The sequence below is a fragment of the Xiphophorus maculatus genome, chromosome 15 (assembly GCF_002775205.1).
Source record: "Xiphophorus maculatus strain JP 163 A chromosome 15, X_maculatus-5.0-male, whole genome shotgun sequence".
In the NCBI taxonomy this organism is placed as follows: Eukaryota; Metazoa; Chordata; class Actinopteri; order Cyprinodontiformes; family Poeciliidae; genus Xiphophorus; species Xiphophorus maculatus.
Genome location: NC_036457.1, coordinates 12483124 through 12555212, shown reverse-complemented (window position 1 = coordinate 12555212; position 72089 = coordinate 12483124). Strand labels below are relative to the sequence as shown.

Genomic DNA, 72089 nt, shown 5'->3' with positions numbered 1-72089 from the left:
CCTGATAATGCTTGAACATTATTCACTCAGAACAGTGCATGCACTGTATATACACCATTAATATGCAAACAAATGTATAGCAGTGTGCAACACGGATTTAAATATCATGGGTGTCCCATGATATTTCACAGAACAGTTCTACTTCTACAGGCCCATGTTATGTTATTCAATATAGTGGAAATTAACAATTTCACATGAATTGATTATTCTTTATTGAACTGCAAGAGATAGTCCCTTTTCCTCCGTAAACTAATATTATTTGCCAAAAAAGTAAAAAAGAATTCAGAAAAAATTTTAAATGAATAAAAAAATAAACAAAGAAAATAATGTTATGTATGTAGTTTTATTTTCATGTTGCTTTTTATTTTCAGTTTATATAGTCACAGTAGTACATAATTTAAAAGGTAAAAAAAAAATCTGATTTTTATGCACCCCCAGCAGCCTCCTTTTGAAGCGTCTCCATTTTGTATAGAGGACGATTTTCACACTCTCAGCTATGATTTACTCCAAAAAAGCTGGCTCATTTTCAACACTGAAGCAAATAAATTGCATTATATTTGTTTTTACAGCTCTGCTGGAGCTAATAAAAAAAACTCCCTCTCTCTTCCCCTGCAATTTAATTAAAGTATGTTCTGGACTTGTCAAGACTAATACTTCATGTCTCTCACGGTGGCCTTAGTAATATTTAATCATTGCTGTCTTTTCAAAACAAACACTTGAGACATGACAGCCAGAGGTTCAGTAGGTTAAATGCTAATCACTTTAGACTGCAACAGCCTATGAATGGAAGATATCTCACAAGAGATTCAGCTTCTGTCATCTAGTAAATGTTACCCGTTGGATTAAAGCAGTGTATTGTTTCATCAGATCCATTATTAGAAGCAACATCTTGCTCTGGCAGAAGTGGACGGCACTTTCAAACTGCGTAATAATCAGCAGTGGTGCGAGTGAGCTTCTGTTTCTGAAGCACCTTCCATAATCAGTCATCACCTCCTGAAAGGAGAAAGGTGTGACCTCTTGGTATCCTCAACTTCAAACTCTTTCTTTGTTTGATCACAAAAGGAGTGCGCTACAACAATCAGTGTCTGACATGCCCACCTATTCCGTCCTGGATTTATTTATATCCCCCCTCTTGACAATGATTATGCATGGCCTAAAGGTAGACACGCTCTTATGATGAAAGTTGATGAGGTTTGTTATTTTACTTTGTGATGTGAAGCTTCCTGCCTGCAGGACCCGATCAAAGCCGAGGCCTGTAAGACCAATTAGAGTATCTAGTAAAAACACTGAGTGGAGATCAAAGAGGGAGCTTCCTTACACGACAGCCAAAGGGATAAAAAAAATAAAATAAAATAACAGGATCCCATTAAGAGTATGCGCACATCCACTAAGAGATCCATTATTAGTATTGCTAGATGCTTCTGGTTAGGAGCAGGACTGCATTTTCTTTTTGTTTTTTTTTTCTACAAAAATGTAAAATGGCCTTTTACTGTTAATGTTTCTATACAATACATTGTTGCACAGGGATAGGAGCAACACATCCTTTGCTGACAGCACTCTCTTTAAAAGATCCAGCAGATCCAGCCAAACAACTGTGCTATTGTTATTACACCACATTTAGTCCAGGCACACATCAGTTGATGGATAGAAAAAGGTTGTTGTACTGTGGGAGAGCACAATGGCGGATGAGACCAAAACACACAAAAAAAGAGCAGAATGGATTAGGGAGAGATTTTCTGCCTTGAAGCAAACAAACACAGCAGTCAATTACATCAGGTGGGAACAAAAGAGAAATGGAAAAATGATCATATGGGACTCATTTTGTTCAGACCTCTTTGGCTTCTTTTTTCCCTATTTGTATGGAGTATAGAAGTGATGATACAGCGCAGCAATTCTAAATTTGGAAAGAATTATCTTTACTTTGACAGGTAAGACCCAAATTATTCAGATCTCTGGCAGAATTAGATCAACCAAGCTGTTTTCTGATTTTAAAATGGTACAAGTTTCTCCAAAAAAAACACAATGTTACGGCCCGGCTCGGATGGCTGCAACAAAAAATAGGGAGGACACGGCAACCAGAAACATTTTTAGCCCTTCAGAGGCATTTATTAAAAAAACGATTGTCTAGGGAAGCAATGGGCGGCAGCCCAAGACATGATAAACTAGCGCTCCCTCAGCCTGGTCCTTCCCCAGTCATGGATCTGGTTGGCCCCCCACAGTTCTCAGCTCCCAGCTCCCACAACGTGTCAAGCGATCTGCCGGCTCCGCCTCTGACTCGGGATCTCGGCTGGGCCTGGATCGCCGGGTCATCTGCGCCTGGTTCTTACGTCGGCCATCATCTCATGAGTGGAACGGTGCTCCTTATATACAATCCAGGTGGCCACGTAATCAGAAGCGCCTCCCACAATCGAGGACCTTAATTGGCAAATAATTTACCGGCCACATAGCACTCACAAGGACCGCACAGCAGGGGCCGTCACACACAAGATAATATGCAAGTGATAAATAAATAACTTGTCTAATGTTTTTGTACATTTTAATAAAAATTCAATGTCCAAAACTATTCATCCCTTCTCAACAACCAGTGGAAAAAGTTGTCATCGGTTATTACACTAACCAAATTGTTCTGAAAAATGTTGATAAGCTTTTCACAAGTCTTCACTGTTATCTTTGATCATCCTATTGAGGATGGTGCAAAATCTTGAATTTTCCCCCAATAAATTCTCTTCACATGAAATTTGTTTTTTCGACATACATCTGTATGTTTTCCAGGCAGAAGAAATGTTGGTCAAGTTAAGAATACTTTAATTCCAATTAAAACAATGGGATTATAAACGACCTGAGAAAAAAAAGTTTTTATTTTTCTCCACAAAAAAAAAAAAAAAAATGTTTGTTGACATGTATGGCGACTTCCAGATATTTCAGACCTGTTTGGTATGGCATGGTATGGAAAAAATAAAATAAACATGGCAGTTAGAAAATAAGCAAATAAACAGATGGTAATTACTATAATAGCTGTGTCTCTCTCTGATGCAGCTCAGTGATGCTTTAAAACTAACATCTGGCGCCATCATTAAGTTGTACACACTGGTGACAGAAAGAGAAAGTAAGACACCCAAGTCAGAGTATTTACAGAAATTGAGTATGGGTCAAAATCTACAATAAAAAAAGTCCAAATACAGAATTGACCAACATCAGCAGAAAGCATTTGTCATTTTTCAGGGGTTTCATTTATAAAACATTGTGTGCTAAAAAGAATTGACACAGCTAAAAGATTTTGCCTATGGGAGACTCAAGAAGGAAATTTTAATTTATCGGGCCTGACTTGATGTATTCTTTCACTATAAGATGTTGTTTTATAAATCTAGATTTTTTACTTTTGGGCATACGTACACTTTTAGTGTAGATCCAACACAATGTTTTCTAAATGAGATACCAGGTGTGTAATGTAGGATGACACAGGGACTGCTGCAGAAACATAAGCTTTGGATAAACAGATACATTTGTTGAAGTGAAAACGTTTTGTTGTTATGTAGCCAAAATTAAAATGCACATTGCAATTCAGGCTTCCCTGGTGCAGTTCTGTTTATTCTGAAAAAAAGTTATGAGTGAACTATTTTGTTATGTTGACATAACAATTGTATTTTTATAGTGATTTCTCTTTGAAGTCAAAAGTTAGATTCTCATGGCTCACAGACAAAATACAACAAGAATGCCTCTTGAGATCCAAACTCCTGCTGGCAAAGTTGAAACCACCCCGACCAAACTTTCCTTAACAGTAAGCAATTAAAAAAAGTTAAAGTGAAAAGACACCAATAGTGCCAGGAGATGCTACATCTGGCAGAAAGTCATATGCTAAACAATGTTACCACTGCATTTATTCTTTCAAAAGCCATGGTTTAAGTCTTGTAGGAAAACGTTGAGGTGCATTACAGAGTAAGAGTAAGACCAGTTTCTTGGCATCTTGTCTATTCTGCTATCCGCTCAATCACAAAGCCTGTGTGATGTCAGGTTTGTCATCTATACCCACCCGCTTCAGTCCTCTGAGAATATAAGGGGACGCTCGCTTTCAACCCAGATTGCAGCACATTATCGCCCCCTAAGTGGGTGTACTGAAATTGGTTAGTCTCTGAGTGTGATGGGGTTATCTGGCTGAGCCATAACGTAACAATAAGGGAACTTTTTGTCTGTGAGGTCTAATCTCTAACAATCACTGACACAAAGATTCATGTCAGACAATGTGCAGGCTTCATACCTTTCTTTCTTTGGAACAAAATGACATCATGAAGATTTTTTTTCTTTTTAGGAGGCTTTCTGTTCTAAAATTATGAATATTTAAATTGCTTATGCAGAGGATTGAAGGTTTGGTTGCTTAAGAAGGCTAAAATAATCATCTATGCTGTTTTATTGGGGAGTACTTAAGACATAAAACGGGAAACAATTTGACTAATCTTCAAATTGCAGCTACAAGTTTAAAGTAAACCCTTTATATATAATCTACGCTTGTGTAGATTAAATAGTCACAGTTCTGAGGCATAATCTATCATTTTTTGTGTACAGAGCGCAAACCAGATCCCTTTTTATTCAAACCCCTAATTAACTGAGCCGAATTACATAGAATCACATTTTTATTAATCTTTTTTGATGAGCGCTTTGGTACTGAGCAGATTAATTACTTCAGTGTCCTATATACATTCAGTCCTACATTTTTAGAGTATGTGCACTGTGACTCAACTTGTCTTCTATATAATGCCTTTATTACAGTGCTTCCTCATTCCATTGTTTCAAAATTAAACATAAGACAGAAATATTTAGCAGCTCCAATGAAACCAAAAATAGGCTCTGTGTATGTGAGATCAAACAGTGAATGAGAGTCTGCTTCAAATAATGGCCACTCAGTGTGAAGAGCACTGGCAGAGCCCTTGACACGTCCAGACTGCTAGCACATCAACTGGCATGAAACGCGTCCGCCACACTTAATGCACCGCAACCGCCACAGTCAGACCACTGCCAATCAGCCTGAGAGGTCAGAGAAGCCCATGAAATGTGAACCTGCTCAAGTTTCACCCATAGACAGCAATTAATAATGAGATCCCAAAGGAAAGGCATTCCTCGATCAGTTCATGACGGACTCGACGTCAAATGTCTGTGACCAATTATCCAAGAAGCATAATTACCATCGAGGGAAAACAACCACTTGTTTTGCTCTGAACAGCGCAGAAGCTCCTGAAATTCAAAAGAGAAGCCGTTGGATCTGAAGTTTACACATTATTCTGTGTCACATAATCTGAGAGGAGTCAGATTGTTTAAAGGTGGAGAGATTGCATTGAGATAGCATTGACAATAGTCTTTTATGTAGCTTTTGGAAGACAACAACCCTAACTTAATTTTTTGCATATATGCAGCTCTGGAAAGAATTAAGAGACCACTTCACTGAACCCCATTGAAAACCTCATGGATATTCTACTAAATTTTGATTTCTGAACTCTTCCTTTGTTAAAAAAAATGGTTTCTAAATGAATTTGAACTTGTTTTCTTTGCATTATTTGAGGTCTGAGAGCGTTTTTGTTATTTTGACCATTTCTCATTTTCTGCAGATAAATAATACATTTTTGCTTGTAATTTGGAGACATGTTGTCAGTGGTTCATAGAATAAAAGAACAATGTTAATTTTAAGCAACCATATACCTATAATGAGTAACATGAGAACTGATCATATTGCAGTGGTCTCTTAATTTTTTCCAGAGCTGTATACATTTTATTTTGAAAACAAATTTTAATGAATTATTTCAGTGGCATTTCTCTCTTTTTTCTACACACTGTCCATTTCTTGTTCGCTTTGGGTATCCCATCGTTTTTTGTTTTGTAGAACTGGGTCTTTAAGTATTTATGTCTTGTCATAATTTCAATAAAATAAAAATGGTTTTAATAATAAATCATTGCTTTTCATGGCTGTGTAAACTAAATGTAACAAATTATTCTGAATGAAAACGATCCACCCAAGAAAATGTTTATGCAGCACTGCACTCAGCAATATAATTTAACTTTATCCCCAGTAACCCTTGCTTTCAAAAACCAGGCAAATTCCAACACCTTTTCCACACTTTGATAATCTCAGAGGACAGGTGCCTCAGCTGTGCAATGGAAGTACTAAATTTAGGTAATCTATTCCTTATTCCACTTGTATCAAGGCATCCATAAAACAGTCACCTCCTATAAACACCCCATCTATCAAAGAGAGTGAGCAGAAGTCAGGTTTATCACTCTCTGTATATCACTTTTTTTTTTACAACAGTATCTTAAAACGTTAAATTAACAGTGAAAAAAGATCAGATGTATTGTTTGTTAAACATGCTGCCTTTCCTGCAACAAAACCTTGCGTTTGCTAGAATAATCTAAGATGATTAGGCTAAATTTGTGAGGATTTATCACCAAGAAAACAATGTCAAAGTGAACAAACTGGGAAGCAAATTATAACAAATGAGGAAGCAATATATCTGCAATTATCATAAGTAAAGAGATACAGAAGTAATATAAAATATATCTTCAAAGACAGAATATGGAAATGACATATTGCATAGGGCCTCATCAGTTCTCATAAATACAAATTTCAAAGAGTGTTGTGTTTTTTATGTTTGGTCTGAGTAAACTCTTGCTTAAATGCATATTGAGCAACCTGATCAGATTACTGTTGTTTTCTCCACCAGCAGGATGTTGTGCGCTGTCATTATTTATGGATTGGAGAAATTTGCTTTTGACTTCTAGTACCATTTCTATTCCCCACCAGTAACGACTTTCCTCTAGGTTGCAATATATTTCACTTTAGGGTAAATAGAGTTATTACCTACTTCAGGGTGTACTCAGGATCAAATTAGTTATTGGGGAGAATATTAACAAGTCCCAAGTGGCTTTGAGACATGAATAACTTCCTCCTTTGTCAACACACAATAAAGACAAACCTTGGAGCTAATAATGAGGGAAGTAGTACCTTTGTCCCAGTGGATCTATGTGGACTGAATTTTATTTTTATATGTAGGCATTTTGAAAAGAATATGTTTGTCAAATCTTTATTTGTCTTTGCAGAACACGGTCTCTTGTTTTCTACAACCTCATTGTAATTTAGATCAAAGACAAAAACGACAACAGACATTACAACAAGGGAATTTCACTTTGGGAATTTTTCTACTCTTTTTGTTTTGTTATACTCCAAGGCATCTTCTGTACTTGTTCAGTAAAGCTTCATTAAATCCTTATCTGAACCTTTTATCTTGCTATAGAAGATACAGTTCATAAAGCTGTGGTCCCAATTGTTTATTCATTGAGCAAAAATGGCAAATATTTGCTCCATTCATATTTTGCCATTAGAATCAGAAATCTTTTTATACAATTTGTGCGTTAAGGTGTCATTCAGTCATGTGTTAAAATGATTGTATTGATTTTCAGTACCCCTGATTAGGATTACAACATCCATCAATTAACAGATCAACAAATGAATGGACTCCATTAAGACATATTAAACATTAAAAGGTTCCAAAGTGATAATATTCATGCAAAAGCATTCATGTTTGCATTTGGTCACCTTACAACCATGAGCTATTTTATTAGGATTTTATATGATAGATAACTGAAAGGGTACATACATTTGAAATGCAGGAATAAATTGTTCTCCTTGTCTTTTCAAATAGTCTTAAGTCAGAAGTATTTTATCTGTATTTGTATTCAGTCATCCAGAATCAAAACTCACGATTGGCTAGAAAATGATTGGGCAATTTATATGAATATATGTTAATTTAAACCGTCCTATAGCTTTAGATATTTGTTGGAGTCACCCACAGCATTAAGACTTTTTGTCCTGTATTAAAGCCGGAGAATCAAACTCATCTTCATTTCAGGCCACATCAAGATCATGAATGTCTTCACAGAGCAGGCTGTGGAGCCAATAACACTGGATTTCATTAAGGATATCTGCAAAACTTCAAAAAGGTATAAATTCTTTTGCTAGTCATCATAACTTTTTTTTTTTTTTAACAACAAGCAATTTAAATCTCTGAATATGTGTGTGTTTGTTTAAATTATTCTGCCTGGGACTTGACTTCCCTCCACCCTTACAATAAGAGAAGAGCTGAACAGAAAAATAAAACAAGGACAAAGCAAGGAGAGAAGTGTACTTTCGGTTTGCCATTAAATTGGAATGTGAAGCAACGGTGTCAGAGCAAAAATGGGGAATTTAAACTATACGTTTCAGCTCTGCTTGTCATCCAATCAAGGACCTTGGTTGCTTGAGAGGCAGCCTCATTTGGCGATCCCCTTTTCAATTCAAGCACAGCCTATGCTTTCAGAAGCAGCCAACTGGGTTGTCACTTTGAATATGTTATTTATTGTCATCTCTAGAAGAGCGCAGGAACAGGAAGACAGCTGGTTTAAATTGATTGTGTGATACAAATACATTCAGAAACAGAGCAGGAACAAGGCATTGTTGAAGAGTAGCGACTGTATGTTCTGGTGCGTGTGTATATGATTTATGTTTTGATTAATTTTGATGCTTATATATTGCATTTTAAATTGCAGTCTCAACCCCAACAGTAGGAAACATAGCCTCTGTGTTCAAATAATATAATATCATTATTTCAGCGCTGAATTCAAGTATTTAGTATTTTGTATTTAATTCAAGATTCGCATGAATGAGTTCATTCTTGAACACACGTATGGTAAATCTAATAATCTGCACTGCAGTTGTCTTTGCATTCAATGAATGCTTTTTGAAATTAAATAATGTTGAACATCCTTTCACAATGAAGTAATTGGGCTGCATACAGATATAAACAGATCAGATTTGACTGATAAAATTACATTTAAGCACACAACACAAGTTCTATTTGTGTGACCTAGAGTCTAGAGCACCACATAAAACATCATGGTGGGCCGGTTTTGGTTCCAGAGTCTTGAGATTGACACATTTAGTTTAGGTGGACTAAATTTCATACAGTCACCTCTGTATGAAAATTACGAGATACGACAGTATCCATAATGAAAAATCTTGACTGTGTACAAACATAAAAAAAAAACATAACATAACCAAGTGTTATGTTATTTTTTTCACCAAAAAAATAACACGTGGGTACATCAAGTTATGATGTATCCACAGCTGGATACATCATAACTTGATATTGTCATGAATCCAGCTGTGTTCGTCCATTTGGAGAGTGGGGGTTAATCAAGGAATCTTTCAAGGATCACCAGACACAATTTGTCTAAAAAGCACAGAAGCAGAAACACACATGACAACCATCATATAAAAGATTTAAGGTTTAGAATAATAAAGGTTTAGTAAGAATGGGTCATGGTAGTGTAAGAGCACCTGCACTTTGTTGTGTTTGGTTTGGCTTGAGGTTAATTATTAATCAAGGTTAGATATACAGCCAACCTTTTGTATGTTATGATCCAATACAAAACCATTGAGATTACAATTCAGCCCAGAAGAATTTTTCCCTTTTGATTCAATTTGTCATATTTTATTGTTGCTACTTTAAATAGTAAAGCTTTGTTTCATCCTTACGATTGAAAACCCACCAGGTTCATATGACCTTGCTTTTAATGATATAGAAAGAAGACTGTGAAACTTGTACATAGTATGTTTAATGTAGCTGTTGTTTTAGTCCAGATAATAAGTCTTTTGTTAATCTGTAAAATGTGTCCATCTACAATGGGCCTGTGTCTATGTCCCTTTTTACAAGGGTTGGAAATAAGGCAGCAATTGTCACCTACTGTATCTTTCTGTTGTTGCTGCATCTTTTATTACAGAGCTGCTGTCAGAACTGCTGTGATTTAAAGTGCTGTTATGCATAAATCATGACTAGATAGCCATGTAAATAGATTAAATTGGGTATTATTATTATTGATAAATGATACAAATTTTTGCAAGTTCATGGACACATCACTCGCATTTATATTGATTATGATGAATTGAGTTTCTTTTGGTCAAGATGTTATTCAATGGAGCTTTAAAATAAATGACAATCATTTATTACAGGACATGCTCATGTATACGTGATTTATCCTTATGTTACCCCTGTTGCCATATTTTATCTGATTCATTACAACGCTCTATCATATTTAAGGGTAAAAAAGTTGGACAAATATTAAAACCACTGAGTTTTGTCATTTATAAGATTAAGTGGCAAACATGGGAAACATGTTATTAGAACTAATGTCAGAAACTATTTTTTGCCACTTGATGACTTGAAGTTAAAATTTACCTCAGAGATTTAGTATGACACTGAAGAATTTAATTATTTAACACTGTTAAGCCAGTTGTATCACAAAAGATTAATCTAAAACTTAACTTTTCTATATTTAAAAAGCTGTTGATCAAAATGTGAAACTGAACTGTGAAACTCATGATTGATTGTACACAGAAGACTTTGCTTATTTCACACTGTCAACTCAGCCCACTTAATAAACTTCAGGAAAGATTGCCATGTCAAATGACTCAGCATGGTGTCTCCCGCTTAAGTGTGTGTGCGTGTGTGTGTGCGTGTTTGTGTGTGTGTTTCTAGCGTAAGGAGAATGAAATGCATAAAGAAATAGGGACGAAGCAAGCACAAATTGATGACAAAGGCCTCTCATTTGCTCTAGTTGCACACAGCCTGCTAAGTTACCGTAGCTGGAGGCTGTTATTGATCACCTCCTGCAGTTACTGACTGGAAATGACAAGTCCAGAGCTGTCAGTGTGCTGAGACAAACTCAGAGAAACCACAGCAATGAATAACATGAGGTTCATTAAACATTTTTACACCCCTACTTCCTCCCAATAAAATGATAATACTCCCCCTATTTTCATTTTAACATTTTTGAACAAAAATCCCACAAGATGAACAAATGGATTAGCTAAATTCCTGACTACTCTTCAATTTCTGCTCTAAGCATTAACACTAAGTTTTAATGCTTAGTGTTAACTTTAACATTAAAACTTAAAGCATTAGGTTTTAATGCTTAGATTAGTAGTTTTCCCATTTTTAATACCAGTTTTGTTTGAACTGATTTAAATAAATAATATTAATAGCTTGGAAAGAGAATGGCGATTAGAAAGCAATTGTAATTGGTGATTTATTAGATAAACATATAAAATCCAAGTTCACCTTTAGTGTTTTATGACACTTAAGGGACTGAAAAGCATAAGAGAACCATAAATTGTAATGTTTTGATTCTGTTAATATGTGATCCAGAAACATTCTAAGGTGAAAATCTACTTTCTTCAACAAAATTCAAGCTGTGAGGTTGTCGTGGCCATTTATGTAAAAGTTTTGTAGTTTATAATTTCTACCAGTTTTGTTTTGTTCTTTGGGTAGTGGAAATATATTTAAGTTAATTTAGATTCAAAATTTGTAATTCATTTTTATATTTGGAATTATTTAGATTACATTGTTAATTGTTAGACCCGCCCACCAATTTGAGTGATTAAGAACACACCGGGTGCTGGGTGCGGGGTGGATTGTTTGGTGGATTGTTTGGTGAATGTCTGGTGTGGACGGGAGGTTTTTGTAGAATGATTTTTTTGAACACTTGAACACTGGAACACTTGAACACTTGAACATTAAATCGAGAGTATTTTTTATTTCAACTAAGTTACAAGACCTTTTATTTCAACTTTAACAATAAATGAATCAGTAAAAGTGCGTACAAATCCCAAACCACCCGTTACCACCCACAGCCTTTATTGGAGTTTTTTTTTGTTGCTTTTTTTGGAACCGAAGGCTGCGACAGAGGTAATAAAATGATCAGAAAATGTATTCTAGAAGGCATCATTTATTCTCATAATTATATTTTAATGCAATTTACAGAACACAGAGCTTTCATCCGACTATCTATCCATCATCAAAGCGTTTAAGGGAAAGAGTACAAAGACTGTGATTACTCAGCTGAAGACAGCCTGACTCTAAAGTTCCTTGTACGCCTGCTACAGTAGGTGGTTTCTGATATGGGTCACATGGGCAGTTGCCCAGGGTGGGATTAGAAGCAGGAAGTGGGATGGGATCACCACTATGAAGTGAATTTATGAGTTTCTTTTATGCTCAGACCAAAGTTTCCTTTGGTTTTATGTATGTACAAGCACCCAGCATGTTGAGTAGGTGTCCTCTGCTGGCTGTGAGGGATAAAAAGTCCAGGCTCCGTTTGCTGTTAATCTCACTTTGCTGACATCTGTCTGTCTGTTTACACTGCATATATCTCTAGTTTTTATTCAAGTAGCTACTGGCAGTATTTATCAGAACCACAGATTTTACGTTTTACTTACTGTTATTCATTTTTTTAAATGTTGCTGAAATGCTAATATCGGGGTAGGGTTAGGCAAAACCGTCAACATATTATACCTAAACTTCAAATATCTGTTTTTCCATCTTCATTGTACTTTTTTTTTTCAATTAAGTGTGATATGTTTTCAACAGACTTTTAGAGAAAGATTTTGTGATCCGTAGTGTTGAGGAGAAATAAGGTTTGCACCAACAGATGATGACTGGCTCATGTCAGGGTTACAAGGTTGTTCGTTTATCTTTGATGTGGCCACCCTTTCAGGTCAAAGGTCATCAACGTGTTAACTGTGATCTTTCAAATACCGGCACGTCTCTGCACAACATGTGTCTGCATTGTTTTCTCCACATTGTAGAGATGATCTCTATTGCTTCTACATGCCTACTAATTATTCCTGTTCCATAGAATTCGCAAAAAAGTAGGATTAGCAAAATATATCAATGATTATTATTCCAAATGCAACAAAGACGTGGTCGGCAGCACTGTAGTCTGGACTTTTTCCTGAGTTTTATAGTGAAATAAAATGCAATGACAGCCTGGTCTTAACTCACAGCCCTCGGCTGTAGAGTCGTAAGCAACACCTGGGTTGACTGCTGAAGAGACGAAAGGCTGAAGCCTGACCTTGGGGCTCCACAGACTCTTCGGTTCATGTGACCCTGGCTTTACTGATGTGACAGGTTATTTGTGTGCAGACTGCGATGTTCCCAGGACAACCCATGACACCCGTGATGGTTGATGTTGCAAAGCAATGACCTCTGCATCTCACAATGCTACTCCTGCGTAATAAAATATCGTCCTTAAAACATGAAACGATCACTTTAAAGTGTTCCAAAGGAAATGTTCACAGAGTTACAAATTGACCTCTGCCATTTTTTCTTCTTTTTGTGGCTGTATCACAGCACAGTCATTGATTGTCCTGTAATATACAACTCTTCTGGTTAAGCCATTGATTACTGTCTCAGCAGAAATGTGGGTGCAGGATAAAAAATGGTGTCATCAACATATTAATTACCTCATCCTAAATGACCCTTCTCCTGTTGGGAGCATTAAGTCACATTATAGTTACTCCTCACTCACACTGCTGACACTAACGGCAAACAGCAGCTGCTGTTGGATTAATTATTGTTTTGTCTTTTTTAAGTTTACACTAACAGGTTTGATGAAGATGGGGATTATACGTCGCATTCATTCTAGTTGAACATTTTTACATTTAGCCAGATTACAGCCAAAAACATCAATGTATTTTATAGTTTTATGTGAGAAATCAACAGCTTCAGTTCCCTTGACAGCATTACAAACAAAAAGACAGGAAAGCATCTCTCGCTTGTTAGAAATGCAAAGGGCTGCATCATTTTGCACATCTATTTAATCTGAGGCCTTTTTGATGTGTTGTAATTACTTCACAGTCTGACCATATGTGATGGAAAAAAACAGTTGACCAGCATAAAACCTGTCTGGCATCTGTGACGATTAAAAAGAACTGCAATTATTTTCTGGTCGACCTCCAATTGACCGAAGCTGTGTGCATGTCTGATAGAGGTTGTTTTGAAATATAACAGATTCCTCTAGTCTACATGACAGTAATAAACATAACAAGGAGGTTGGCTGAATAATTTAATAGTACTTCTGCGCAGACTGTACATCAGTCGTGTCTGTGCCTGAACCTGAAAATGTGTTTAGGTCCAACTTCAAGATGTCAGACAGATAAAAGTTGGGAGCATTCATATCAGGAATGGCCATGTATATAAATAATTTAGAGGTGTGAGAAATAATTGACATGTCAGTGATGAGCTAGTACCTCATCCTCATCCTTTTCCACTCCTCTAAAGTTAAGAGATTTATGATGCAGTGAGACGGACGTGTACAGATTTGCCATACTGCACATATTCTACAGGCAATGGCAGCTCTCTACATGCAAAAAAAATAATGAAATATCCACTACAATGACGAGGAAAATTAAAATATGCTTCAGACAAATATAATTTGAATTTATATCTGGTTTTCTGTTTTAAAAATTTTGCTGTTGCACACTTTGGATTTAAAATCTCACTTTGTTTTACAGGCTGTGTGGGATCAGTGGCCAGTATTTATTAGTTGCAGGACAGGGAAAGGGGTAGGGAGAGAAAAGGATGACAAACAGTCAATGGCCCTGGGCCAGGAATCAAACATGGGACGAGTGCATTGAGGAATATAGGTTATGCAAATAGTGCTCCTGTTTTACTAATAAGCCATGTGTACTCCCCCTCCCCCCAAAGCTCGATTCTTTGACCTCTTCACCAATAAAGCTAACAGATGTTTTAATTATATGAGCATAAAGTCTCCTTTTTACGTTTGAGTTGATGAGTACTTTTTGGCAGAGAAAAATGTGTTGACTCTCTGTCCTTGTTTAAAAGACAAAACAAATTAGCTGTAAACTAACAATGTCAGACAGACGGATTTTTCCTGCCAATTTGTCAAAAGTTTTTAACCTTGAAGTTCATCAAAACACAACAATACATAAACTAATGCTTTAACTCTTGACTATGTGGCACACACTGCTATGAGCTTAATTTTTTCATCTGTGTAACTTTCTGAGAACAGAGTTGTAAATGGGTATCTGTGACTATTGTATCAGTCTGTTGCATTTATGGAAGATAAATTAAAATATGAATATTTGAACATGGTGTGGTTTATGGAAGAAGGAGGAGAAATCAAAGGAGAAGACAAATGATAAAAAGGAAGGGGAAAAAGAAACACAACCAAGAAATACTTCTAAGAGTCAAGGTACAAAAGGACAGAGAGAAGGAAAAAGAACAAAAAGCAGGACAAGGAAGAAAAGGCAGCACAGTTTTTTTAACAAAAGCATTCAGCCCTCTACTTTTCCCTTTCCACTTCTGATTCATGTCGGTCAGACCCAATCAACTGAAAGTCACTGATGTGACCCGGTGAAATGTCACTCAGCCATATGTCTCATTGAGGAAAAGTCCCATCTATTCTTGACCAAAGCTGTTAGCTTGTCCCATTTATTGTTCAGCAGTCTAATGTTGTCAGAAAAATCAAGCTTTTATCTCCTCTTCCCTGTCACACTCTGTTGTGTGGACCAAGTTCTTCCTTTTCTGATTTCTTTGCTTCCCCTCAGCTGATTTCAGCTGTGATTTCGCTAAAGTGAGCATCCTCAGAATGCCGCCTTTATCAGCATGTCGACATGAGTCTGAAAACACTGCAGGGTTGTTAAAAAGGTAAAGAACTTTAAAAAGGACTCAAACTTGAATCTGTAATTAGCAAATGAAAATTCACTTTGAGTACAACGTTTTGTTTCTCTAATTTAAAAAATCATATTTTGAGAAACAGCAAGATTCTCCTTTTGGTGAACTGACAATATATTCACAAAGATATTTATTTTTCTTGCATTCCTTCAAAATTGTATGACTCTGAATTTACAAACTGTACTTGTAGATTATATCTTTTTTCCAGAGTTTTGTAATCTACATTAGAGACATAATGGACCCACATCATTTTCAGTCTGATGATCTATAGCAAAGACATCTGAAAATGTATTTCTTACCTCCCAATTAAACCCTATTTGCCTTGCAATTAAAGAAGTAATGAGATTCGATAGTAGTTTTTTTTTTTTCCCAGATTAGGATTTCTTAATTGATCAAGAAAAATTACATCTCGATGAAGGATGACAAGAAAACCCACCACTAACAACATAATTAGTTGATTAACATAACCAAAAATTAATTGTACTATTAATTTCACTAATGTCTAGTTTCTAATGATTTAATTAGGTAAAAATAAGCACACTAACAACATTCTGCTTTCTTAAACAGCTAACAGGAAAGTTTTTTGTTTTCTATAATCTAAACTGATTAATCTGTAAATTTTAATTCTTATAATTTGGAGTACCAACAACTAATGTTAAATTTAGAGAAATATGTTTTGAAGAGAAAGAAGGAAGTAAAACAAATTTTTATCACGTGACTTTATGCATCATTTTATTGCATCAGAACCATCAGTAGAGGAGAAAAAGATTAGAACTTGTGGATTTCCTTCCTTAGACTCACATTTGTCTTCGCTCCGGAGTTTGATCACCTAAAGCCCTCTCTCGTTTGGAGGGATAATCCACTTTTACTACAAGAGTGGTTTTGTCTGTCTGGAAGATTATTCCGAGCTCGGATGACTGTCGGTGCTGGTTCAGTTCTTTGGAAATTTCAAGTGCTTCCTTACATGGGGTTGAGAAAACTTGGGAGATAAGGAAGATGCCTGCAACTTTGGAGAGATGAAGTCAGTCATGTCAAACTGAACCACCTATGACAAAAATGGATTCTACTATTATTATGTCTGGATTTATGGCATGTTCTATAACAATCAGTCCTTGTATATAAACCATGTTATGCCTGAGGCTTCTTTCACATTAAAACTTTCCAACATGCAGTCATTGTATCGAATAAAGACACATTTCTACATTCACAATTTCCCACAATAACCCATATTTAAATTCATATTACATTCCATTTATAATCAATCTGGAAATTGTGATTAAATATCTGTAAAATTGTGTCACTTTCCATGGTGGCAGTCAGTGTTTTCAGCTGGATTTTGCTTACAATCAAAGATTAGAAAGATTAGAAAGGCTTAACCTCTTCAAAGCTCATTAAAATTTTAGATATAGATTTCACTCTTTGTGTCTGTCCCTTTTAATTTGTTTTCTGGTGGAAGAGTGAACATTATCTTTCAATAATATATAAAACTGCAGATACAAAGCATTTTAATATTTGCCTATCAACTGAAGTATCGTCATTGTCAGTCTGTTTCGGGGTTTTAGAATTTATTAAATATAAACCGGCAGTAGAAGAAGATTTCCTAAACATTTCCTAAATAGCAGAATTTCATACAATAAGTCACAAATGTTCTAAACTAATTGACTGAATTATAGATATCAAGAGCAGCCATGTGCACAGTGATGGGAAAACTCAAATTGTCAATCATGTCAGCTGAGAAAAATGTATTCACGTCAAACTTAAAGATGTTGGAGATAGCATTTTTTTTATTTTACTTTGCACTGTTTATGACTTAGCAGTAAATGAAATAGATGGTGGCTGGAGTAATTGACATGTCACATATGAGGTAGGACCTCATCCTATTTTTCTCTCTCTCCAAGCTAAGAAATTTATAGTGCAGTCATCCAGGAATATTTGAGAGGTCTGCTATTGCCTGCCATCCCGTATGTTTCTCTACTCTGACCAAAGATAATATGCTCCAAATAGAATGTCCCACAGAGAGAATGTAATGCAACCACAATGTTGTCAGTTTAATGTGAGCAAATTGTAATTTTATTTAAAAAGCTTCTCTGAAGATGTGGGTTTAAAAGCAACCAATCATGCCACCTTTGCAGTATCTTTAAGCCTTTCAGTTATTATAGGTTTCCAGTAATGTTTGTCCTCTTTAATTACAGTCGTTTTAATTAGATGGGCAATTTTTTTGGTGAGCAGGTATCTGCTGACATAATGACCTTGTTTGAAATGCAAAACAAATTCATTAACAGTATAGCATGATGCACGATTCTGCGCTCTAAGTAAAAAGTCAATGTGATGAAAGCTTTTTTAACCTTCAGATCTGACAAACATGGCATTAAGAATGATCAGGAAACTCCTCAGTCTCCACAGCAGCCATAAAGTCAAATGTGGTAATGTCATCTAGCCGTACGACTGGAAAATACGGCCCTTTTTTAACTATCCTGAACATTGTAAATTTATACTGTAATAAACGCATCCTAGTGATACATAAAAAAAGAAGACCGTCATGAGGAGTTAATGTCTAAGAAAACCAAATTACTTGAAAGTTTTTAATACTAGATGTGTCATTAACAGAATATAAATTATACACAACAGCCTTGATTTCAGCAACAGCAGCACAGCTTCTATGCAAAAAAATAATAATAACTTACTCTATAAGTCGTATGATGAACATAGGCAGGTGGGACCACCTTTTGGCAGCTTGGTGGGCTGAAAGTGAGTGTCAGGGTGGAAAGAGATAAGCAATGAACATAGAGAAATAACTGTTGCTGTTCAACTAACTGAAATGTCTTAGGCTATTTTCAAACTATTTAAAGTCCTTCACTGTGCCGTGAGAAATGTTAAGTGGAATTCATTTAAAACCATTCATAATAGAGTGAATTTTGTAGCAAATGTACCCCAAAGTCATACTGTGCTCTTCTCTTGGAACTAAACTAACCACAAGACCTCTGGAAAAATATGTTTGGCAAAGATGAGACTAACCTCTGTGTGCAACAAACAAACCACTATGTATATTCCAACTCTCTGATGAGCAATAATCATGTCCATAAGGCATTTTTATGTGAGTGTGCATGAATCATGTTTACATTGTTCAAACAGTGTTAAAACAACTATATCTTAGTGGGATAAATTGTAGTTGTCATTTAGGGTTAGCCATGAGTGTTACCATTTGATCAGCTAAGAACCACAGACTATGTAACATCAAAGAACAGCTACACACAAATGTGGCTCACTAACCAAAGCCAAACAAATATTCAGCTATTAAAAGTGCGATAGGTGGCTTTATTAAGATGTTATGAGAAAACTTTGATATACTGTATGTACTTTGGTATTAGTATGGAATGCAGGGATAAATACTGCATATTTGATGAAGTAATCAGTTAAAAATCTGAGTCATAAAACTAATTGAATTCAGATGAACTTGGCTAAAACTCTAATATAAGATAAAAAAAATATTAAATGTAAATATATGTCTTGTATTTGTCCTTTTTATTGTCCTTGACCTTACCAGGGATTTATTTCTACTTTTGTCTTAACATATTACATTTCTCCTCCTGGGGCCTAAATATGGGGATATGAACCTTTGGTCTCAAAACACAGTTTGCAATATGACAAAATGAGATACTGCTCTAAAATGGCACATTTTCATTTTGGCTCTGTATAATAAAATCGTTTAACTTCTTACTTTTCTCCTGAGTGGTCATTATTTACATGGAAACTGTGTTAATAATGGAAAAGACCCCCTGCTAATAGGAAACTGTTCTTGCCATTTTCTATCTCACTGCTCGAGGTCAGTTTAGATTGGCTAAGTTTATGACAATCATCAACTACATAATTTCTTGGGTATTTCTAATTTGCACTGACATTACTAAAAACGTATTGTTTTCACACTTCACATGACCTGACCAATAGTCTATAACTTATTTAAAGTTTTGTCCAACTTTTCTGCCTCAGGCATTTTGTTGATTGGTTATTTCACTGTTTTACAGCCACACAATTAACTTAGTAGTTTTACACCTATAAGACACAAAGTTACAGATGAATAAAAAGCTAGTCAATAGAATGTTTAATTTTATTGGAGCATCATTCATACTTTCTAAAAACTTGTGCTGACAAAGTAAAGCTTGTATTGATGTTTGAATTAAACAAGCTACATAAATAATACATATTCCAGAATTGAAATTGGATTCCTGTTCATGGTTAGATGATTAAGCTTCAGCTTCGTTTTGTATTTCACCTGATTGCAACAGTAACTTCTTTATGTACAAACAGAAAATACAAGTAGTCCGGATAATGGTGCCATATACGTTGGAGAAGGCATAGCTTTTTTGTGCTTGCATGTCTGCTATTGTGTGCTGTGTGTGAAGGCTCATTAATGGAGAAAGCTGGCAAACATATTTTTCTATAATGTGCCACTACTGCTGGTTTTCTGCTGTTAAGAGTGAGAACATGTAGACCCCTAGAGAGTGTAACATATGTAAAATTATAGCACATGCTCCTGAACAAAATTTTAAGACTTTTAGAAACATTTAGAAGCATTCATGTTTCTGGTGGCTCATCATCGTGTTTTAAAAAAAGCTTCAAACTGCAAAAATAATAATGAGAAGCTAGACAAAAAAGTTGGCAAATTATGTAAAAAAAACTGAGGCAAAGATAAAATGTGACAAATCAGTGCAGAGATTTACCTTTTGCAACATTTACTTAAATAGTGTGGCTAAAGATAGAGTAGGTTGGAGTATTTTCATAAACATTCAATCTGATTAACGCTTTATAGAAACTTTAATCCTAAATTTTCTGGCTGAAACTTTGTTATCCTCTGGTTTTGGATGCTGTGCAACTGAAATAAAATTGTTTTATCTTCTTTTACTTGCATCTAATTAACATCTCAAAAGTTGAAGCATTACCTCAAATACGTCTTTAAATCCAGGATGAATTGGGAAGGTGTTACAGATCCAGAGCAGAAACATTTTCAAACCATTTCCTCCACCATAATGGGAAATGTGAGATATTTGGAAAGAAATTGGATGAACTCCAAGCCCTAACAAGGACCTATCCAGGGTATCGAGAATGGAGCATTGTGTTTCACTGAGACGTGACAGCAGGATAATATTCTTGACTCGTATGTCTGTGAAAATGCTTTCAGATTTTTACTTACTGCTCTTTGAGTTTGGTGAGCTGCACCGCTTCGGTGCATGGAAAGTTGCAATGTAAGAATTGTGCTTGTACATCCAAAACGGAACAAAACATGTTTAAAACACAACAATTTCAGAGGACATTATAAAGTTGTGGATCTGATAGACACATAAATGCCCAAAAACAAGTATAGTTGTTTTCCAGTACAGCAAAGCTGGGGAGATATTTTTGATGATATACAAACCCTAAAAGATTATTAAAACTGAGTTTTTTTACACTTGAATGTTTAATTCAGTTTTTATAGCATGTTGAGACAGATGAAGAATTTCTTATTGTTTACGAGATCTGTAAAACATTTGTATTGGGACCTGTATCACAATGCCTGTAGTTCGCCTTCCCAAGCTCAGAGAATTGTGACAGTAGTGCCAAACACTAAAACGTTTCTGATAAAAAAGGAGTTTTATCTTTTGGGCTGTCACTTCAAACAATCGTGGCGTGCTGCAGCCGATGTTGTGACCTTGTGTTAAACTTTCCAACACTTCTGCTCCAGTGTACGCCTGCACTGCCCAGTGGTCTGAGTTTATCTCTCGTTTGCAGCAGTACACACACAAAGTAGCGGTGAAGCCTCCAGTCTGGCTATTGTGCAGTGACCCCAGTTAGACGGCCCTCAGTGCGCTAAGCAATCAAATCAATACGGCTTGCATCGCTTCACATTTTTCCAAATGCCCGTGTTCTTCCTGCTGGGATTCCCATGTGAGGGTACATGCAGGTGTGGTCACATTTGATGTGTTCATGTTCAGCAGAAGAAGTTCTGATAGTGTCAGTACCTTTCTTTTTTATTTTCAATCTTGGGAATGCTTTTGGTTGTAATTTTTTTTATGGAGTAGTCTGCAAAGTAAAGTATTTCCTGAAAGTTGCAGTCTGTCAGTCGCAAAAGTTAAAAAGTGAAAAGAGGTTTCTGTGGGGGATTTCAGCTCCTCGTCTAATCAACACCGGCTCATTTCAGCCAGACTGACAGCTGAACAGACCTTGCCAATGTGCTGTTTCACTACAGAAAGATAACGCAAAGTGGCATCCTCGGCTCACGGGGCACAGGAGAAATGTGAAATTACCCACACCACCTGCCCATGGTCTTTGCCACGCTTGCTTTCAAGATAATGAATTCCTGCAGGCGGACTGAAGGAAGCACCACTTCACTACGCCGCACAGCTGCAGCACTCTAGCAGCAGACGGGTTTCTGAACAGGCTCATTTGGCATTGGTAGAGGGGAAAAAGGGAATCGTTTTGCCACAGTTCTTAAAAGCAACCTTATCAAAAGAAATAAAAAATTAGAAGGAAAAACATTAAAGAAATTATTTGGGAAAATGCTGTGTGAAGGCACTGAATCTTCGTTTATTGTGACAATCCACACTAATCTTTCTTTGCCAGAGGAAACTAAGTGGCACACAGGTTTGTTTGTTTTTTTAAACAAATTTCATTAAGAATAAGCCACAAGAATCCCAAACACAGCTACCCAATGACTTTAAATTTAGCCACAAAATCAGGGAAAATATTGCAATAGTGTATTTCTTTGAATTGATTTAACCTTGAAAGCATAGTTTTGTCCTTCACATTGTATTGCTATAAAAGTAAACCTTCCTTTATCTGGGCAGGTATATTTCCAACTTATCTCAATTTATGTTTCTGTCTGCCCTTCAACAATGCACCATCTGGCGATCAGTAAACATCACCTAAATGTAAATAACCATCAAGTAACTAACACAATTAAACTTTTACCACACTCAGGCTCCCTTGGATCCATGCCTTCACAGATTTGTAACCATTCCTCCTGCAACAAACAATCTTTCTCTTTTCCCCTTCTTTTTATCTGAACACCTGCAATGTACCTCTTCTCTCCTTCAGACCAGGCCCCAAACAACAAACTGAGCATATGGTTCTGACAGCCGTATCTGTTTAATATTCAAACCTTTTCAATAAAATGTAGTTCGCTTCAACAGCCTGGTTCCTGTTTGGTTCACCCACCAGAGTCTATATTCAAACATCCAAACATGTTAGATTATATGACTTCCCTTTCCCATTGGTTTGGTGCAAGCAGCCCGCTGACATACCACTCAGTAGGAGTGTCTCAGCGTTTCTGGATTTCACTGCTTGTGCTCTGTTAAAATTGATTACATGCTGAGCCCAAAGAGAACCGCATTAAAATGTCCAGCAGTGCCTCGGTTTCTTACTCTGTGTTTTAAGCCCTTTAATGCATGTAAAACAAAGACTATGGAGCTTTTGAAACTTGTTTTTGTTGTCGAAAATGCCTGCATGTGTGTATTACCTTTAGGATTGTCAGGAATAATTTGTATTAATGACAAACAGCGAAGATATTAAAACCGTCAGTTACAAGCAAGAGTTCTGGGTTGCAGCCACTGTTATCTGAGTTCTGTGGTTCTAAACAAAAGAAAACATGTATCACTACTGCAATGTCTTTACCAGGTTAGTAGCTGGTTAAGAAATTTTTAATTACAGGCAGACTAACTAATCAGTTTCGATGCTACAAATTTGTTATAAATGTGTGTGAGCCAGCTCAGTTCTAACTTGGTAAATCTGTGACAATGAAGTATTTTACACATGATGCTGAAAACAGTCTTGCTAGTTTCTTTTTAAATGACTGTCACATCTGGCATAATATTACCAAAATATGCTACAATCTGATCAATGAGCCAGTTCTGATAATTAGCTTAATAACTAACTAACACAGAAAGAGGAGAACCCAGCGACTCTTACATTAATACTGGGGGCTAATTTCAAATCAACGGTTAGCCTATCTCTCCTTTGCACTGTAGTGTCACTCCGCTGAGTGGGACCTGCAGCACCCAGATAAAGCACACACAGAGAGAAACAGAGTCCAAACAGAAAAATCACAGTCAGTGGGAATCCAGGAGGCTTTGTTATTGAGTTTAAAAATTCTTGACATTTCTTTATCCTCAAAATATTTACCAAGCAGTTATTGAGCAGCAAGACTTCTGAATGTGTTGAATATTCAGAAAAATATTTGGTTTGTGCTGTTTGTCTAGTTCAGTGATTGTATTTCAACTTCTATAAAAATCATTACTAAATTCTAGAATAAGTGTATGGACAAAACTTAGCATGGAAACAGAGTAAAAAGTTACTCCATCTACTTACTTAAATTATATTTAAGATGAATTAATGTAGCAAATTACATTTCGTACGTCAAAGCCTTTTAGTACTCCTTGTTGCTGTAATTACATTGATAGCAAGGAGGGTCTCAGGCACTGAGTGTCCATCTGGAGCCATTAGTGGCTGTAATTTACCTCTGGGGGGAATATAAAGAGAAAGCTCTTAACAATTATCAAAACGTTACTTGTGAAGACCAATAAATACAACATAAGAGAGAACAGAGACTGAAAGATTGATTTCCTGTTTATTTTCAATTACATTTGAGATTTGAGTGATGTGGGCTTATTACATCATTCTGCTATTAAAACTGAGACAGGAAGCAGAAAGCATTGATCCATAACTAAAATCACAGCCAGCAAATGAGATGAAATTTTGGCAAAGGGATTCGTTCTGTCCACCAGCTGTCCACCAGCACTGACTCATTGTGGGAGCTAAATCATAGGTGCTTGCAGTCGACATGAAATTTGAGATGCAGAGACGGACAGCTGTGTTTGACCCTGACCAAAGCCGTGGCATCAGCTCGTTTTGTAACGAAGCACAGTAATGTGAGAGGAACAAGACAGCATTGTCCTAAGCATGGCCCTTTGGTCCATCACAAAACAGTAATGAATAAGAGCAAAGGGGGAAAAAGTGTTTTGGAACTATAAATATTATTTTATTTACTTCCTTTCACATAGTTTTTATTTTCTTTGCAACAAATTCACAAAGAAAAAATGTAAATAGAAACAGACAGATCAGATCAGAAAATTAGGCGCTATAACCAAAACTTTTTTCTCCACTTTTCATAGAAAAATGTAGAAAACGAAACTATCAATGAAAAGGGTGACCTGTAAAATCTGCACAGTTAAGTCAGTGACAAGGGTCTACTGAGATCTCATGTGATGATAGGTATTACAGTGTGTCACATGCTCTGATAAATATTAAAAATTAAATATACCATTAAACAAGTTAAGTCTTTAAAGTTGGTTTTGCATCTTAACGGAAGAACCGTTACCTTTGCAAAGAGTTATTTTCTGGCAAAGAAAGCTCAAATAGGAGAGTACAAATGATTATTTGTGATGGTAGATGATTAATGCTTAACCTCTGGTTATTCATGTTTTGTTAATGACATTTTGCTGTTGGTCCTCAGAAATTATCACAGCCTCCAGTGGCTAGTGTAGCTACATCAAGTCACGACACTGTAATTAGATTAAATATCTCTGCTTGAGGCACAACTGGAATGCAATTTTCACAAAGCCAAACACAAAGGTTTCGGTTCCAACTTTTAAATCTTCACATTGAAACAAAAAGAATTACATTTATAATCTTTACGGTGGTAGTTTTAAGATTTTTTTGTTTGTTTGTTTTAATGTTTGAGAGAATATCAAGATGGATATGCCTGTGTGCAACAACGCAATGGCTAAAGGCTTATACTGTATTCACTGCTGTCAGGGGGCCAGTTGAGTGCTACACCAGTGCTGGAACCAGTTGTTCATATAAAATCGGTTTACAGGCAGAGGAAGTCAAAGTGTAGCAGAAACAGTGGAGGAATCTGTGGGAAGAGGGGAAAATGAATGCGTCACCTTATGTTAAGTAACTCCCCAATTTATATAACTTTTCACAAACACACAAAGCTAATTTGACTTTTCAGTTGAATAAAAGTAAGATTGCTCCATGCTAAATGAGACTGTTAAGCTTTAATATTGGGGCTGCTGTTCTGCGCACCAGCCTCATGAAGAGATTTCATAGTTGGAATCAATTTGACTGAATCAAATCGATACAAAATGCAGCCACTGCAAAATTTGCACACTTGTTTTTCTTTGCATTATTGGCTTGATGGAAAAAATAATCTTCTGGTGTTTTTGTATTGAATTGTCTTTTGCAGAAGAAAAAAAATAATAAAATAAATAAATCAAATCTTTGCAATAACATTTGCACCTCTTGAACTTATTCAAATTCACATTGGTTGGTTTTGACAGAATGGAGATGATTTACACTTTGAAATAAGAATCATCTTTTCTTTTTTAATTCAGATTAAAGAAACAAACAGAGCTAAACACCTATAGAGATTGGGCGTCTCAATAAAATGCATCGCATAAATTTTATGCAGTGCTGCAGAACATAGCCAGGGTCCATGTGCTAATCCAGCCACAGTGCAAATCCAACTGACTGGTTTTATAAAATCTGTGTCAGTAATGATTGCGAGGTTGTCAGTGTGCACATGGATAAAGGTAAAAGAACAGGGCAGCCAAAGGAAATAAGGAGAAGGAACCCAAAACATAGGAAATTCCAGACCCAGCATGCAGTTGCATATTAGCACTATAAGAGTTCAACAGCAGGCCATTTACAGCAAGCAGTTTACAGTTCTAGTGAGACCGCGCATCACGTCTTAGCTGGACTCAGATGGTGCACGAGTGTGTGGGAAATCCAGCTCACTGTGAGCAACATGATTTCCTGACCACTACAAACAGCAAAGCCAGCTTTTCGTCAGCCAATTCTAACATTTTAAATTCAATTTTGTACCTGCTTGCACCTTATACCGGAAATATTATTCTTCCACATTAGTCCCCTGCGAGTTTGAATGCGATGGGTGAAAATCCCATTATTAAGGTAGATTTGACGAGAGCCTGAAAGACAGCCTGATTTCTTTAGAGGGCTGTCTTGAATGCGTTTAGTTGGTGTGATCCGAATGCCAATGGCACATGCAGTTGAACAGGGCCCCTGTTTGAAAATACATGAAAAAAAGAAACAGATGACAGAAGACTTGAATTTTGAGTGATTTTCTTTTCTTCTTTTCTCATTTTTATCTGCCAGTCTGTAATTTGAATGTTACTTTTGAAGTTTAAAGGAAAGAAATGTGCTTTTTTTTCTTGCAAACATCGAGTCAAAATATACTAAACTAGAAGAGCAAAAGAAATACCTTTTTTTTTTTTGGCAGAATCCATAGCAGCCCCCCGACACACCTGGAGTCTCGGTGTTCAATTTCACATCTCGGACCGACTGGATGTAAGTGACCCCGGCCATCGCCATTTTCAACAAGACTTTTTTGGGGCTGTTTGGTATTGATTAAGAGTTTCTACAAGAATGAGGGCACAGCTGGTGTCTTGATTCTCACCCTCTCCTTCCCTATTACATATGATGGTATAGAGACACATTTAAGATTACTTCTCACAGTGGTTTCTAAAACACTTGCTTCTAAAGAAGAAGCATATAGTATGAATTCTCCCTGCAGGCTTTCTATCTTTTATAAGTCATCTGCTTTTTAAAGTGACTCCAAATCAAGAAATCATATGGCAAATATTATGCTTGTATTGACTAATTGCAAAAGAAAAATGTTTAGCGAAAACAAGACCTGGCAGTCTTCTTAAACAAACCACTTTGACCAAAAGGGTATCACGAAATGCTATAAAATATTGTCTTTGATCCTTACATTTTCTGTCAGCATCATCATCATGAACAACTTCACATACAAAGTGCAAACATCATGCCTAATCTTGGAATCCTTGTTTGAATTAAATGTGATGTCAAGTCAAGTCAAGTCAAAGTTTATTTATAAAGCACATTTAAAACAACCTCAGCTGGCCAAAGTGATTCACAGCAATCACGACATTCCAGGTAAATACGTGATAAAACAGAAAATAAAATTAAGTTTGGCAAGAACAATAAGACAATTATAAAATTGGCAGAAAGTACCAAAAACTAATAAAAAGGTGGCATAATATAGTAAGTAATAACTGATAAGTTGTGATGACAACAACAAAATTGTTCTGACTTTAAAAAGAGAAAGTGCTTGCAAGACTTCTTTCAGTACAACCATAAAATACTTTTTATATGTGTCATTAAATTCTGGGGTCACTTTATTTTACCGTCTTTCTGATGGGTGACAACATAGCGTTAAGAGGATGGCGTAGAGCAGTGGCTTCCATTATGTAGTCATCTCCTCTGTCCTCATCGTCTCCAGGAAGCATACAAACTGACTAATTATGTTTGACTGATTAAATTTTGGCCCGCCTTCTTGCCACTTATCTTCAATTTATCCTGGGATAGTTAATTACATTACACATGAGTAAAGTGAGCCGGGATGTTTAGGAACACTGCCTTTGATGCAGTGTGTGCAGACACTCGGATGTCAATTGGTCCAAATCAGTGTCAGTCTGATTGATCAGTGTTCTCTGTATCCGTAGGCTCGCTCATTTCCTGCTCTTTGACTTGTTTAACGAGGTCTGGAGGGAGGTCTGAGCTTCCTTTTACAGGGATGGCATTTATTGTGAAGCACATATCAAAGGCAGTCTGGTTGGAGTGGTATTTTTTATTTTTTTCCCACTCAGCTGAGCTGCAGAACCTCTGCAACAAAGAGGATATCAGTTCCCACTAAATTGCCTTTAAGTTGTCAGAATCTTTAAAAGTCAATAGTACTGTTGGACACTTCCACCTTTATTGATTTTCCTCATAAATATAAAATTAAAATTTGTGTTTATTTGGGGTAATGGCATATGTTAGTTGCATGCAAAGGTAATGAATGACATTGTGATTTTTATTGGGATTGATAAAACGCAAATCTGCCTAAAATACAATCCATCCTGTAAGCTTGTGTGGTTATTTGAGAACACTCTGGCAACATAATCCCATTCTGAAAATGTGTAACACTAACTCTGATCTTTCGGCTCTGTCAATAAAAAGATTCCTTCATAAAGCTGTCAAAAAGGAGCGACAAGAGGATATGAAAATATAGGTAGAGCACATTACACAATATGATCTAACATAGCAGCATAAATGTTGTATTAGGAGAAATCCATAGAGACATAACATTTGGAACAATGAATACAACAGGCCATTTATTGGAAATGAGTGCCTAGGTAGAATGCACGTGTATTAAAATTAGTCACCAGAAATACTTTTTAGACAGCTAAACATCAACACGAACAAAGGCAATGATACCTCACCTCTGCCAAGTTTACATTATTAATCTGTAAATAATAACTGCTTGGGGCAAATATTCACATAACTAGTAATTTAGATCAAAATGACCAAGCATCAGGAATATTATCAGAAAAATAATCATCAAATAGTTCCGTTCTCTATAAATACCTGCCTGATAAGGCTTAGAGTTTAAAATAACAATAGATGAAAGTCTTCCCCATGGTTGTGTAGCCTACTGACCCAGAATGAGAGACAGTTTGAAGGTTCAGGGAACTTTTACAGGTGTTTTGAGTTAATGTGATGATTAGGGTGTGACAACATGAGTCACACCCTAATGTGACTCATGTTGTCACATTAGGGTGTGACTCATGGTCATACCCTAATGGGACTGAGACCCAACATTTTTGAAAAGGAAATTTCTATAAGCAATTTTCATCAAAATTACAAAAAATATGGAATATATACAGTAACTGTGTGTGATAACATATGAGTTTCACTTTCTGAGATGATTAGCAAGAAATAGTGAACTTTTATGCAGCATTCATAAATGTTTTTTGAGATGTACAACTAATTTTCATTTTGTTTCAAAAAGCATTTTATTTTCATTATTTAAAATGTTGATTCTGAATGCAGTTTAGTCATCAAAATAAATGTATCATAGCTATTTCTTTTATCATATGCATGACCAAATAAGGAAAATTCAAGCATGTCATTCAAGCATGTGCATGTAATTTATGATGTTGTTTAAATGACATTTCACCAGCAGCTCTTTATAGGTGCTAGTTATGTAAGGTCACCTTCTTGAGCCAGTGATTTACAAGCCACTCTTAAAATTTCACATGACACTTCCAGTGGAAGATTTATTAATTACAATGCAGACTTTGACATGTAATAAATTTTAGAGCTCAATATTATCACAATTTCCTGCCTGTAAGTCACAAAGCTGAGCAATCTGTGCTGCTGAAGGAAAACATGCGACATGTTGGGCAAAGCAGCCTAGTTCTGGGCACTGAGAAAAGCCTAAACTGTGTTTGGGTCCCAGAGCGGATTTGCAGAGTTTATCAGCCCCAGCACAGTGCGGCATTCATTGCTAGCACACACTGCTGTGGATAAGAAGGTTGGAAGATGACTGAGTCCTTTCCTTGGTCAAGAACAGACCAGAGGGTGCCCGAGGTGCTCGTCAATTAGAAAAAAGCTCACACATTCTCTTGGTTGAAGTATTCACAGTCACTGTTTGACTTGCGGTGTGTTTATTGAACACTCTGGTGTATTATTTTGATTTGAAAGTCAAAGTTTATCAGGAAACTCAAACACAGGAAAGAATTAAAGGCTAAATGGTTCAGAGTTGACAGTAAGACAAGAACCTTGGACTCTTAATGCATTAAGATTGACTTTATCTCAATAGTTATTTGATGTTGTGGGCTCTTCTTGCTTCTTTTTAAATAAAAACAAATACTGATACTAAACATAAAACCTTTCATTTAACATTAAACCTTCTCCATTAAAATAGTATTTTTTTATTTAATGTATAGATAATGGACTGTGATGTAATTTTCCCTACAAATATAATCAAAAGCTCTTCATTTCACTGCCAATATGTATCACTTATCACAAGTTGAAGTGATCTTTGAGTCACTTAAAAAATACATGTTGCAGTGAAGACAAACAATCTCCTCCATGTGTTGCCCTCATTATGCCTTGAGTAAAAAATCTTGGACCTGGTACATGGAGGTCTACAGATGGCTGAGGACATTTAATAGTCTGACGTTTGACAAAGAACATCTGGCCTCCTGCAGAGTGAGGATAACTAGTGTGGTGGTTTAGGATTTATTTTTGACGTTTCGTAAACAATAACAAAATGTGTGTGTAGTTCAACAGAAAGAAAGGCATGTTAGCGTAATGTGTAGTTTATGTCTGATGAAGCTGAGTTTATGTCACATGCTGTATTTACTTTTTTTTTTTTTAAATCTGACCTAAGATTTAGGGCCAGTTTGTATTACCAAAGTTATTTCTATTTGCTTAATCTTTAAAGAAGGAGAGAGGCTATCATTTCCAGCTATCTTGAAATTGTACAATTTTATTGGTAGAATTGCCCTTTTTAATTAGTTGACTTTGGTCAAGCATTTTGGGGATCCTGCCCCAAGCTTCTCGCTGGAATTCAGCCAAATCCCTGGCTGATGTCTAGAGATGCCATTTCCCTGTGACACCATCTGTTTTGTGAAGTGCAACAGTCCCTCCTGCATAAAAATACCCACACAACCCTCAACTATATGGTTAGGATAGTGTTACCAGGCTTTCTGGTCTCTTTCTTTGTCCTCCAAATGTAATATTGTCAGATAACGTTCTCCAAACATTGAGGTCTTTTGTCCATGAGTTTATTTGTTAACTGGAATCTGACTTTTAATGTTGCTTTGGAAATAATGGCTTCTTACTCACTGAGTGGCCCTACAGCCCAAATCAGTACAATAATATTAGGCAGCATCTTCACTAGGTCTTCTGCTTTCATTCATGGTGTTGATGCATACATTTTATACATTACAAATGCAAACAGTATAATAAGTAGACATGCAGTTTATATTTGCATAATTATTATTATTTGACCAGATCAACTCATCATGTTCATTTGACTTTATGAAAAAGATTAAATTTCTCTTAATCTTTTTCATAAAGTTACACAAGGAAACAACCACAATATTCCAGAAGCTTAGGAAGCCATGACACTAAAATGCATATAGGCTTTTCTGAATTATTTAAAGGTATAGTAATCTTAATGTAAGTAATTTTTTTCAAAATTCTCCAAAAGAAGAGACTATAAAATCTAACATTAATCCATTTCATTTCTTATTTGATCAAATGAATCAGTGGAAAATCATAAATTAAAACTCTTTTCCTTCTCATGGACATAACTTCATGCTTTTTATGTGACAGCAGGTTGCAAAAAGGTCTAGTTTTGAAGTGCAAGGTGGAAATCTCCCACAAAAAAAACACAAGACCCCCTAAACACAAAACAAAAAATAAAATATTTTTATAAGCTGCCAACACAAAACCGTTCTTCGTACCTGCCTCTGTTTCAGCTGCATGGCTGCTTTGTGTGGATGCCCGGTATCTGTCAACCTGCATCTGCGACAGAAGCAGCTGAGCGGCGCAGGGTTTCTACTCTTCTCCCCACTAAAACATTTTGGCAATTCCAGGTGCCAAACTAGCAAACACTCGCACAAATGCATACATGCATACATATGAACACATACATGTTCATACTCGAGCACCCATATATAATCCAAAAGGCTGAAGATCATAAAAACACGTGTTCATATTTTATTAATGCAAGCTTTTTGTAGAGCAAAGGTGTCCTGGTAAATGTGCAAATTAAAAACAGGATTCTGCCTCTCAAGTCATCCTCACCTTAAATTTGTAACACATGCTGGTATATTTACCATAAAACTGCTACAGAAATTCAAGTATTGATTGCTGGTTTAATGGGATAATTGATTATGCACATCGATCTTCATGTATTTCAGAGGCACTGCAGCAAATCTTTCCTATGCTGTTAAAAGTAGCTGCTACATTTTGTGTTATTTCAATGAAATGACAAGTGAATAGCTGGACAGATGGGAATTGACCAAAAGGCAATCTACCTAAGTATTTTATTACAGAGGAGCAAACTAACATAAAACATCAACTGATAAGCTTTCTTGCCTTTCTTGTAGGATGAGCTTATAGCCACTCTTCTAATATTAATCATGTTTTAACTCCAAATCCCATTCCTTTTGGTCACTTCCCAGAGCTCACTATCAAAGCTGAAATTAGACATTTAGACTTTTACTGTTTGAAACAGACACGACTCCAGTATTCTTCCTGCTTTATATCAGTTGTGATTGAGATTCAAGATACTTTAACTCTTTAACAGAACTAAACCCTGAATTTACCTCTTTCTATCTCACAAACATCACCCCACACTCCTATTAATGCCCCCTAGTAAAGTAAGTACGTAAAAAGCTTTAAAATAATTTGAGATCTTCCATTATTTGCTTTATTTGGTGCATTTATTTCCAAATAAAAATAAATCTAACTGCTGCTTCAGGCTAGTCTATAGAGATGAATGCACTGAGTCAAAAAATAAAGTTCTTGAGCTACCAGTCCAGCCTTTAGATATTGATCATAATTGAAAGGATGAGGCTCTAGACACAAACAGCTAAGATTAATTTCTTCCTTAGAATGGTTGGACAACCTTAGAGGTACGGTGAGGAGCTCATCTGGGTGGAGTTTAATGTAGCTGCTGCTCCTCCAAGGTGTCAGATGAAATGGTTCATGCTGAATCAGGATGCCCCCAGAGAGCCTCACTTTAGTGGTTTTCTGTCCACATCCCACTGGTGGGTAACCCTGAGGCAGACCCAGCACTGTAGCTGGAGGGACTATGTAGTCCTTCTAACCTGTTAATGCCTTGGGATTCCTAATAAATTAAGATTTCTGGGTTTCGTTTATGGAACTAAGTCTTACAATCCAATCGCAGATAAGCAGAAGAAGATGGATGTTTTAGGGAATTTCTAAGTTGACAATACCAATCAAATTGATATTGTTTTATATTTCTTTTATAAAGTCTGTCATTCCAACCGTAAGATAACTTTGTAACCTTTTCTGCCCTGATGGCACTCAGATTTTTATGCTACATCGTATGAAAACGAGACACAAAATCATTTTCTGTCTTGATAGATTTCCACAAATCAGACTTTTCATGCATCTAACACAAAACATAATCCTCTCAATATAGCACAAATAACACAATCTTGTCTTTAAACATATAGGTTACATTTTTTTCTGTTAACATGAACAGAAAAGTTTTTGAACCGGAGTTATGAAGGGATATAATTTGCAAGAGAAAGTAAGACTTTTGAACATGCCACAAGAAACTCAGACCTGCACATAATTAGCATGGGTTTAAGGAAAAACGCAATGAAAATTTATCATGCAGATCTCTAGAAGTTTCCATTGTGCTATCAAGCCCACATGCCTACTTGCCATAATCCCCATATGTGAAGTAAATTAAGCCCATTCTTCCCCCTCCCTACTTCCAGCCTCTGTACCCATTGCAGAGAAAAAGAAACAACTCAGTTTTAGCCTTTTCTGAAAACATTCCCCTTCCTTATAAAACTCCTCCCAGCAGACATGCAGAGGCACACAGGCGACCAGACTCTCCAGACTTACTCTAATTGCGTTTGCGTGTGTCTGCACTTTTCTTTCTCTGACATGAAGAGAAGAGCTGAGTTATTTCTTCTTTCTGCTTGTAAATGGTACTCTTGAACTTCTGAGTGGATCCAGCGAACTAAAAGAGCAGAAGTGGAAGAATCCAGAGGTGCAAAAATTACTGGAGTTAGGTAAGCCTGATGTGTGGACTGAATGATACTTTGTATAGAGAGTACACTCAGGTTTTTCCCTCACATATTCCTCAGCTAAGGTTAAGATGCTTACATCATTTACACAAACTTATAAGATGTTAAAGTAAATGCATTTTCTGGAGACACATGTTGATGTTTATTAATAAGTAACCGAGGGGAAACACTGTACCATTCTATCAACATACAATTTGGATAGAAAAAAAATGTATTTGTAATTTTAAATTATAATGTATTTTTGGTTTATTTGTCCTTGAACAAGTTTGATGGGGTTGAAAAAAAATCTGTTTCCATACTTAAGGCAACCAAAAGAATCATGAGGAAATGCAACTCCAGATGAGAGCTGAACTAAGAAAATTTCTTTAGGACACTATTTCATCTTACACAAATACATTAGTTATTCCCTAATGTATTTGCTGTAGAGACAAGCAAAGAACATAATCCAACATTAGGCATTTTTTATCAGGTGCTAAAACTCATTATCAATAACATATCTTTCCTTTACAAATTTTGTCCTCGTATTCTAAAGGAGAAATTCAAAAATATTTTTACTGAAAACAAAGAAATATGTATGCATGACTTGACCAGACCATGAAGATGTTAAACTTATTATATGTTTACAAGTTTATGTAACATTGGTCTTTCTTTAACATTTAAACCCATTCACTCCTATTTGTGTTAGGCAGAAAAAAATAGCAACTTTTTTTTTTTTGGCACGGCCTTGCTACCAGAGCCTTCCTTCTGATGGTGCTGCTGACGTAAATGTATTTTGACAGCTGTAAAACACACCTGGTCAAGCTTTGACAGGAAGGCCATGAAGCTGAATGGCACCCACCCAACAAACGCTCAGATTTGCTCCTAAACCCGGACTGAAAGAGGAGGATGTGTGCAGCCAAGAGCATCCACATCTACATTTCAGAGATTAATAAAAAGAGACTCACCAAAAGCATTTCTGCAAATTACAGAATCATTTCATATTGATTCCTCATTTTCAGAAAAGAGATATGTCTATTCAGCTGCATTCAGGGTTTTAAACCAGATTTTCACATACAGTATATGAAACTAACCCTACAAAATTTGTACCAGTGCTTGGTGGACCTGGCAAGAGAGTCCCATTGTCTGCAGTGAATCAAGACCTGTACTGACACATGCTGAAGAGTCGCTCTGCAACAAAAAAATTAAAAAATGCTCCAAAATCAAGATAAAAAACAGAAAAAAAGTTGAAAAATGAACCGAGGCCTTCATTTTTGAAGATATGGCCTGCTAAAATTCAAGAGTTTGGCCATAACAACCACTGTGTGATTTGGATGAAGATGCTTACAAACCTGAAAAAAATCATCCTAACTTTAAAGGTAACCAACAAACCTGATTCAGTTACAAAAGCATATTGTGAGAAGCTTGTGAAAGGATCACCAAACAGTTCATATAAAAGTCATTTGATGTAAAAGTCTCCTCACCAAATATTAAGGGAACTTCTTAACTTCAAAACACTTGGAAAAAATAGCTAAAATGTCACAAATTGTTTTGATATCTGGCTAAGAGAGCAAACTTTGATACTAAAAGTTGGTGAGAAGAAAAAGGTTTGTATCTTTTTATACAAAGCACACGCACATCTGGCTTCAACTGTACAAATCACTTGAACAATGTTAACAATTTTTTCTCATGAACTTTTCTATTTTCATTAGAACCAAATCATTATGACCAGTTCTATTTCGGGATTTAAACACTTAAACAGACTTGCACACCGTTGTATTTAAAGATTAAGGTGAAGCATTAAAGGGTTTGACAAACTCATGGCTTTCCCTTTGTTGAAACGCTTTAAGCCAAGAGAAAAGTCAGCCCATAAAAGTCACTTCCCTGTGACGAATCCTTTGCAGTGAAGCCAAGAAAAATGTGACTACATACTGCAGTCCAACACAAGCACAGTTTGTGCCTAACCGTCTGCATCTTAACTTTCAAGGCATTTTTCAAAGACAAAGACCACTGTTGCTGCAAGTGTGTGATACACTGAGGAATGCGCAAGGCGTTAGCAAAACAAATTCATGTCTTTTCTAAACAGACAAATTACACTTTTATCTTATTACTTTCAGTCATAAGAAAAGTGTTGTCACTGTGGACCAACAGGGATTTGTTTTAGTGGTGCTGAAACAAGCGTGGTCAAAGTTTGTAGCAATAAAAGGTTTTTGCATCACCACAATTAGGGGACATAAAGTGACAGGTTTCCCATTTAATTTATAAATAAATGTGCCATTTTTCTGTGTGTAGTCGGCTAATTGGTTTTAACACTCAAAGTAACAAAGTATATGCAGACTGAATAAAATAATTGAAGAAGCAGATGTAACACATGCCGTCATCGACTTGGAACACATCTGGAAAACTCATTAAATCTGCTTTTATTTTACATGTCAGGTCATCCCAACTGTAACCATACACATCCACAAAAAAGCATTACTATGATATCAGTATGTATACCTCATTGTCCCAAAGTAATCCTATTTGAACATATTTCCACAAAAACCCACTGAAACTTAATTGAAGTTGCCATTTAAACGCAGAGGAAACCCTCTCTGTTGTTTTATGAGTGTCTGGGTGTCTTTCCACACCACGAGTTGCCTTAAGATAAGCACTCTATTTTATTATGTATGTTTCAGCAGATTTCAGAACAAGATGTACTGATAGGTAATAACTAACCAGAGTTTCCTCTCAGCTTTGAGGAGTTTAAAAAGGTTTGAGCCAAATCCAAATGTGATCTGACAGCAGAAAGATCTCTGTCATGCAGTTTAGGGTGGATGCCTTTAAATATTTTCCATTTCCAGATGCTGAAGTGAGAAACCTAGATAGCCACATAAGTTAATCAAAAACTGTAGTTTGAAAAAAAAAACAACCCAGATTGTTTCTTTTTGTATCCAGAAAGACAAAAAAAAGACTTCCTGACTTCACATTCACAAGAAAGATCCTTAGAAAACCACTGGAAACAACAGAAACTCTACTGTAAGGAGAAGTTTCAGCTTTCACAGCCTTGGCGTGACACGAGTCACCACATAGTCTAGCCACAGAATGTGAAAAGCTTATTACTACTCCACAGCTGAGGCGGCACAGTTTTGTGCAATAACGTTTTATATAACAATGATATAAATCCACTGAAAGACTAAATTTAACCATTTTACTTCTCACAACAGAAATAGAGAGACATGATAACTGCTGATGCATCCATTTACAGTAAAATTTTAATCTTCTGAGGATTCCAAAATACATTTGAGATTTCATACACATATTTTGAAGGGGTTGCATGGTTTTGCAGTTGTAAGAACTGCTGCCTTGCAGGAAAAAGATACTGGTCTTGATTCCAGATCTTTCTGCATGGAGATTGCATTTTCCGGGCATTGCACACGAGAGTTCTCTCTGGGTACTCTGGCTTGTTCCCATAGCCCAAATATATAAGTTAAACGGGCTTAGCAACAAGTGTGTGTTCATGGTTGTTTGTCCTGTGCCTTTGGGTTACCATGTGATGGACTGACTGCATGTCCAGGATGTATCCATGCCTCTAACGCAGTGACTATTGTAGATAGGCACCAGACTCCATGTGACCATGCAGGTATAGGCGAGTATAGACAATGAGACTTTATGTTATTGATTAAAATAGTGTGCAGTTGTAAAGAGGGAGGAAAATTGTTGCACACATGTGTATTTAGTCCGAGCCAACGCTGCAGCCTAACCCTCTGCTGCAGTGACAGCCGGAAGGATTTTGTGATATTCCTCTACCAGCTCTGCACATTTAGAGACCTCAAACGAAAAGAAAGAAAAATTGTTTGTGCAGATAAAATGACTTCTAAGTAAACTGAATTTAATTGGTAGATGGGTAGCTATACTTACCCGTAGTAAGAGTCTCTAAAGAAAGTCTTTCTATTAAATAGAAGTCACTCAGATAGCAGCAACCTGTATGTAGCAAAATAAGACATACTGTGTATATATTATTTTATAATCTGCATGTGGCATTTAACAAAAGTTCAACCAAAAAAAGGTTGCCTGATAAATTGTACGTAGAAAAATATGATTGCTGCTAAAATATGCAGTGTGACATTCAGAGAGTCAGATTTATGAACCTTGTAAGTATTAGAGAAGAATCGCAGCCACATTTACTTCTCAGCTGGTTTGTGGAAAAGAATATAAAGAAGGTGAACATTTCTGGAAATATTTCAGTATCATTATGTCTTGAGAAAGTGATTTTGAACAAACATTGCCATTTGCACAGTGCTGAAGATACAAAAAGTAGAACTGAAAACAGGTAAATTGGAGTATGAGCTCTGCTGGTGGACCAGATGTGAAGAGTAGAGCGCTTAAAAGTGACAGCTGAAAAAAACAACAAAAACATTAGAGCCAGCGATTGTGAGCAAGTACTCTACTTTATATTTCCAAGATGTTTCCAGCCATAAATTCATCTTATTTACAGAGCTTTTCAAAAGTGCCACTACCTCCTTAAAATGAACAAACGTCACACTTGCGTCTCCTCCGCATACTGGATTTTTGTGCAGTTTAGATGGTTGTCCATCTGAAAGTTGCAAAATTAAGCTTTAACAGCATACCTTGAGCCCAAACCATATCCTCTAATTATCTTAAAAAACTTAGAAATCTTCACATCTTTTCATGAAATTCACAATCACTCACCTTTCTCTGCTCAGGCTACCATGTGGCAGTTTTGGGTGAAGCTCATCTGGGCCTGGATGTCCTTGGCAACCCCGATATTTGGCCAAAGTGGAGATGGCGACTGGGGTTCAGGCTTTGACATCTTCCCTGGCTTAATGGCCACCAATGACACATTGGAGTCTGTTGGTGACGAGCCTGCGAGGGTGAAAAACAACCATCTCTTAACCCCATCATCAGCGGCCCCCTCGCTCCAATTTGAACCCCAACCAGATAAGTGCTCTGTCCACTTCAGCACTAAAGCCGCTGCTTCAGCTCAAAAGCTGAAGGCCCGGCGAGAGGAGCTGGACTACCTGAAGACGATTCAACGAGGCAATAAGGCAGTGGTGGAGAACTTGGAACAGTTTGTGGGGGCAGAGCTGGGGGATCAGAAATATGAAGATATGATTAAAGAAAACATCATCAGTATCCAGGAAGACCATAAAGGCTGTAATGAAGATTTAGAGAAAGCTGAAGAAGATCTGAGAAAACAGCTGGAGGGAGATGGCTTCGCTGGGATGGAGAAGTGAGTATTGGTTAAAGTTACAGACTAACAATAAAAAGAGGAGGAGATTTAGCATTTCATCAAACATTATTTATTATTTTTACTATAAACATGTATCTGTGCCAAATCTTTGACTATCTTGTTCAGGAAAAACCAAACAAAGCATATCAGCGCAAAAAATGTGTACCAGTGGAGGTATTGTGCTTTGGACTAATGTAGAAACCCACTGGACCGATGAATCTTGCTTCTGTATACAGACGTTTTTAAGCTTTGGATAGACCGTCTGTCTGACAGACAAGACTTTGCCCAAACTGAGGCATCAACGGGACAAAACTGCAGCAGACAGACTGAAAATTAAAAATATTTAAGGTGTTTGTAAATGGCCTAATTAAAGTTCAGTGCTTAATCAAGAAGAGATGATGTGGTGGGACTATGAGAGAGCTGATCAAAAGCAGTTGTCTATAAACCTCAATATGCTTAATCAAGATGAGTGTGCAAGAAATTTCTTCCCAAAAATTTGGAAAATTGAGTCCATCTTTTCCATTATGAAGACATCGATCATAATTTACACCAAGGGAAATGAACAGTAGGTCAATAGGCATTTCTTCATTTGCCTTTTCTGTTCTTATCTTTCCTCCTGAAACCTGTTCTCTTTTCTTTTCTTTTCTTTTTTCAAATTCTGGCGCAGAGTAAGAGAAGAGTCTGTGGTCTTTGAAGAGATGCTTCGTGCTGCAGCAGACATTGCCAGCAGGTTGGAGAGATCATCCCAAACCCTTCATGTTTCATTTACACGGCAGCTGAAAGACATTGCCAGAATCCACCAATAGGAAATTGATGAACAGAGTTTCGAAACTGTTCAGATGTCAGTATCCAGTTGCATAATAATAAATATGTGAATAAAGGCTGGCAAACTGCTGTTATGTGCCAAGATCTACAGACCTAAATATTTTGTGTGTTTTTGTTACTGAGATGCAACGATGTCTACCGTTAGCAGGAAAGGAAATGCTGAAGAAAATGCTACAAGTTGGGAAATGATGGTTTAAACAAATCACCCCTCATGGGGTAAGTCATAAAAGCTTAAATATTATTTTTAATTCAGGAATTGTTTATGAAATAAATGGCAACAATCTGTGGAGCAAGTCTACAAGCTAACTAGAAGAGTCTTTTGGAAAGCCAGCATAGCGACTTAATAAACATTTAGAATGAGAAAACTGTTCATAAAATGTGTTTTCAACATTTAAAAAGTAAACTACACTCACTTGATAGTTTATTAGGTCCAATTTGCCAAGACCAAATTGGACTCACACCAGTTGAGGAGATTTATGACAGATCGTATTTTCCTGCTGGAAAATCCTGTGATGGTCTGCCGACCTTTCTGTGCATACTTCGACCTCTCGCCCAGCCTACAACTACAGAAACAAAAAACACAAAACTTAAGTGGAACTTTATAATAAATCCAAAAAATATATAACTTGTTTCCTTTTGTTTTACAAGTATGAATCTAGAAAATGTTGCATACATTTGTTGAAGAATGTGCTCTGGTCAGATGAAACCAAAATCAAGCTATTTGACTCTACAAAATGCTATTAGACCACCCAAGTTTTCTTGGTGAAACTTGGTGGTGCCATGTGTCATTTGTGCTGCGAGGATGCTTTCCTTCAGCAGAAGAGGCAAACTGATTAGAGCTGATGGGAATATAATATAGCTAAATACTGGCCAAATTGGAAAGAAAATATGTTAGAGACGGCAAAAGTCTCGAGTGTAAGGATGAATGATTATCTTCAGGATTATTCATACTGAACATATACAGCTTCAATGTAATGGTTTGTAGGTCAAAGCGTATTTGTATTTTTTATATGGTGTAACTCAGATTTACATCTGATTAATCTTTTAAATTGTTTCGCCCCGGAAGGGCCAATTATGAAACTGTTTCTCCTGATTCTCAGAAAGAGTATGTTGTCAATGTATGCTTGTTCCAATAAAATCATTTGTCATTATTCAATGATATTACGCAGCTTCTCTGTTCATCCTCACGTTGGGAAAACTTAAACATATCCAAGTATATTTATTCACTTAGTCTGCCCTCTAGCTGCTCTCCACAGAAATATCCCAGTGGAGTTGACCTGAGTGAGCTGATTCTTTGAGTGAAAAACGCTTGAATGAATTGCACAAATATTTGACATAAAACTCTAATTTAACACTTTCTAATGTGCTTAGATTTAAATGTGGCTTTTCAGTTGACTTTACATCTGAGGTTTATCATAGTGAGAAAGAGGGAGAGAGAGAAAAGAGAGAGAGAAATGAGAAGGAAGAGAAATAGGAGGAGGGACTGCCGGAGGTGTCCTACCAGATAAAGGCGCGTGTTCCCTACTAGTTGGATCCACTCTCCAGATTAAAATCATTCGAAATAGCAAAAGGATAACAGCGTGGCAACGTGCGTAAAAATGCGCAATGGTTTGGATTTGGCACCTGCGCAAGCCTGGACAACATTTTCCTATACTTAAATTATTAAAATAGCAGATTTAATCCACAACAGAAGCACATTTCAGTGGTGACCGAAGAGACATTTACCAATGCTGAACGGTGGTACAGTAGTTGGTGGGAGCACTTTCCCACTCTCTCCTCTCACTCTGATGTAGCAGCAGTTGTGCAGTTTTTCTGATATGCCTCCCAGCTGCGAAGATGACACATGCTTCTCTCACGGAAAAGACTCTGACGGATCGTCCCTGCTGCGCTTTCCTCTCTGATCAAGTTGGACTTATTTTTTCTAACAGAGCGCAAAATGATTCACAACCACCTGTTCCTGAAAGGGACGATCGTCGTCTGGACGCTACTTCTGGTTAAGACAGGTAAGCCGGGTTTTTTTTTTTTCCTGTACTGTAACATCTGAACAGGAATTTAATACACAGATCAGCTGAAAAAAATATTTAGGAACCAAAACCTGTGAATTGCAATAATAATCACCTACATTATTTTCCAATTAAAGCCCTTCAATTATTCTGACGTCCTTCTCTAGACTCAGTAAAAACCAATAAAATAACTGCGTTCTCTTTTAAAATGTTTTTCCTTACGTATCCCAACCTTGTTTGAATTGTTGAACACGTTTTTACTTCTTAAAACGTAGTAAAGATTTTACAGAACTCGTATGTGCGTTTTATGTTCTTTTATCTCAATCACATCAGGGGTTTTTTTTCTACCTCTAAATCCAACTTGAATTAGCCAGCATGAGATTATTTTCTTGCAAGGGTATACAGTAGTAGCTACAAACTAGGGATATCCTGGTAGCACTTTCCTTCCCTCACCCCTTGACGCAATATGAAAGCATTTGAGTCTCTGATACTTGTAGGTTTAACTGCACACTTGCACAGCACTTTAATCAAAACCTTCCGAGTTAAGAATGTGTCATGCAGTTCCAAGTCCCCCTCTAAGGTAAAGTGTGTGTGTGGTGTGTGTTATATATGTTTTGTTTTTTATTTTTTTATTTTTATTTTTTGCACTATTTTGTTTTTGTCAATTAGATGATCTTAGCTTAGCTATAGTAGCTTAGATAGTGCAGTTGCATTACGAAATTGCAATGTAAGTTTTTATTGGTTTTCTTGTTGTTGTTTTTTTCAACAGGTGAAGATGTAAATTATGACATTGTTTTTTTTTTTTGTTTTGTTTTTGTTTTCCTGTATGGTCCATTTCTAAATTTGGAGAACCTGCCCTTTCAGGATCCCTGCACCTTTTAGTCACAGCCATATTGTGGCACAGTTGATGTAAAATAAGACAGCAAGTCAACAACAGGGGATGGGAGTTAAGTCCTACACTGCCACTAGAATACCAATAAATCAAAAATGCTTTCATTAGGATTTGATACTTGATACTACATATTTGGATTAAAATCAATTAACAACCATAAATCTGATGGAAACACTGATAAGGATCTACTAAGTATCATGATTTTTGAAGTTTGTTATCATTTTTTTCTGATCTAATTTCCTTACTAACGTTCACATACATTTCTCCAATTGCAGCTGTTTGTTTTCTCTAGGTCAGACATGTTTGCAGCCACAGCCAGAGAAAATGTTAATATCTCCAGAAGCCATAAAGTTCAGAGTGCAGATTTTTAGTTAAATAAGACAAATGCTGGTATCTTTTATTTATTCCTTATGTTTTGTAATTTAATAAGCACCCAATTTATTCTCTTAATCCTATTTCATATCCACCTGATACAAACTGGCACTTTTCTATAATAGGATTACTTGAGTTGTGGCCTTTCTAAAGTCATTAAACACACATACATCTTGCAATGTTTGTATATTAAAAACACATGTTTTATAAATAAACAGTGCTAATCTACAACTGATCAAATGATAGGTAAGAAAGATTCATGGAGCTTGTGACAAAGTGGTTCAGTTTGTGTTCACCACTTGTCCCTTATTCTTATTTCTGATACATTTACTTTCTGTAGCTGGTCATAATGCTTAAATTGATACATTAGTTTGCAACTTTGCTTCACTTACTATCCGGGTTTGTTTGTGTTAGCATTATGTTGCAGTTTCCAACTAGTGATATGTTTAGTTTAAAGCTACAACTTCTGTACTATTGGTTGAACTTGTTTATTTTGTTTCAGAGTATATTCATGGTATTTGTGTCCCTTGTAGATCTACAGCAGGGCAGGAGTATAGAAGGTGCCGGCCCAGTATTTCCTGCTTAAATGGCTAGATGATATCACTGATTGCCTTGCTAGGTTCTACCAACTAGAGGGTTTTCTTTGAATATTGATCTGTTTGTTTTTCTTTAAAGTAACTTTTTGAGTTATCTTACAGGGTTTATTTTGCAGACTATTTCATTATGTAGATGAGTTTGTAAATTAGATTAATAATTGTGTTTTTGTTTCTGTTTAGACTTTGTTTTTTTTGTTTTTTTACCTGTTTAATTGTGGCTTGGTCCACTCATGTGCAGGTGTGTTGCCAATTGGCTAGAAAAAGAGTGTTTTTGGGAAGCTCCAAAGAGAAGGTGGTTGTCAGAGAGTTAAGAAGCAAATAAAAATTACTCGGAAGACTCTGGAAACTGATGCTGTTTGTTTTTGTTCACCTTGTGGCTCCTTGACCACACTATCTTACAGAGCTGAATTTAAACAAGCTCTTTTCTGCCTGCCATAATTAGGTCAAAATAATTTTTTTTGTAAGAGGTGGATTGGATATGCATAACCACTGAGAGAAATATATTATATGAAAACATTATGCTTTTTACAGATATTTATAGAAACTTTCTCTATGAAAAGAGATTGACAGTAAAGGAAAAAAGAGTGCTCTTTTTTTGCAATTTAAACCTTGAATCAATTGTTCACTCAAATGCACAAACGAGTAATTTGCAGACTTGCTCAACAGATGCCTGAAAAAAACATTTAAAGTCTGCATCTTCCTGCCCCATTTTTCCTTTTTCACTTCTGCAATAAAAAAGCAGACACACAATCTAGAGATGGTTCATTTGCCACCAAGCCAAAGATCAGCTCTTTGACTTGACGCCTTGCAGTTTTCTTGTCCAGAAAATGTTCCACGTTGTTCCCTTACAAACTCTTTACTAAAAGCGCTTGACAGCCCAATTTCACCAAGAGTGCCTCTGGCCAAGGAAGCTGCTGACTCGATCCTCCAAACGGGTCAGTGTTTTATAGACCTGGCCAAGGGGCCTGGCTGGCCTCCAGTCTTCTAAGCCCAGTTTGCTGGATTTTGAAGGTGTCATCTCATTTCAAGACTCCACTGCCAGGAGGTTCTTTGATGTATGGTACCCAGGAGCCTTTTTTGTTTAGCACTGGTGAGATGGATGCATCTCACCAGGGCTGTCAAGAGACCAGACAGGAAGCCTCATCTGCAACCTTATTGGTCAGGTTAGAATAAGCAAATGAAGGCAGGAGATGACCCAGGTATTCACTTTAAAACCCATCACCTGGCAAAGATCATGTCTAAAAGAACAATGCTGAAAATAACATTTTAAAACATTAAATACTTGCTGTGAAACAGCATTGTGAAGTTTAAAGCCCATCCAAGATGTCAGCTTTAGCAGTAAATCTCTGCATCAGATTTATATGTACCCACAGATATTTACAGCATTGACCATGCAGAGGGTTGACCTGCAATAACAGTTTGTAAAAATGTCCTTAATGGAACCAAAAACTCACATGTGCAGCTACTTGATGATCCATAATCATCAAGTAGCTCCACTGAGTTGCAAAGTCCTCTGCACTATGATAGAAAACTGCAAACATAGCAGGACCTTGTTTAAATCTCAATGTCACCATAACAGATTATATGTGGATCTGCCTGATTTTAATAAGATTCTGAAAAAAAGATTTTGAAAGAAAGAACAAAAGAAAGAAAAGTACTTCTTTCTTTCTTGAAAATTCAAATATTTAATATAACAAAATACTGTCCAATCTTTTCCTTTATGCCAAATCTTACCTGAATCAAAGAAAGCAAGGCACATAAAGGACACATCACCATTTTTGGAAGGGAAATATAATGAGTTATGGTGCATGACCCATTGTAAAATGTCACACTGTCAGTTTAAGGCTTTTGTTTTAGAGCTAATAAAATAAATGATGAATTTAACAGTCTTCAGTTGGTAGCTTTTGACATTTTTTGCAAATTAAGGGCTGCTGTTACTCCTCCTAAAGTAATCAACTAGAATAAAAGTAAAAGTATAGTACCAGGTCTTAGGCACACTAATGGTCATTGCAATCTTCCCAGAATTTCATATTTTAATCCCTTTCATTATAGTTAACAAGAGATATATCAAAGCCCTTTTTTGAAATCTGCTTTTTTATGCACAAGTTGTGACACCAATTAAAATTAAATAAGTCAATAAATAGTAAATAAGTGTTTTATAAGTAAATAAGTCAATAAGCCAGTTTAATAAGTCAATATTATATTTTTTTTAAATATGACTGGTAAATTTAGGTTATGACAGAGACTTTTTTGGTGCTCCAGCTTCTTCAGATTTTTCTTCTCTTGTCTGCTGCTATACATGATGCTATACATAACTTCCAGTCAGTTTGCAATTGTTCTATAATTTCTTTCGACTTTTAGATTATTCTCTGAAAGGTGCTTAAAGCCTGGGATTTTATTTTATAACCTAATTTTGCGTAAAATGTCTTTAAAACTTTATCCCGATCTGTCTTTTGTGTTCCTTGGCTCTCTTGATGCTGATAGTCTGTAATGTTCTCTAACAATGTCTTGACGGCTTCCCAAGACATCTGGATTTAAACTGAGATTAAATCTCACACAGTTGAACTCCAGCCAGTCTTCTGTGATGAAACACCTCCATATTTCCAGCTCCCGCTCTTTCTTTCACAAGCCACGATATGATGCCAGCCGGATAGATAACTGAAGGCAACAATGACAAAAGCATTTCATATGTTTGCATAAATTAAAAATGATTAAATAAAGAGTGTAAATGATCATAGTTACTTAAAAACACTTAACAGCATGAAATCAGAGATCAAACATAATCATCTAAATGATCTCTATGTGTTTGTAAAATTCTAATAAAGAGTATTCTGGACAAATAAACATCTTATTTTCCACAGTTCTTGGTCATGTCAAGACCCATTCACATGCCGAAGATGAACTCTTCAACACGCTGTTCTCTGGTTACAACAAGTGGTCAAGACCTGTCCCAAACATCTCTGATGTGGTTATAGTCAAGTTTGGACTGTCCATAGCCCAGCTCATTGATGTGGTGAGTTATATATATGGATTGTAATTGTGGTTGTAAGAGGATTCAATCAAAATTGTTGATTTAATGCAAAATATTTTTGTCTGAAAACGCTGGATCAATAGTCAATATTTCTGAATCTAGCAAAGGAGTTGAAGTATCTTGGTGTCATTTTCATCAGTGATTACAGGATGTGGAGAGGGAAGAACTGATGTATCCTCTGTGTATTTTCAGTAATGATTGTGCTTCTTGGCCATTTGATAATAAAGAACTGGTCTAAAGGCGAAACTAGTATCGGAAAACTGGTTGTAAGACTTTTTAGAACAGTTTAACATGAACAAATCTAACATGAACACCAAATGGAAGAATGAATGTGAAAGAAATTCATGCCAAAAACGCTGGATATGTACAAAAAAAAGGATGTTCTTTCTTTCTGGCCCTGACAATTTGTTCCATCAATTATAGTCATAATATCCGACCAAATGGACCAGATCTCATGTGTCTCTCAATTAGATTTCAAAAATGTGACTTTACACATACATCTTTAAGTACTTTCAGTTCGTTTGTTCTTTGTTCTTTCCTGTTTCTCCCATTTAGGATGAGAAAAACCAAATGATGACAACTAATGTGTGGTTAAAGCAGGTTAGAAAACTTATTTCTATAGTCACATTTTTTTTAAAGAATTGTTTCTACCTTAAATGAGGGATAAAAACTCAAGGATCACATTGATCTCTCTTTGACTCTCCCAGGAGTGGAATGACTACAAACTTCGCTGGAGACCGTCTGACTATGACAACGTAACGTCCATCAGAGTCCCATCAGAGCTTATATGGGTCCCAGATATAGTTCTCTATAACAAGTTGAGTTAATAGTTATTTTTTTTATTTATTGTTAAGATTTTTTATTTCTGTGGTAGTTGTTTTGATCAAATATTGTTGTTTACAAATAACATCTAGTCATAATGTGTATTGTCAAAAAGTAAAAAGTGTGGAGATCATTCAGGTGGCTATTCAAACTGCTTGCTTTAAAAATGTAATTAATATTTTTATTGCATTTTGAGTGACTCATTGACAAATTTATAGGTTTATGATATGTGTATAGTGCCATCTAGTGGTATAATAAATTGATTACTGTTTACATGTTCACCTGTATTTGATGAACTCCTTTTTTTAGCATGCTGGTGAAGCTTATTCATGTTAAAATGAAAGCAGCCTTCATGAATGCACAATCTCCATGTGAAATCAGATGTAAAATCCAGCCTTCAGACTCAAGTCCCAGCACCTAAAGTCACCTCACTCAGATTAAAATCAAGCAGGTTGATGATGGAGTTCTGCTCCGGTGAGTCTGTTTAATCACAGTCTGTCAGTGAAATTAAACTGATGAAATGATAGCGGCTCTTCAACAGAAGCTATTATAATGATTAACATAATGAATGGGGTTTAAAATGAGCTACAATTTTTCACCATGTGATTTTTGTATGTGCTGCAGCCCTTTTGCCTAAACTTTGCTTCCCTCTAAGCCACACCAATGCTGAGTTTGCTTTGCAATTTCTTTTCTATTCCAGTGCTGATGGCGAGTTTGCTGTGACCCACATGACCAAAGCTCACCTGTTCCACACTGGTAAAGTGCGCTGGGTCCCGCCTGCCATCTACAAAAGCTCCTGCAGCATCGACGTCACCTTCTTCCCCTTCGATCAGCAGAACTGCAAAATGAAATTTGGCTCCTGGACCTATGACAAAGCCAAGATCGACCTGGAGCGAATAGAAAACACTGTGGATCTCAACAACTACTGGGAGAGCGGGGAATGGGCCATCATCAACGCTGTGGGAACATACAACACAAAGAAATACGACTGTTGCCATGAGATCTACCCAGACATCACCTACTTTTTCATCATCCGAAGGCTTCCTTTATTTTACACAATCAACCTCATCATTCCTTGCTTGTTGATCTCATGCCTCACCGTCTTAGTTTTCTACCTGCCCTCAGACTGCGGTGAGAAGATCACTCTTTGTATCTCAGTCCTTTTGTCCCTCACTGTGTTCCTCCTGCTCATAACGGAGATCATACCCTCCACGTCTCTCGTCATTCCCCTCATCGGCGAGTACCTCCTCTTCACTATGATCTTCGTCACCCTGTCCATCGTCATCACAGTATTTGTGCTAAACGTGCACCATCGCTCACCCAGCACTCACAAGATGCCCCGCTGGGTCCACTCCGTGTTCCTGGACCTGATCCCACGTTGGCTGTTCATGCGCAGGCCGGCGCCCGACGGCCGGCGCCGCAGGCTGCTGCTACTCCAGCAGCAAATAGCAGCAGAGAGGCGGCAAATGCAAATAGCAGGGTATGACTCAAGCCACTGCATCAGCACCTCCTATACCTGGATGAGAGATGGGAGCACTCTGGAAAACCCAGAGAGAAGCTGCTATGAGGACTTGGAGCTTGGAACGCTGACGTCATATTTCTCCTTCCGGCCCCCCTCTCCGAGACCTCTAGGGTTGACTCCTCCACTGCAACAGAAAAAACCCCAGAGCAGCCAAAACTTGCAAGATGGTGCTGCAGGATTAAACAGACAGCCATCTGGAGCTAGGTTTAACTCCCCACAGCAGCCGCCTAAAGAGGACAGTTCAGCGTTAGAGTCACCTTTCATACTTTCACCAAGTGTAATACGGGCATTACAAGGGGTTCACTACATTGCCGACCATCTGAGAGCTGAAGATGCAGATTTCAGTGTGAGTATTGCTTATCGCAACTACCGCAATACTACTATTTCCCTGCTAGCGAAAACAAGCTAAGACATAAAAATCAGATATAACTAACCAGCCGATGAGAAAGTTAAAAGTAAACAATGACGAGACATGGGGCCTGTCCATGAGAATTTAAAGAGTCTGTTAGGAAAGTAGTTAAATGTTTGTGAAAAGGCAGATTTGATGCGTTCTCTGCTATACAATTCTGGGAATTGAGATTAGTTTGGGGGGTTAAAATAATCTCAAAAGATTACACTGAGGATTCATAAAAAAATATCAAGGAATTTTTTTGATAACTAACAAATGGATGAAAGTCAGGTCCATAATACAGCTAGAAAAATAGTCAATTGAAGAACAGAAGTAACTTCTTGTTTTAGGTTTGTTAAGGTAAATAGATAATTTTTTTGGCAAAAAGTTACTTCAGAGACATTTATCATTAGGTTCTTGAGCTAGTAGTCTGCTCTTAATGTACCTAAAGTCATGTTAAAACTCCAGAGGAGAGTCAATATCAGGAGTTCCAGAGAAAGGGTTCTTGTGAGATGACTGATACTGACAATTTCCAGTGAAACACTTTGCTGGAAGGGAATAGTGAGGAACAGTCTCTAAACTGACAGCGAAGTCCTCCAGAATATATTGCAGTGCTAGTGTCCTAAAGCAGTAAATTGAAAATCTAGTTCATAAACAAAATAAATGTATGTCATAAGATTGCTGTCTTCGGGTAGGCATGGTTTTTGATTTCATAAAATTTTCTCTCCTTCATTGTTTTTTCCACAGGTGAAGGAGGATTGGAAGTATGTTGCCATGGTCATTGATCGGATCTTCCTGTGGATGTTCATTATTGTGTGCCTGCTTGGCACAATAGGCCTCTTCCTTCCCCCATGGTTGGCTGGCATGATTTAGGTTTTTTGAAAGATAAATTTTTTTTTAAAAAGTCTGTAGTTGGACTCCGATTTATTGTTGATGTTATTTTGTTTTAATAGTACAACTTCCGTGGGCTCAGAAGTCACCTGTTAAAAAAATAATGACATTGACTTTATATTTATTTTAACGGACTTCAGTAATACTGCATCATTGTCGACAGCAAAATTTTCAAGTATGTTCAGAAATAAACATGAATGCTTACATTAAATTAGTGGTGAGATTTATTAGCTTGCTAATGATGTGAAATTATGCAACAAATGTAAGCCTGAACACATTTGTATGCGAGCCAATTCTGTGACGGACCGGAATCCATGACTCAATTTCTATTGGAACCTCAGTTACACAAATGATCAATGTTATCACCATTGCAATTATAAGGTATTGGACTCTGTTTTCTTTTTAACCATTTAGTTCCTGTCATGTTGTTATTTCTCTCATTTTTCTCTGGTTGACATCCTTCCCCTCGGTTTACTTTTTTGTTTGTTTTCGCTTAGCCATCATTTCCTTCAGCTCCTCTGTGAGCAACATGTACATGAGCATGATTGACATTGATAAGACATTCTTCCTTGATCTGACCAGTTGTTTCTGAAGTGGGAGCGGCGTATTTCAGCAGCAGGAGAAGTAAGAGGAGCTCGTTTTTTCCCCCCGCAGATTATCTATCTACTGTCTTTTTTATTTTACTCTTTTGTTCTGTGTCATGAAAAAGACAAACACTGGCCACACCCAAAATAAAATGTTTGGGTTAACAGGTTACACTATTCTCTGGTCTTCTAGTAGGACTATGTTTTCTTTAGAAAAGTAAAACATTTAGTTTTGTGGCTATCAAGGGTTAAAGAAAGGACACATTATGTATTTACAAAGATTTTTAATTTCCAACTTAACATAAATGTCTCATCATAGACTTTGACTTCATAATGGACTCATCAGAATGACCCAGCTCAGTGTGGGTCATTCTGATGGCCCACACTGAGTCATCAGTGTTGAGTAATTAAGTGCTTAATGTACGTAAGTCTATTTTATGCAATTTTTAAGACTATCATATCAAATAGTGTGGATTTTTGATTTTTCGTGACAGTGTCACTTAAAAACATCACTCATTTACACACTGATGGGTCCCCAAAGAACCAGAGGCTGCCTTTGGCTCATATTTACCAAAACCAAACTGTCTGATGAGGTCCAAATGTTATTTCAGAGAGACAAGAAAAAAGTCAGTTAAGAAAAAATAAAGAAAAAAACAAAGTTCACTCTGGTGCAGCTGGTTTGGCTATATTAGCTCTGACTCTTGCTTGGTCCACAGCATCCAACATGTTCTTGCTGTCCATGGCCAGAGTGTGTGCAGCAGTCAGCATCTGTTTTTTGCACTCCTCCTTTAAAGATGTGATGGAGTTCTGCTGGGCCAGGCGCATTTTGCTGATCAGCTCGGCCATGTCGTTGTTGAGAAGCTTCTGGGTACCTTCAATCTGAAAACGACGGAATGAATCTGATCAAATAAAAGCTGGCTTCATTTTAATTTGGTGTTTATTTACAGAATCCTGCCCCTGTGCATTCAAGGTAAGGATATTAGCAGTGTGTTTGAATCCTATGTACAATAAAGCAATACCTCAGTCCTGATCGACTCGTGTAAACTCGGCAGCACATCATCCACACTGCGGATCAGATCTCGTAAGGCCATCCCAACAGACTGTGAGGGTAGATCAATAAAGAAAATGAATCAGCTCTGTGACTCAGGAGGTTTCCCTCTGCATTTTAAATTGGCCAATAAAACAACAACGACCTACAAAGCGGAGGTGGAGGGCAGGTAATTTGTCTCAGTGTACCTTGACAATGGAGATATATTGTTCTGGTTGCAGCTCAGTGATGTCATTCTTGAGTTGGACAACAACTTTGACCAAGTCCATAACGTACTGGTATACTTTATCATCAGAACGGTCGATCTCTGCTGTGGGAGCAGCCTAAAGTGGAATATTAATTGTTAAAATATTTATTCAGGAAAAGCTTATTATTCTGTTTGAATGACCATAAAAAACTTAATAAGGGTACGACTGTCTACTTACCTGTGTTTTGAGTCGTGGGGGTTTCTCAGGCGGTACTGTGTGAGAAGACAGATTTGTTACAAGACAACAAAAGGAAAACATTTGATTGTAAAACAGTAATTTGTCTTAGTCCTTACCATGCTCACTGTCATCTTCAGTTGGCTACAAAGAGAAAAAAACAAACATGAAGATGATCAGATAAGTATAGAAAGTAAACGTGAATAAAAAAAACATGTCAACTTAAGCAGTTCCTAATGTGTGCATCCGACAAGAGGAAAAAAAACTTTTACCAAGTTGTTAATTTTGTAATTTTACTGGCAGAATCTTTGGTTCCAGTTATTCACAAAAAATGTCAGCATACCTAAAGAATGTAACCTATCTTTGTTATACAGAACTTTGCAAAAGAACTATGTACATCTCTAGACCTTGTCAAGTTATAATCATCTTTGGGTTTTGTAAACCTACAAAAAGTGGATAAGTGTCAAAGTTTTCATCCAAAACAGAAGAGCATGGCACAACTGCAACCTAAGACTTGCAGCTGTCATTTCGGAGAAAAGTGATTTATCTTCACAATTATGCACTTTTGTGTTCTGGTACGTAACAAAACTAACATGCTCTCTCACTTAGCTGCATATTCATTTAGCAAGTGTGTGGTAAACAGTCTGAAGTTACTACCTGCTGTCTTTATTTAATCTCACTGGAATTTTATTTTGTACACATGGACATTTACCTCTGAAATGGCAACGGCATCTTGTCCCATGGGGTCCTGCAAAAGAACAGGCAGGTTCATTTTACAGAATAAAGACATGGGGCCTTTCTTTTCCACTGTTATCAGGGGAACATTCAGTTTAATGCTAGTGGGGCGTCGAGGTTGAACAAAAGTTTTTATTCTATTTAAAGGTGCCTTGTTCCACTCAGGTTCGAGGGTAACATTGAATTGGTGAGAAGAGGGACACAGGGACACAGAGAGGGGGTTGACTACAGCTAATGATGCTCTGTTTCCCACCAGGAGTCTCTCCTCCTTCTGCAGCCACTTCTTATCCTCCATCATCTGCTCTTTCTGGAGTCGCATAGTCTCCTGCATGTGTTGTCGTTCTCTCTGCCACAGCCGCTGGGCGTCCTCCTTATTGTTTGGCTCCATTCGAATCAACTCACTCTCCTAACGCAGAGATGATAGTTTATTTTAACTCTAAATGGAGGGCATTTATTGCATGTCAGAAGTAAGCTTTGATATTGTGATCTTACCCCCATACTGCGGCGACGAGGAGACCTTTCCGGCAGAGCGAGCGTGTTCCTGGAGTCAATCGGGGACTGGTATTCACACGGGCTGGCCAGGTCTGGTGAGCTGGCACAAAGAGCTTCATTCAGCTGCACAGACACACAAACAGATCAGTCAGACTGTAAAAATCCTGTAAATATCCTAGGGTTATTTGCCTGAACTTACACACCTGAATATGTAGACCGATACTGAGGGTGTTCCCAAATCGGCTTGGCTTCATCCTTGAGGGCTTCAGTAAAGGGTAAAAAAGGTAAGTGAATGCATTAAACCAGACATTTTATATATATATATATATATATATATATATATATATATATATATATATATATATATATATATATATATATATATATATATATATATATATATATATATATATATATATATATATATATAATATGTTAAAACAAAATAAAATGAACAAGTTTTTATACCTTGGGGGGAGCATCTGCAAAGTTGACCTTTGGTTCCAGAAATTTGGTGCCGCGTGCTCTGTCTCTTTCTCTCTCTGCGTCCAGCTCCTTCTCCATCTTGTGGACGTCACTGAAAGACACGTCGGGATTATGACCTTGTAAACTGAAGTGACCTTTGAAGTTCCAACTTGAGACGTTTTTTGTAACATGATCAGTTTACGTACAATTGTACAACTATTGAAAATTGAATAAAAGAGATTCAAAGTAAATGGATGAGTGAGTAATATTACCTCTGGGGAAGAAATGTCAATAGTTGCATGACCTATTTTTATTTCTTAAACATTTAGACACAAGACCCGTATCTCAATTTATGTTCCTATAGATGAATTCTGATGGGAAGCTGTTAAGGAAAGACAAGATTTTGACCTTGGATACAGTTGGCCATACAAAACCTTTTCAGCTAGCTTTATGTTTATGTACTTAAACTAGGTACTGATCTTTAGTTTCCATTTGTAATTAAAAATTAGACAAAGTTAGTAGTTCTACTGGAGTTCCACAGGGGTGTATTTTTGATCCTCAAGTTTATTGTATACCATATTTGAGAACTGTGGCAATTTGAAGTGGTTAACATGATGAAAAATGTAAACAACAGACAGCAAGTAACCTCTCATGGACATTGCAAATGTTTGTATCGTGTAGTCGGTCTCTTAAATCAGTGTTTCCCAACCCTGGTCCTCAAGGCACACTGTCCTACATGTTTTAGAGGTTTCCCTGCTTTAATGTGCCTGATTCGACTGATTGCAGTTCAACAAACGCCTGTTAATCAGTCATCAATTGAAATCAGCTGGACTGAAGCAAGAAAATACCTAAAACATGCAGGGCAATGTGCCTTGAGGACCAGGGTTGGGAAACATTAAATACCCAAAACAAGTATTAGCTTTAGTTGAAACTACAGTACAGACCAAAAGTTTGGACACACAGTTATGTCCAAACTTTGGACTGTGTGTCCAAACGTTTGGTCTGTATTCAGTACAGACCAAAACACACAGTTGTGTCCAAACTTTTGGTCTGTACTGTATATTACAACACTATGTAGTAAAATAAATATACATTATCAGTATGTATATATGTCAGTATGTTCTCCAGCCACATTTATCTAATATCTGTCATTTCTTGTCAGAGTTTATAACTTGCTTTTATATTTCATTTACATGTGAATTTTATGTTTCTATGAATTATTGTTTAATTTATTTTATCATTGTTCATAAAATAAACATATTGTTCATAAAATAAAAATATTTTAATTGAACAGAAAATTGCTCTGTTTTCCTTAACAGAAAAAAAATATTCTCTTCATTTTTATAAACAATCACAAATCATAGAGAAGGAGATCGTGAAAAGATAAGTGTTTCTCTTTGGGCATCTTTGTTAATTTTTTTCAAATAAATACCTGATCTTGATCACAAGCTCAGTGAAGCTGGGTCTCTCTCCGGGATCGTAGGACCAGCAGCGAGTCATGAGTGAGTAAAGAGCTGGAGGGCAGTTCTCTGGTTTGGGCAATCTGATGCCCTGCTCCAGCTGGTTGATGACATCCCTGTTCTCCAGCCAGAAAAACGGCTGCTGCCCTTGGCTCATGATCTCCCACATACACACAGCTGCAGAGAAATGCACACAAGACATAAGAATATAAGATCAGACATTGTCACTCTGTAATCCATGAGATAGGACGACAAAGAGAAGCTTTAAGCATTATTGATATAAATAAGAGGATTATAAAGGAAATCTGAAAATGTGTCTGAGCTCACCAAACATCCAGACATCGCTAGCTGAGGTGAAACGTCTAAAGTTTATGGATTCTGGGGCCATCCACTTGATTGGTAATCGAGTAACAGAAGCTGTGGAGAAATCACCATTAGGTCATGCTGAGCCACATTGTGCAAAAGGTCAAAGGCTATACTTTAGATTAGCCACCCGGATCTTCTGACAGAAATCTTTGTATCATCTTCTCTGTTACCTTTATAGTATTCTTCATCCTCAATGTATCTCGACAGACCAAAGTCTCCAAGTTTCACACATTCTGGGCTTGCAACTAACACGTTCCGAACAGCAATATCCCTGAACGCAAATGAAAAACAAAAGATGAAAACGCAACTGGAATAGGTCCTGGCAGGAGGACCTAGGAGGAATATCATTAAACAAATATTTGGATCAATGAGAAGCTTGTCCATGAGGAAGAAAAAATTCACCTTCAGATTGACTGGATCAAAACGGGGAGAAAGGAATGTTTAAATTTTTTAGGCATGTGAACATTTCTTCTTGCCAATGTTTTCTCTTCACAGAAGCTTGGAGCCGTGAAAGGCTGCCTGGCCTCTACTGATAACATTTAGCTTTTTTACTTCCAGTAGCGTGACTGACTCAATTGTTCTGCCTCACGGTTCAGTATTTTAACTTCAAGGACAAAAGTTTTACAATTCTTATTACATCGTCATGGTAGTTATTTCATTAATATTTTTAAGTGATGTTCTGTAATCCCTGACAAAAGAAACATTATTGTAGTTTGGGACTTCTTCTTATTTTTTATGTGTTTGCAAAGTTTGGTTCCATCAGGATCTGGTTTATGATGGCTAGACTGATCCGGGCCTTGTCTGCAGTAATGGAGACACTGATTCGGTATGTTGTGTTAAACATTGAGAAAACAAAAAAGCCAAAGCTCTTCATTTACAGACTCGTCTAGGCTCTGATTTTCACATATGGTCACGAGATATGAATAATGATCACTACAACATCCTGGGTAGAAGTTGATGAAACATAAGTGGCTACTTGTGGGAACTATTCGAAAATCATGATTTCGAATCTTTTTTTTTTTGCCTATTTATTTTCACCTATGCAGAAAAATAAAGCACAGTATAGAGAGCGCAAGTTTATCATTTCATGTTCCATACAAACCCTGCTTTCACCAGCATATTAACTGAAAAAAAACACATGATAGTTCATTTTAAAAATCCTTTTTTCATTCTATTTTTGAGTTTGGGCATCAGATAAGATGAAATTATAAACAAAAGTTTTGATTTCTGATTTAGCTATAGTAGCTAATTGTTCTGTTTGTGAAGTTAGTTCAAGAACTACAAGGACTCCTCCAACTCCTTCAGATCTGTAAATCTAAAATTTATTAGAAATGTTGACCTGAAGGGGTTGCAAACTGGAATGATGCCAAACACCCATTTTTTGACTTTACATGGTTATATGCCACAATTCTTACATATAAATATTAAAAACCTTTTTTTAAAAAAAATGACCATGAAGCTGATGACAGTATCTAAGGTTAAGCCACAGTGCCATCTAGCTTTTCTCTTGTGTAGCTTTGTGAGGTTTTACTCTATAGTTTATTGACTTTCTTATCTTTTTGCCTTAATTTAGGTTTCTGATATTCTGAGGAACTGACATGTAAAACTGACACACTATCAGAAAAAGTTTAAATATATGGTAACACTTTATTTGACGGGTTGTGAATAAGGCTGTCATGACACCGTCATAAACATGACATAAGACTTGTCATGAACATGAGTAAGTCTTCATGAATATTTAGGACTGTTGTCATAAAGTGTCATTCGGTAAATCATGACACTTTTAATACAAATTGACATTATTCAAAATGTCTTTGTTATAACAACTTGACATTAACCAAGAAATCATGATCTGACATACATTTTTTATAAAAGTATTACTGATTAAACTTTAGCTTTTATAACATAAAGTTACATAATTTTTAAAGTGTAATCAGTAATACATTTATAACAAACAGACAGGTGTTATGTCATGTTTATGACTGTGTCATGACAGTCTTATTCACATCCTGTCAAATAAAGTGTTACCAAATATACTAACTGCATGCAGAAAGACACACCTTTCAAACTTGTAAAGAAGAAGAACATGTATTTATGCTCGTCTTTTAATCCTTTTCTCACCTGTGCACCACGTTGCAGCCCCCGAGATAGACGAGGGCTTTGCAGATCTGCAGGCTGAACAGCACCAGGGTTGTGTTCGTCAGTTTGCTTTGGTTCTGAGTCAGGTATCTACCGAGCTGTAAAAATGTCAATAATTTAACCACTCAGGTACCTTTTTCCTATACAGCATCAGGCAAAACTACATGAATCAAATGTGAACAGTTTAAGAAAGAAGCAGTGACTGGGGACAAACCTCTCCGTACTGGTAAAGCTCCATAACGATCCACACAGGATTATCCTCTATGACGCCAATCAGCTTGACGATGTGAGGATGATCGAGGTTCTTCATAATAACTGCCAAGCAAAGTTCGTACATATTAAATGTTGCTCTCATCCGCATTGCTTCTTCTATTGTTTTACAGCCAAGGCAGGCCCTCGTACCTGCTTCACTCATGAATTTCTCCATCACCTCAGATGAGCAGTCCTTGCAGGTCTTGACTGCCACATTAACTCTTTCACCGTTCTGTCCAAAACAACAACAAACACATCATATTTATTTGTTTTCCAGATGTCTGTAAAGTCTAAATATCAACTTACAGCTCTTTTGTACACTCCATCATAAACTTCTCCAAAGAAGCCTTCGCCAAGGATTCGCCCCAGAACGATGTCATTTCTATCAATCCCATATTTCACAGCTACGGACCAATATAGGACGGTATTAATGATCGAAAACGAGTTTCAATTGCTATTATTTTAAGCAGAGATAAGTGTAACAGCTTCAGACAAACCTGATTTTGGCCTCTCATCAAGAATCTCACAGTAAATATCAGAACCTGAAAATCCAAATGGAGAGGCACTTTGAATCAACAAAGACATTGTGTATTTATTTCTAAAAGAATTACACAGAAGAAATATATGCTTGAGAAAATCTGAAGTTATTTGCTCACCCATGCTGTGTCTAGCTGAGTTGATGTCCGTGCTTTTTGAGAGAACAAACAAAACAAGATTAGTCAGAATTTGTATTGTGTCTTCTAAGTGTCAAGTGAGTAATCCAGTAAAACATCTCACCTTGTAGGGATGTCGGGTAGGGACACCCGTGCAGACTTGGCATCTAGATTGAAAAGGTTTTAAGAACATTTGTTTACAATTTGTAGATAATTTGTAATACCACTGTCCATTGAGAGGCAATTGTAAGATAAGCACACCTTTGTTTGGTCGGTAAATAACACTGTCGTCTGTGTCATTTTCCAGGCGGCAGTATCCATCAATGAGATCCATCATGTTTTCTGCTATAGGAACCGAAGCCACACTGATAGACAGGTTCTGTTAAAGAAGATAACATACAAATCTAAACAAGATCCTTTGATTTTTGTTTCCCCACTGGTTGTATTTATATTAAGCACTAATATAAGGAAGTTTTAGAAATAGCTTTTTTGCTGCACTTACTTGTTTGGCACCTTCGACGCTGATGTTAAGGAGAGCCTTATCATTGGTCTGCGGCAAGCACTGGATTTTTTTTATCTGTTTGAAATCAGTAAGGAACAAAGCCTGTGGCACAAAACGACAGATAGGTTCAATTATGATGAGAATTCTTTGATATGAGACATTATTACTGATAACTGTAAACAACAGATACTTCTCCTCATGATACGCATAGTGAAGTATTTCTATTTAATTAGTTTGAATGGGCAGCTTTTGGGTTACATTTTTAGATTTTTTATTTGCTTTTTGTCAAAGAAAAGCACAAAAATGTGGTGCAACATTTTAAGGCCATATTTTAACGCACTGCATATTAGTTTACACAAAACGAGACAATTAAAAAATGGCCAAAAGCGACATACTGAAACAGTGAATAATGCTTACTGAACCATCTTCCACTGATATTTAATAAAACATTTTCAAAAGTTATCTCACAAGAAATTGACAAAGGAACACCTAGATCCTGCGTGGAGCATTAGGTAACACTGAAGTTTTAATTTGTGAACTATGATAATTAATTAATTGCCTTTTAATCTGTGTGAACTGAACTTTTAGCCACTTGTTGTGAAGTCTGAAGCTGCACATCACTGTTTCTCCCCCCTTTTGTCCATTGCTTTCACCCCATAGGCAAAAGTGACACATTTTACTTAAACCTTCTTCCTTTATTTAATTAAAATTTAGAGCTGCTGATATGTTAATTTAGTTACCGTTTCACAGATACAAAAAACAAACAACATAGTTGCTAAAATAGAAATCCTCTTGGTGATCAGTGGAACAGAAGACACTAAAATCTGTTAAGCACCAGAAGAAATTAGGAATGTTAATTGTTGGGCAGCTGATGCAGCAACTAAGCACCAAAATAGAACATTACAATGCTGAAAATGGCCTGCAAATAGAAAAAAAATCTATACTTATGGTATGAAACAAGCTAGGAAATGTAAAAACAGCTTTTCTCTTACTGCTGAGTCCTTCTGAGAACGTTGACGAATGCCCCTTCCTCCTATGACCAGCTCTACAGACAAACTCCAACCTTGCTGGTGATGAACACAAAGGTTTGTGACGAAAACATTAACAAAGTGTGTCTGGAGTGTCATAGATTTTATGAGAAGTTATTTACAGCAACTCACCACAAGTTCACATGGAAAGACTTCTTCATCGAAGTTGGTAAATGTCTTGAGGGTCTCAAAAAACTTGATCATGCAGTCATCCTCCTTTAGGGTTGCATACTGTTGAAATGTTTGCTGGATCATCTTCCGTAGCTGCTTAGGCTGGACCACAATCACAAACAGACATCAAAAGTATAACTTTCAGCAAAAAGACAAAAAGAAATCTTCTCCGATGGTGCCTGTAGATAAAAGACAAGTATTTGGGATAGAGGTTTACCTTCATGCTGTTTATCAGTTGCTGAGGGAAAAAAAGGTCCAGGCCAACTTCTTTTCTAAAGGACACATACATATACCCTGAATTTAAAACATTAACTAAGTACCTGGATTAACTAAAACATTGTAAACAAGATGTTTTTCTAAATCTGGGTGAGTCAGTCTGTCGAGGATGTACACAGCCTAGCAAAAGGTATCCATACTGCTTAAACTTTTCACATTTTGTCACATTACCGCCATATGTGTTAATCTATATTGGAGCAATTTTATACAGAAGATCAACACAAAGTAGGGCATGAACACAAAGTAAAGGAAACTTATAAATGGTTTATAACTTGTTTTAAAATCTAGAAATCTAAAATGTTTGGAATGTATGAAAAGTACAAAAATTACAGTATTTCTTTCAATACTGTAAAGTCCGTAAGGTCAATTTGTTAAGTGAAAAACTGAGAAGCTTAAGGAATGCAAATACTTTTGCAAGGCACCATAGCTCTTTGACTTAGAAATCCTTTTTTAATCCTTCTTGACTTTATAGATTTTTCTGATCATGTTTCTGTATTATAAGTGAAGCAAGATCATCTTGTCTCTTAGAGTTTCTCTTCTATTCCTTCTAGTTACTTTTCATTTTTTAAATAATTGTAAACATATATGCACCCTTTATTTGTTGCTTTTTTTTCTTTGTGTTTCATTCCATTCTGTTGATTAGAGCAGTTTGTGTCTAGGTTGCACATTTTTTACAGTCTCCTCTGTTGTTGCTTTCCATATTTTGTCTTGGTTGAAAAAAAAACTGTTATGCATCTGACTCACCTAACAGAGAACACTGTTTTGTAACATTCACACAGATTTCAACAACCTGAAACTTTGCTTTGGACATTTTGAGAGCCATTTCTAAAAAACAAACAAAAAAATGCTTCAGAACAGATACAACAGAGCGTAAAAACTCACTCCAGCAGCTCAAAGTTAGATTTCTTTTCAAGACCTTTTGCATTCATGTCTTTGTAGAATCTCCTGCAAACACAGAGTAACATGTTAGTATCTGCTGGATACAAATAGACAAATCCCTGTTATTTCAACAGTAGTTTTCTGTTATGCAATACATGTACAACATAAAGGTAAACAAATCATCCGGGGTTAAGCCCATAAGTAATGCAACCAAATTCAAATAACTCATTGACTTGTGAGCTGAGGAATGCAGTGACTCACCTGATCTCCAAACAGCCAAGCTGCAGGGCCATCCCATCACTGACCTTGTTGGCATGACACTGCATGTAGTCACTACGCACCTGTAATGAAACATTACCTGCTGTCACTCAGAAAAATAGAAATGTGAGCTATAACTTAACAGTTAAATATAAATCTATTTTTGCTGTGTATTATTATTTTTTTTCTTTTTTAAGGTTTTGTTGGCTCTAGTGGCCTTGATTTGAAAGTAGTTCGACAGCAAATAGGGTAATCATGCGGCAAATGTCGCCAGGCCAGAAATCGAACCTGCGACTGAACTAAGGCCTCCATACGTGGGTCATGCTTTGATCCTGTGCCACCACAACACTCCCTTCACCATGCATTATTAAATAGTTACTGAAAACCTTATTTATAACAGCCTTTATTTCCTTTTCTTTTATCAATGTTAGACATAGTTCCATTATTTTACTTCTGAGTGCTACATCAAAGATGGAGAGAGAGGAGAGGTTCAGTACCTGCTGATAAAAGTAAAGAAATGTGGATCTGTCATTTTTAAACTTCTCCAGGAAATTGATTGGAATGTATCTGATCCTAAGGTCATATCTGCGAACAAGAGGAGGAGAAACGTATTTTATGGAGACATGCTTTATTTCTGAATCTCATATCACGGAAAATATTTGTTGCGACAATAAGCCCTGAAACCCTATCTGGACCTCCACTCAGCCTCCACGTGATGGCTCTCGTAGCGTTGTTCAACCTCACCCACGGTCAGATCTGGGTGGAGCCAGTGAAGTTCTTCGGACTTTAAGTGCTTCAGCATAAGACCGTAACATTTTGAGAGTTCAACGTTGGGTCCCAATCGACCGCTGATCAGGATTGAGCGAATGATAGCCTGAGGGAAAATTAAAGACAATTGTCATTTTTTTTCCTTACAGATTTTCTTTTTTTAATCCTTTGAATCATCTATAATTTTATGTAGAGCAGCAAATTATGAGGTGTCATTGACAAAAAAGCTAACCTTAATGTTTTACGACTTATGCAGAATCCCTGATTTCAGATCTTTACCACTTTGTACTAAAAACTATTATCAAAACAATCACAGAAGCATCTTCAACTCCACTTTCTGGCACTTCTATGTCTGCAAAATGACGCTCTCACCTGAATTTTCCAGGAGCTGTCACACTTCACCAGCTTAAAGTTCTTTCCTAGGTTGTTGTTGGTGCAGAAGCACACTTTGAGGATTTTTACTGGCCCTCCATCCCCAGTAATCTCGTTTTCGGGGCTGGGGTCTCTGCTGCTTTGTCTTGGACTGGCTCCTTTCCAGGCCAGGGTGTCACCAGACATCACCTCGTACATCGTCAGAGCCGGGTTGGCGTCGTCACGCCTGCATCATTCTTTCAACCAAATAAAGAAAAAAGAAAGCACTTGACTTAAGGAAAACTGAAGACATTCAACCAAAATAGTTAGGTTTTAAAGACTGCCATTAATAAAAAAATAATAAAGACAAACTTCCAATGACAATTCCACCAAAGGACACTGTGTTCTCTCACTCAGTTTGTCATGCAAATACAGTCATGTTTTATATCTTTCATATCGTATTCACGTTGTGATCTTGTGCCTTGTGGGTGCAATGATTCATAACTTTTGTTTCTAAGATCTAAGGATTGCATTCTTTTCATATTTGCAATGTCAAGTGTGGACCTGCAAAATTTGTCAACTGAAACAGCGTTGGACCAGCAATAAAGAAATTCAGCAAGGAAGTCAAGTTTTCATTTGCAACTAATCTTTCACCACTGCTGGAATTACAATATGGAAGTGGCCGCCTTTTCTCAAAATAACTCTGCATGCGCTACAAAAACAATACAATAAACCACCAGCTGCAGCGATGTTACCATTATCTCTAGTAATGACTGGGGCTCAGTGGGAAGAGTAGTTCACAGGCAAAATGAAGGTTGTGGGATTGATTCTATATTCCGCCAGCTACATTCACATGTGCCACTGGGCAAGGCACTGAAAGAGTAACTAAATTCCAAATCAACGTTCTTTGCAGATAAACTGTAAAAATTGGTCATTAAGGCTGCATAAACAGTGTATTTTTTTTGTACATATTTGTGAAAGCTGTCACTATGACAGTATAACATGAAACAGAAGAAAAAAAAAATAAGCTCCTTGACCTTCTCCCTTGGCTCCTATTGCCATTTGCAGAAATAGAACAGTACCAGTCAGAAAAAACAATCAAGAGCCAGGATGAGCGCTAAGACCATTAATAACACTACCAATCACCCGCATGTATGTGCCGCTCACACATATATGCATTGTGTATGTGTGAGCTGGACACTGCACACAGATTCCATGCACACTGGAATCTGTGTGCATGGTCACCGATCACTGCAGGTAAACAGCTTCCCTAGAACATTAGGTTGTTTCTCTGCCATTATTGCATTGAGCAGCTGAACGTGATTGACCACACTAAGACCCTCCTACTGGCTCTGATTAGTTATGAGCATTGAGCATTTTTCAGCTTGGCACATGAGTGACTCATTTGCAATATGAACACTGTGTGTGAAATGAAACTTTTCTCTGCTTTGCTGCAGGACGACTTATAGCAAATAGAGCTATTTATTTAAACTGGATCACCTATTCTCTGTCTTCAGTGTAGCTAACTGTAGCTACACTGCAGCTATGCCATGTTAGGTTCTCCGAAGGGTTAGTTTTAAGTTTTGACTTTTTCTGTTGGTATTTTTTTTATCAATCTATTTGTTTGGGGGGTTTTTTTGTGGCTTTTGAAATTTCAGAAAAAGTGTGAACAAACTACTTGGACAAGAAAAATCTGTTAAATTACGTAGCTCAAACTTCGTCCATGGTTTACAAATCGTACAAGTGTGCACAAAAATGTGAGGACAGCACATTTCTGTGAGGAATGTTCAAGATATAATGATAGGGAGTGATTCATAAAGATAAAAAAATAAGGCCCTGCACTTTTTGCAAGTGAAGCCCTATCCACATATAATTTCAATTCAATTTAAGGATGGAAACTAATTACAGCACATCAATAACAGCATTAAAGATGTTTTGGAGAAGTAACTAAATTATTCTTCTTTAGCTTACATGAGTAACATTCTGTACTTAGCTAGTACATTTGTGAAGTTACAATTCTAAGTTTGCACCACTTTTATCTCTTCTCTGCTGATTTATACAAATTTCACCACATGGAATAAATTCAAGTTTTTTTAATGTTATTTATTCCTAGCATAGAATCATAATAAGCCGTCTGTCCTTAAGCGTTTCTTAACAGCCTCTACGGATTTCTGAATCTCTATTCCCAGATGCAAATTACCCTCTGACCACCTGGTTTAAAACAAACATGGCTAGGCTCAGTGATTGTAAAAATGATAATAGATCTTTATCATACTGCTACACAAACACACATATTGAAACTGTTGCCTTGAATTGTATTTCTCAGTCTAAAAACACACTTCCAGTGAATGCAAAAGGAACATGCTATTAAAAATGCACTTACTTTAAGAGTCTCTCTGCCTGAACACTTCCTGCGACTCTTTGAGTCAGCACGTTGAGGAACAATCTTGCAAAGACATGTAAGCTCACCACGAAATTTCTGCCAAAACCCACCTTACAACCCTGCTGGTGAGGAAATAGCCTTTTAAATGTCATAACTGAGAAGCTCCACGCTGTTAGGACGCTGTGAGCGGCCTGAGTTGTGTTAGTTTCTCTCAGGGCTCTTCCACCACTGTTAGGTTGTGTTTTGTTAGCCTGGGGCCACAAATTCCCCTGCAGGATCATGTAGGCGTGTTTGTGTGTGCGAGTGTGTGCAACACGGAAGACAGGAGAGGGAGACAAGCTGAGAGGATGAGAGCAAAGAATGTTGCACCATCATCTGAGTACGAGTAGCCCAACAGGGGGGTTTTGGCAACTGGTTTTACGTTTTTTTTTAACTGTCCTGCAGATTAATACACAAAGAAGGCAGGATGTATGAACACGGTCTTGACAAAAACAATGAGTAAACACACAGATCCAGTGTTTGTAGCATTGCCAAAACTGTTCTGCCAAAAATATTCTGCAAAACAGAATACTTTTCTCCAAGATAAAGAAAGAAATTGTTTACACAGAGCAGAGCAGAAAATGTGGATGCAAGAACGGAAAAGTGTAGTTTATTATGTCAATATCTGGCTCGTTTGCAAAAGTACATATGGTGCACAGTTGATGAGTTTGTTGTCCCTCCTGCCTTACAACTAGGGATGTACTGTTGCTTGGGGTCTTTCTGCGTGTAGTTTGCGTGTTCTCCATGTGTAGGTTCTCTCCAGACACCCCACTGTGCTCCCACTGTCCAAAACATAATTTCACATTATTTGACTATTCCAAAATTGTCCTTAGTGTGAATGGTTGAGTGTCTTTGTTTCCCTGTGTTGGATTGGCAAGAATTAAACTCTAAAACAAAGGGCATCAAAAGACGGGTTGTAAATTAAAATTGTAAATTGTACCAATGGAAGGTTATAAGATCAAAACCATTGCTGAACAAACACAAAAAATCAGCTTGATGGACCTCAGAATAGTGAGTAAAACTGGTAAGACATTTTTAACAGTGTTCATTGCATAGCATATGGTATAAAACTACCATAGTAGATATTCTTCTATTTTAAAAGTAGTGGCAGTATACCATGGTGGCTCTTATGTAATGACCCTCCAATGTGGCTAAATTAACATAATTCTACAAAGAAGAGGGAAAATGTTGCACCAAGCTGGTATTTTTGGACATAAAACATTCCCACATCCTTAAAGTCATTTCGAATAGGGAAAATACTTCAGTAGGCTACAAGCTAAGCATGTTAACAGCCTATAGCAAGGCGCTAAAATTTCAATGTTGCTCCAAATATATCTTTGCAGTTTTCTTTTAGTTTACACTTTTAGGCCATCAGAAAAGTTGTATTATGGACAATACTGAATGTACAATAGTAGGATTATAAGTGCTTAATATCAGCCTTATCATCATCATCGTTATAGAAATCTATGGGCTTTTGCTATTACAGCTTGGAAAAAGAACATAATATTTGTACAACAATAATAATGTCTGTTGCTATTTTCTCCCAGCATTGTCAGAAATGTTTTTTATGGTAATATTAACTAATCGGATATCTATGACTTCTGATACGAAGCAGATTTTTGTTTTCTATGAAAAAAATCAAACACGCATCATAAACATCTTATGAGTGTTTTTACACTTTATATTTTATATTGGTTGAAATGTCAGAAGAGGGAGACGTTAACATTGAAAATGTCTGCCTGACAACATATAGTTATGCAACTTATGCAGAAAGATGAGAAATACTTTGACAAATCAGCGCATCTGTTTATTTCTTCAAATAAAAGTTAAAAATCTGTTGTGTCAGAATGCCATGTTTGGTTTTCAGTTCTGGTTTTTGTTTTAGGAGGTCAAGCAAAGTAGCTTGGCTTTTCTGAAAATAAAGTTTCTTTTTGTTTCTATTTGTCACCTGCTTTGTTCAGTTAACAGATATTTCCTCTAGTAACTTCTTAACCAGAATTTATTTGAAAATATGATTAATTTGTTACACATAATCATTTGTGAATTCAGACATTCCTTGTAAGCAAGGCCTTTGCTGTGTTCCTTTTAATTGATTTAGTTAACTGTTGTATGAGACTTGGGCTCACAAAAAGTAAATATTAAATCTACTGTATTTATATCTGGAAAGTACACCACAATTTTTCTGTTAATTTTGATACACAAAAGTACCCCAGTTAATCGGAAAAACTGACAAGACTACTGTTAATGTTTATTAAAAATGCATTTGAAGTTTTTTCAAAGTTTTTTTCCCCAAAGATGTGGAAAAACTGACCTACTGGCTTTAGAGTTAGCACATGCTGCCTTTAGTTATTAATCTCTAGCTGATACTTGTTATGGTAACAAATGTTTACCAGGAAGGTTTTTTCTTCTTCTTCTTACGAGACCAAAGTGGTGTGAAGTAACTCTTTCAACATCTCTCTACTACAGAGACGTCAGAAGGACAGTGAGTGGGGGTATTCATCAACCAGACATTTTGTATAGATAATACTTGTCCCAAGTACTCTGTGTCCTTGTTGTGAACAGTCATGTTGTACTGAAACATGCTGTATCTTCATGAGGGAACAGTGACAGAAGAGAGTGAAATTCCTCAGCAGCCGACAGAGAAGGAGGAACATTAAACAAGACTTGAGGAAAGAGGAAGCTCATGTATACAGTGTGGAGCGCAGCATGTGATGGACCAGCTTCTTGCAACACACACAACCAGTCTAACCAGGCAACTGGAGCGTAGGCTGTAGTTTCTAGGTTATGTGAGACACCTCATGTTGAGCGACAGTTTGATAACTTAGTGCTGCTTTAAACTTCTCCACAATTTTATCACTGATCTGCCTGCAGTTTGGGGCATAAGAGTAAAAGGGGTTAAATACAAATACATACCACATTTTATTAGGTTTCTGAGTATACAAAAAAGGCTTGAAAACCACTAACTTTTTGTGTTCCCTTTTAAGTACTTTTTTAAAAACATATTAAAGTTTCAGGTTACAAAAAAAGTGATAAAGTTTTTTAAATCAGTAAAATATTTAAAAGTTGTCCTACATGAATTGAAGGGGATTTTCAGCCTAGAAAAACAATCTAACACGACCATTTCTGAGGAATAACACGTTGCTTAGTGCATATTAACACTACTAGTGTTTTTGTTTGTTTTAGAAACTGCAACGTGAAGGCGATTCTTATTGTTTTTGAAATTCCTAACTGCATCAGTATAAAAACGCCATTTGTTTAGCAGAGTAGAGCCTCTCTGGGAAAGCTCTATCTCTCAGTATAGTGTCCTTATTATTCCCAGGTACAGCTCAGTGTTGCAAAGAAAAACACAAAAATATCTGTTAAGACATGCACCCCGGGCTGTGCAAGCATCTGTTCCACCCTAACAGAGAATCAGATGGCACTTCTTGGTACTTAGAGCGCTGTTCTCTGTATGTCAGACCTTCTTATCACCTTTTTAGGATTTCTTTCTTAGGTGCTTCTAGAAATCAATGATACTTCAGAGATAACCAGTGTTAAAACACATGTCAGGATCTTCATCTTTCCTTTCTAGGATAAATTCCTAGTCCTTAATATAGAACTGTAATTCTGGAGGCTCATATCCAAACCCAGACAACTCATTTAGCCATGCCTTTGCTCTGAACAGATAGCAAGGGGTCTATATATCGCAACATTATGACCCCAGGGCCTGGAATGCGCCTGGCTGCCTCCTCACCTGCACAGACATGATTTGCTCATGAACATAGTTCTTCCTCTGTGGTTATAAAAAGCGCATCGAGTTTCACATTGCGCCGTTACAATCACCATAAGTAATGCTTACCAATACTAACACACAACAGAAGTTGCGAGATATAAGCAAGTTTGCTTTTTTTTCTGAAGAAAGTCAACATTTTTTTTTTTTTTTAAAAAGGAAAACGTTAGACAGAAACGGAGCACAAAACCAAAACATTTCGACTTTCATTCCTTTTTTCTGGACGTCCATAAACTTTGCCCTTTTTGTAAACAACTTTAAGATTAGATTCTTTTTGTTGGTGAAAAGCAGAGGCATCGATTAATTTTGACTCTTACCTGATTCTACTGAACTTCTCCCAGGACAACAGCTTGATAAAAGGGGGTGGGGGAAGTATATAAATCCCTCCAGCAGCGATCAAGTCGAACAGAATGTCAGAAAGTGGAGCAGAAGGTGTCAGGTGGCCACTCCCTCACCTCTACAGTCCTCAAATAAGGTGGCTTCACTTCCTTATTTCAGGGATCTCAGCTTCCTAACTGAACACAGCGGAATCTGGCTTCATTTATACCGCAAAAGCACCCAAATCCAAATTTTTCATCTTAGTCTTTCTTATATTTTTCCTCCAAAAGACGCATTTCTAATAAGTACGAAACATTTTGTAACGTAACCATAATCGACGCAGCATAGCCTATGTTTTACAAAATTAAATACAGGTGTTAATTTAAAAGACTTATTAATAAAAAATGAAGATTGAAAGATGAAGTCTTAACTGTTTCATTCAATTATGTTCTTGTCCTTGTGCTTTGGTTCTTACCGCTTTCCGTCTTTTATTTTTTAAGCCCTGAGTTGCGATTACACATCTTGCCCAGCAGGTGGTGTTGTGTGCTAAAGAATTGTTCCAGTTTTTGTTTCATTCAGTTACAATGTTGAAAATGTGACATACAATAAATGACAATAAATGATAACTCATGATGTCAGAGACATTTATATATATATATATATATATATATATATATATATATATATATATATATATATATATATATATATATATATATATATATATATATATATATATATATATAAAAATTAGAAAATCATGGGACAACTTCTTCTATTCATCTTGTGTCTGTAAACAGCAGTTAAAAAAGTTGATGAAGAGGAGATGATGAGTCTCTGACAACACTCAGTGTCTTGTCCCTGCAGTGACTCTCAGGCAGGTTTCTACACAGAGGGTAGAGACACCCCAACATCCCTTCCAGCTCCAAACAAGAGAGCTGAAACAGGATTTTTTTTTTTTTTTTTTTTGTAGTGTCAGACTAATTAATTTCCTGTCTTATGTCAACTAGGATTACCCAAATTATTTCTTTTTCCTTTCTCATATTCATAAGCCTACATACATTTCGATTGTGTTCAGTACAGCCAAGTTATACTATGCAAATACATAGTATAACTTGGGTTAAATGATTTTCTTACCCAGTCACAAGCTTCTAACAACAGTTTGTGTAAATGTTTTTCCGTTCCTCCTTACAGAACTGATGTAACTGAGTGAATCGGGTTTTCGGGACTATCTTGATTCAAAACAACTTCTTACCTCTGAACATAATTATTTTATGGGGCTGAGATCGGGGCTTTGTGATGGGGACTCCCAAACGTTGAATTTGTTATCCTTTGTCATCATTTCCAAACTGTAATGTGATCTCTATGGGTTTTTTTTGTAATAAAGGCTTCCTTCAGTCCATGTCTGTACAGGATTGTATGACTGTGAATACGACACTTTCCCACCGGCTTCATCGTTTTCACAAGGTTTTTAGCTTTTCTTGCCCTGCTGAACATGTTGAACTCTGGGACAAACATCTTCTCTCTACACAATCTGAGGTCCACATTTCACAATTCTCACAGTGTAAAAATAAAACATTAAGTCAAATTATTTCAGTTTTGCTTCTTGTTGCCCAAATGCTTTTCATTCTAAAATTACATCTCCACAATTCCAGAAGGAGTAGTAGCAGTGACTCATATCATTTGCTCATTTACATGCTGTCATAACATATATGATACTTTTGTACTCCTCCCTTGGGGATCTGAGGTACGCAGGGGAAAAGTAACGCCACATGCCAAAAAGCCATCTGTGCAGCCTGAGTTTATGTTTCTGAATGCTGGCACAGCTTCATGCATGAAGGCGACACCCACCGAGGCATAAATGAGGGAGGAGGAGGAGGAGGAGGAGAAGGAGAATGTGACGATGACAGCTTAGGGGGGATTCAGGGTAGGAGAGTTCCTAAAAAGTCTGTGTTAATGATCACATAGAGCCTATTGAATAGCCAAACTAT

General features: G+C 36.8%; 3 protein-coding genes across 6 annotated transcripts; 2 read left to right on the top strand and 1 right to left on the bottom strand.

The window, feature by feature from the left end:
• The first annotated feature begins 33966 nt into the window (after positions 1–33966).
• Positions 33967–41361, top strand: LOC111611369. Its single transcript, XM_023347727.1, has 3 exons — positions 33967–34174; positions 38872–39398; positions 40066–41361. Exons 2-3 carry the CDS (start codon positions 38878–38880, stop codon positions 40202–40204), a joined length of 660 nt encoding a protein of 219 aa, XP_023203495.1. The 5' UTR covers positions 33967–34174; positions 38872–38877; the 3' UTR covers positions 40205–41361.
• Positions 41362–41740: 379 nt separating this feature from the next.
• chrna2 (cholinergic receptor nicotinic alpha 2 subunit) lies at positions 41741–50951 on the top strand. Of its 2 annotated transcripts, XM_023347725.1 has the most exons (6): positions 41741–42226; positions 46948–47099; positions 47673–47717; positions 47825–47934; positions 48640–49807; positions 50597–50951. In XM_023347725.1, exons 1-6 carry the CDS (start codon positions 42160–42162, stop codon positions 50720–50722), a joined length of 1668 nt encoding a protein of 555 aa, XP_023203493.1. In that variant the 5' UTR covers positions 41741–42159; the 3' UTR covers positions 50723–50951. The 2 variants fall into 2 exon arrangements, with proteins under 2 accessions (XP_023203493.1, XP_023203494.1); XM_023347726.1 differs by lacking the exons at positions 41741–42226; positions 46948–47099; positions 47673–47717; positions 47825–47934 and adding an exon at positions 47940–48413.
• Positions 50952–51591: 640 nt separating this feature from the next.
• Positions 51592–70234, bottom strand: ptk2b (protein tyrosine kinase 2 beta). Of its 3 annotated transcripts, XM_014469207.2 has the most exons (31): positions 70098–70231; positions 63611–63846; positions 63166–63344; positions 62968–63055; positions 62474–62553; positions 62216–62278; positions 61275–61329; positions 61019–61159; positions 60851–60925; positions 59859–59960; positions 59618–59735; positions 59481–59523; positions 59360–59391; positions 59201–59245; positions 59010–59107; positions 58854–58935; positions 58666–58766; positions 58434–58549; positions 56483–56583; positions 56274–56363; positions 55919–56123; positions 54490–54598; positions 54225–54284; positions 54022–54144; positions 53783–53935; positions 53507–53542; positions 52914–52938; positions 52798–52832; positions 52561–52695; positions 52344–52424; positions 51592–52203 (listed from the first exon to the last, which is right to left on the bottom strand). In XM_014469207.2, exons 2-31 carry the CDS (start codon positions 63806–63808, stop codon positions 51985–51987), a joined length of 2988 nt encoding a protein of 995 aa, XP_014324693.1. In that variant the 5' UTR covers positions 63809–63846; positions 70098–70231; the 3' UTR covers positions 51592–51984. The 3 variants fall into 3 exon arrangements, with proteins under 3 accessions (XP_014324693.1, XP_023203491.1, XP_023203492.1); XM_023347723.1 differs by having other exon boundaries at positions 53507–53935; positions 70098–70234; XM_023347724.1 differs by lacking the exon at positions 70098–70231 and adding an exon at positions 65973–66213 and having other exon boundaries at positions 53507–53935.
• Between the last annotated feature and the right edge of the window lie 1855 nt (positions 70235–72089).

What these genes read in the sequence shown, in the direction of transcription:
- chrna2 (XM_023347725.1), top strand. Translation starts at nt 42,160, where the DNA reads ATGATTCACAACCACCTGTTCCTGAAAGGGACGATCGTCGTCTGGACG. An exon ending in CTAATGTGTGGTTAAAGCAG is followed by an intron (nt 47,718 to 47,824) that starts GTTAGAAAACTT and finishes TGACTCTCCCAG; the next exon opens with GAGTGGAATGACTACAAACT. An exon ending in CTGAAGATGCAGATTTCAGT is followed by an intron (nt 49,808 to 50,596) that starts GTGAGTATTGCT and finishes TTTTTTCCACAG; the next exon opens with GTGAAGGAGGATTGGAAGTA.
- ptk2b (XM_023347723.1), bottom strand. Translation starts at nt 63,808, where the DNA reads ATGTACGAGGTGATGTCTGGTGACACCCTGGCCTGGAAAGGAGCCAGT. An exon ending in TTGCAGATGCTCCCCCCAAG is followed by an intron (nt 54,285 to 54,489) that starts GTATAAAAACTT and finishes CCTTTACTGAAG; the next exon opens with CCCTCAAGGATGAAGCCAAG. An exon ending in ATGCCGTTGCCATTTCAGAG is followed by an intron (nt 52,939 to 53,506) that starts GTAAATGTCCAT and finishes TTCTCTTTGTAG; the next exon opens with CCAACTGAAGATGACAGTGA.
- LOC111611369 (XM_023347727.1), top strand. Translation starts at nt 38,878, where the DNA reads ATGTGGCAGTTTTGGGTGAAGCTCATCTGGGCCTGGATGTCCTTGGCA. An exon ending in GGCTTCGCTGGGATGGAGAA is followed by an intron (nt 39,399 to 40,065) that starts GTGAGTATTGGT and finishes ATTCTGGCGCAG; the next exon opens with AGTAAGAGAAGAGTCTGTGG.